General features: G+C 26.6%; 1 protein-coding gene across 1 annotated transcript; it reads left to right on the top strand.

Moving 5' to 3' along the window:
• Nucleotides 1-35,030: 35,030 nt before the first annotated feature.
• LOC135927058 (uncharacterized) lies at nucleotides 35,031-60,959 on the top strand. The gene is made up of 5 exons (XM_065462995.1): nucleotides 35,031-35,061; nucleotides 48,131-51,921; nucleotides 54,179-54,329; nucleotides 59,613-59,757; nucleotides 60,780-60,959. Exons 2-5 carry the CDS (start codon nucleotides 48,186-48,188, stop codon nucleotides 60,957-60,959), a joined length of 4,212 nt encoding a protein of 1,403 aa, XP_065319067.1. The 5' UTR covers nucleotides 35,031-35,061; nucleotides 48,131-48,185.
• Nucleotides 60,960-72,089: the final 11,130 nt, after the last annotated feature.

The following is a 72,089-nucleotide window of genomic DNA, read 5'->3' as shown; positions in this document are numbered from 1 at the left end:
TAGGTATTTTACAAAGTGTATGATCAGAATATTTCAAGTGACATCATAAATATCAGAAGCAAATTATATGGAAAACAATTAGATTCCGGCCTTAAGTTAGTGGAATGAGCTTTTTTTCACCATGCCCATTAATAGAAATTGAACTTTATTAACAATTCCTATTTCTACCTATTCTTCCTAAAGATTTTGGTAAATATTCTTATTAAAACAGAAATAAATTGAAGATCTCGACAACAGGATTAAAAAAATATCAAAGAAAATAAAAATATTATATATGAATCAGAACAATAATCGGCCACTGCGAAACATTAATTATTGAATGACAATGAATTAAAAAATATTATAAAATTAATATTATAGATTTATTTTACTATATTTTTTACTTTCTTTTCTTAATAAAGTAAATATTGTCTTTTAAAACATGTAAATTTGACCGGTAAATTGACTGAATCGTATTTGACCGGTCAATTAACCCAATGTATTTGACCGATTAATTGACCTAATCATATTTGACCGGTCATATATACAACCCTTTTTCTCTTAGACTGCCTATTTGAAGCTACATAGCCGGTTAAACAGCTGGCGGTTTAGTAATATGTTGACCATGACACATCCTCAATACTTATTTTATGATCTAAAGAAATTTACAGGTATAAAAAAAATTTAAAAAATGAGGAGCAAGTTAGGATGGTAATAATGCCGGCATTTTTGTTTGGATTGATATTAAATTATAAAGAAGAGCTAGTTTAAAGCTTGGGTGACCTGTGTCTATATGAAAGAGGGGGAGGCTGAATATCAGAATTCATGGCCATATGTTTCCTGGGGGATTAGGGGCGTAGGAAAAAAAAATATTTTGATTGGGAGGGGTGTAAAACTTGGCTTGTTATCTCTAAACTATTTTCTATCACGAAGATGGCAATTCTGACCGAAAACTAATGGATTATGAGATCAAACATAAAGCGGACTGTAAAATTATAAGAGATTGAAGACATGATAGTGAGATTAAGTGAAAGACTTATAAAATGGTGTACCCCCGTGGATAGATGCTCAATATTTTGACAAAAATATGGAAGCGTTGTATGGTGGTATTATGGAAAGCAAATAAGGAATAGACTGATTAAAAAAAATAGAGAATGGCATAAGGTAATATTTAAAGAGTTAACCTGATTAGAGGAAATTTCTGACCATTTTTAAATAAACTACGGTAGAATAAGATAAAGAGAAAAGTAGATGTTATATGGCATGTATTATTTCCAAACAAATTTATGCTAAGAATGTAAACTATATTATCATTATTTATAATATCAATACAATATTAAAAAAATTCATAAATTTGAGCTTGCTAAAGAAAATTATCGAGATGATGATAAAATTGACCTGACACCCCTATGAATAAATATTAAAGGCAGATCTGAGGGAAAATGCTAACAAAAATTATGTCGTATTTTAAAAAAAATACATTGAGAATAATATATCTTGTTATTTTTTTTGCGAATAACTTCGAAATCAAAAGTTATAGTGCAAAAATTGAAATTGAGAAACATAGTTATAAGATTCCTATCCCTGCTGAATCTAAAGCTAAATCTTAAAAAAAATATCAAAAGATTCCTCTTTGAAGCAACACCGATGATTTCATGATTTACTCATGTAACTTCCATCATTTATTGATTCATTATAATATAAGAGAGCTATTTCTTTTTCCTCTTCACCACATCATTTTAATACATTACATATTACCTCTTTTTTTATTCCAAACCTTCTTAGGGCTAATTTATATTAAATTTATTTAATTACCTTAACCTTTTATAAATTTACACCAATTTACATTAACAAATAATTATAATTTATAAACATAATATTAATTGCATAATTATTATCATTTTCTGAAAAAAATCTAAAGGTGAAAAATAATAATTTTTTTTCTCTATTTGAAAAAATAAAAAAAACCCATTAAGTGATCGAAGTTTTAATTTATTTTTTTAAATTAAAAATTTTTTTTTTTTACAAAAACAAAAAAACGCAAATTGTTTTAAACAAAAAAAAATATAAAAGGTAAATTATATTATTACACTTATAAATTGAGATTTTTTTTTGTTTTATATTTTTGGAGAAAATGTAATTTAATATCAGTTAAGTAGGAGATAGGATTTTTTTCTATAAAATGTTAAAAAATAAAAGCTTTTAAAAATAAATAAAGGGACTTAATAAATTATTAATTATAATTGAAGAGAATATCAAAAAAGTATTATCAGATATCAGTGTATTTTTTTAATAAAATCTTTATATATATATATATATATATATATATATAATATAATATAGTTATAGTTTTGATTATGTAATATATATTATTGTTTTTCCATTATCTCCTCTTTTTTTTTTTAGATTCTCTTAAATTTGGTTATTTTTTCTACCTATCTATTTCCTAAGTATTTAAAATGTTTTATTTTTTTAAAAAAAAAATAGTAGTATAATATCATATAATTATATTTTATATCCCTTTTTATTTTCCTCCAAAAATATAATGTTCTCATCACTAGGTTTTAGATGGTATACAATAGAATTCGACACAATTTAGCCAGAAGTCAAAAATAATGTTTTCGGGCTGGGCCCATCAATTTGTGCAAAATATATGAAGAACCGGGCCGAGCAAATTTTTTTAAAAAAGCTTGCCAGTAGTGTTGTTATGTTGCATAACTTTAGCCAATTCAAATAAAGCTAAGCCAAGCTTTTAGCCTAAAAAATAGACCAAAACCTCTAAAGACTGAAAGGAACTTAATCTCTTTTGAACCTAAACTTAAATATTGAAACGAATTCTTTTGGATAAAAAACTTGACAGTGTCATTTTGGAATTGTTCAAAGTTAGGTGATTTAACAACACTACTTGCCACTTGCCAGTAAGGCAAATTTAGGTATCTTTTTCCTTTATAAAAAAAAAAAAATTATTACGGGAGGGGTCGGGCAAATTGTACAAAATTATTTTGCGGGCCGGGACGAACCACCCATTATAAAATGAGCCAAAGTTTTTATGACCAAATTGTCTGAAAGAAATAGTATAGTATTCCACTGATGTTTCTGCTCTTTTGCTGCTATTATAAGTATTGGCAGGAAAATTTATTCCAATGTGACGGATTTTCCGCAGCCCGATCCGAGGAGCCGATCGGGTGGGGCTCTGACAATTTTTTTATAATTCGCTAGAAATTGTAGACATCTACCTACAAATTTTAGATTCTTTTAAAAAAAGGATATTGCAAGTATTAACTAAGGCAATAAAATTGTCTCATTTAGCCATTGGCATTTTTTTTATTATTTTAAAATGAGGGAGAAAAAAAATGGAAATAAGAAAAAGATAATTTATAAGAATATTTGATAGTCAACATAATATTATATTTATTTAACTTAGAGTGTGCCCAAAATATTGAAAAATTAATTTACAAATATTCCAAACTTTATAAATGAAAAATAATAAATAAGCTATTTTAAATATAAAAATAGAAAACATGTCCAAAACATAATCCTAAGAAATTTTTATAAACTGCATAAAATTTAAAACACGATTTAAGTTTCTGAATCTTTCGATATTTTTTAAAGGAAATAGCCTTATATAGAAAATTGGAAGGAGAAGAAGAAATAAATAAAATAGGGATCAGCTTGGTTCCTAATCATCTTCAGCCAAAATAAAAATTAGAGGGTGAATTAAAAGAAGGATATGTGCTTTGGAATTATTTACACTAATAAATAGCGAACATGATCAACAGAATAGATTATGAAAAAATTAATTAAAATGGGTTAAGTTATTAATTTATAGATTTTTATAGTTTTTTTATAAATAAAACTCTGCTCCGTTAGTCTGGATTTTTGGGCACACTACCTCATCCTGCATTTACAGTTAGCGGTATTCTTCGTAGCGAATTTGCACTAACTGGGAATGCAGGGTATAAGGCCCGATCATATTGATCTTAGTTTAAAACTAGATAAAAAATAGTTGTAAAAATAGTAGCACGCTATGACTAGATATTTTTAATGTAGCGTGCTAAAAAAAATAGCTTATACAATTTTTTAGGCCACTTTATAAAAATATTTTATTTTTTATATATCCAAACTATGTCCATAAAATTAAAAATATGCGATATTTATTTTAAAGCGTTTTAATAATAAAAAGAATCTCAATATTATCATTTCCAAGTCTAAAGCGCGGATTAGGAAGTAAAAAATCTTACTTTACTAAATAATCGTTCAATTGTAGCACTTGAGGGCAATGCGGTATTTAATTTTTCTAAACTTTAAAAAAAAAATTATCAAAAATCATTTGAGTATTTTTAAATTTATATCTTCATTGGCTATTAGATTAGTTAAACGTTATCAATAGCCCATTTATCTTTCTCTATGGATCAAGCTAAGTTAATATATAATCAGAACATAAATATTTTATTTTACCTTCCTGAGTCCCAAACTATCTGTTGTTATGCAGATGTCAGAAACATCTGGATAGTTTTAATAATAAAGACTCTTTCATCTCTCTAAAATTTTCCATAAATTCTTGTCATCACTTCTGCCAGCAGGATTTCTCATTTTTCCCAAATCCCATTTTTTCCCAATTCTCGGTGCCATGTAATCAGATTGATAAATAACGGATTATCGACCAAACAAATTATAAAATTGATTATCACTCTATGGGCTCATTTTGAAACACCTGGTTCTGATGTGTTAGTGGTAGGATTAATTTAGTTCGAATTAAATTTGGTCTATTTGATGTAGTAGCCGCTTCTATTACACCAAAATTATCGAGAAATTTTCCAATTTCTAAAATTTTTTAGATGTGGACATTCTAAATTTAAAAAGATAGACATTAATTATATTAAAATTATGAATAATATATTTAAATGTTTATTTTAGATCTAGGCTATTTGATATATATTGAACAATATTGTCTTTCGCTATTTTATGAATCTAAATTTGATGAGAAAATGTAATTTCAGAATATCATTTTCAAGTGAAATTACGTGGTTATTATCTGTATCTGTCCCATTTGGCTGCATTATATTTTAAATTACTAGATATATTAGACTCATAATTTATAAAAGCAGATTTTGGGATATAAACTTCAAAATTGAATTTAAATATTATAATATTTCTAATTAATTAGTAAATTTATTTTTTAATGGTAATTTTTTTTTATTTGATTATAATAGACATAAACATATTCCAATCAAACTATAATTTAATATTATAAATACTCATACTATAAAAACGGAGGTGGGATTACAAGTTCCTAGAAAACATGAGTAATTATATTTTAAAATGGTAATTTGTATATTTTGTTTTAAAAAATAATATTCTTTGGATTCTCATGCAAGGGCTCTTATTTTGCCGCCTATATATTTTTTTAAAAATTTTAAAGTTCCGTTTGAAATATGGTCTAAGGGAAGAGAAAATGATTGGTAAAAAAGTGTAATTTTTTAATTTCGAATATTAATTGCGGGTCAGAATTTACATTTTTCGGAAAAGAAGAGACTCATGTGAAATCACAAATTAAGGATTTACCTAGACACCAGGGGATAGAAGATAAACCATCTGGCCTTAGGCCACATCTAATGAAAAAAACAGATTCCAGAATGTTTGGTATTCGAGTCCTCGTGGGAACGGCTATGAATTAATCGCTGCGTGTTTTGAATGTCTACCTTGACTATATATACAATTAAGACCATGTCTCCCTTTCGAATCAACTAATATTTTACATTTTATACATGTGGTTGAACTATGTTACATCTAATTCATGGCATATGACAACTCTTAATTGTTCACCATATAAGAGGTTACCTTGACTACGACTTGTTAATGCTTCCAACCATTCAAAACCACTAGTACAGTTAGCATTTTGTAATAGTTGAATAAATTCCAAAGGGGGGTTTGATGAGAGTATTATAAAAAATTTTTTTAATTTAGGTTAAAAAAAAAATTGATCGATGTGTTAAAACTTAGGTAAAACAGCTTTAGGTAGAGCTAAAGATATCTAAGCTGTCAAAGCCGAATTTAAAAGGTTACCTTTAAGAGTCCACTTTAATATTTAAAATATTTTATAATATACTTCTAAAAAGTTTATGAAAAGATGTTAAATTATTAATAAATTTTAATAGTAAATAATTTTTTATATAAAATTTTAAAGTAGTTATACTTAGTTACTTTTCTAAAAAAGAGTGCGCTACCGATATTCCTATTGTTTTTAAAAGTTGATTAGCTACCGCTACTTATAGCACGTGGAAGATTTCGTAAATAATACTGTTCTTAAGAAGTCTTATTCGGGTCGATTTTTACGGCCCGATTCAGATTATGACCAAAAGATTATTTAGTAAATCTAGAGAACTTGCTCATAGATGGCCAAATTTTTTGGACTTCCATTTGCCAAATTTCGGAGCTTACATAATATTATTTTTGGCTTAATTGTGGACTATTTTAAAAAATCGTTCCAAATTGGGCTTTTTAACAAAACGAGTAAATATTTTTTTTGTTTCCATAAGCTCCCCAAATATTTTACTCATCTAAATTCTTTAAACAATTGATATTTCCTTCTTACTGGTTAAAACTATTATTATACATATAATTGAATAAATATATATTCTTCGCATATATACTTATTGGATATTAAAGTCAGGAATTATTGATTAATAAAACTTTTAACGTTACTAACTTAGGGATAATTTATTCGGAGTCTATAATCATTGTGAACCTATTATGTTTAATCAGTAGAACATTGATATTTATTTAATAATTTAACAATTATTTACAACGAATGTCCATCGGGTAAAAAAAAGGAACATCTCTATTTCTACATAATATAATAACTTTTGAAAAGACTAAGAGCTATTCTAACCTGTTAATTAAAAATTCTAAGATTTCAGAACCTATTTTTGCAAAAATTTTATATAACTAGGGAATTATTTTATATTATAAATTTTAACTGATACAACAATATATACTTACTACTTTTAGTTTATATTTTCCAACCAATATAAACGTTAAAATGAGAAATATGATTAATAATTTCTTGAAATAGAAACAAATAGTATATTCACAATCATATATAAATGCTACAAATCTTTCATTTTTAAGGCAAGGTTAATTTTCAAGTTATAATATAATTAGAATTATATTTTGTTTGAGAACTATCGTATAAAAAGAGGGGGGAGGGCGTTTTAGCACTTATCGAATAGTAAGCAACGCTTCTGAAAGTTTGCTATGCTTATTTAATTCCATTCCACCACAATCCACATATAGAAAATTGCTAAACGGTCCCCATGTAGCAACCATCTAGTCCAGGTATCTATAACACGAGGGGAGAGATACGATGGAATTTCTCGTCGGAATTAGGAGGGGCTGGATGACTCAAAAACCTCAAAATCACCATTAAATATCCCTTATCTAATATTATTTCGGCAATTTAAAAATTGAAAAGCTTTAAAAAGAGTTCAACCCTTCCTTTAACCATTCCTTCAATTATCAAAATAATTTTAAAATTCTGATCAGAAGTTGAGTGTGAATCAAAATGGATTCAACCCAGCTTCTATTGTAAAATGTATATCTGAACTCTTTAGTTGAGTATGCTCTTTAGCCATATGCAGTCTTCTTTAAAAATATAGTCTATCTCTGAAGAAAACAGAATTAAATCAACTCACCTCTCCATGCTTCGCGGATTTTCTTCGGTACGGCGCTGTAGATTTAGCTGAATTAGGCAAGTCACTACCAAACTATACTGACCTCTCTAGGGAAGCTTACATTTATCGAAAGTACCATTATTTATTCCAATCAAATTTTGTCTAGGCCCTAAAAAAAAATTTGCTCAAAATAAAGCTGTTGCCCAGACTGCAAAAGTTTTAAAATCAAAAACATAATTCTTTTTTTGTTTTTCACTTTATTAATATTTAGAAAAATCATAAACAAAAAAAAAATGCAACAATTAATTAGTGTTCGGTTTTGATATAAATTAATGAATTAACATTTTATGATATTAAAATGTAATTATTAATTTTTGTTTGTTACCTAGCATGAAAATTTTAACATGAATCTTATAAATAATTTTCTCATTTTATATTAGTAAAAAATATAAATATTATATTGAAGTATTATTTAGTATGAAGCAAATTTTCCTCTTTAAATATTTATAAATTATATATAATTTTTATTTCATAATTTACCTAATAGTTTTATTAATTTTTTCTTTTTTTACCATAATTTTTCAATATATATAAAATTTTTGGTTTGAATAATAATCTAAAAAACAATTATAAAAAAAAACTTATGACTTGTACATATAAGTTCATTTTAGAATCAGTTTAGTATAATAACCACCACTATATCTCATAATAGAATGAAAATTATTAATTTATAACTAAACAAAAAATAAATTTTATTAAATTATTATAAATAAAATATAATATATATAATATGTATATAATAATATATACAAAATGATATATAACATTAAAATTTAATATACAAAAAAAATTACCAAACACATTTTTTTTATATTTTAATAAATCTAATACATATTTATAATAACATAAATATAATATGGATAATAATTTTATGGAATATGATCATTATTTTTGTAAAGTTTCATTAATTTATTAATTTTAAATGAGACTATATATTCAGGCCAAAATTAATTGATGTATTTGTATTAGATTATGAATTTTAAATATATATATATATCGTATCGATATCCTTTTCAGATGATAGATTAGATTAACTTGATTTTATATTCATATTTGGTAACTATTCACGTGTATATTTTTTTGTATTTTTTCCTTCAATATTGGTCATATTCAAGATCGTAACTAAAATGAATGGAGGGGGTGTATTTGGGAGCCAGACTAACAAAATTCATGTGCCACCCTCCCCACATAAAATTTTTAAATTAATGTTTTTAAGTTTTAATTTGAATTACAATTTAAACAAATATATGATGTAATTACAAATTATTTATATAATAATTTTTTTTTTTACTTAGCATAATCTACTTCATATTCGAATTAATGAATCCCATTTTTAAGGTAACGATACTGGAACTATTAGCGCAAGAGAAAGAGAGAAAAATATATGACTGTATTTTCATATAAAAGTTAACACTCCACCCCCTCCTCATCTGTATACCGAAACAAAAAATGCTAGTTAAGTCAACTGTTCATATTTAATAGAGATTTGATTTTTGCTTTAGGAAAGTGAATAAATTTTCTAAGAAATCCGGCCAACAAATCCCTTTTTAGAGTTAAATTACCAATACGTAAAATTTTCACATTTGATTATTTTTACAGTATTAACTAATCCCATTTTGTATTACTCGTATGAATGATTAGATCTCCTCAGCGCCCTTAATTCTAGTCCTCTACGCGTTTTTGCCATTTATCGTATCCTCCGTTAGGTTTAAGTTCCGTATGTCTTCACAAATCATATTCTTCCATTTTTTTTAAATATTAGGGCAACATCCTCTACGTTTGCCTACAATTTCTAGTTTCCTGTTTCTTTTCTAATGATCCAACCTTTACCCGTTATACCGGATCAAATCAGTGTAACCTACTCTCTTTCATCCTGGCCTGAATTAGAGTGATCATCGAAGTTTACCTAAAGACTTCATTCCTCCCAGCTAAATTAGATTTACCCAGCATTCAACTCCATATAATAAAACCACTCTAATCAGTGACGAGTATAATTTACTCTTAAGATTTAGTTTAATAACTTTTATCTAATTGGATTCCGTAAATAATAATCCAATTTTATTAAGAAATTTTAATTTCCTTCACATAAATCCTTTTTGCTATCACTCTACAAAGTCGGAATACCATTTAAGCAGTTTTCGTTCTTCTCCACCCTTTTCGTAAACTATTCCAAAAAATAAACATTCTGCAGTAAATATTGGTAACCACTTCTTAGTTATTAAAAATGTTTATTGAAACAATTTAGCCTTCATCTATAACTTCATTCAAATCCAATTTTTAAATTAATAGTAGTTTTGTTTACCGGCTCGATCTGAGCCGATTTTTAAAAACGGCTAACTCAATATTACTCCCAGAAAAATATTATGCAAGCCTGAGGACTTAGCTTTTAGATAGGCACAAACATTGGACATTTATTATCGACACTTAAACAATATTTTTTCTGGGTTAGCCGTTTTTAAAATCGGCTCAAATAACAACACTAATTATTAGTATATTAATTTTGTTTAAGGATATGTTTAAAGTGATCTACCATTGCTCTCTAAAATAAAATTTCACCATAACCTGCTAAAGCTATTTTTTTTAACGTAAGATTGGCTAACATACTTTCTAAAAATAATATAAGAAATAATAATATTTCGTGGTATGTATATTTTAATCGTAATATTTTTCAAATTTTATAATATTTTTCTGTAATGATAAATAAAATCTTTAAAATTTTAAAATAGAGCCCGCAAAAAATCTTCATAAGATTTGCTGAAGATTATTTTTGCCAAAATTTTCAAGCAAAATAATATTTGAAGAACCATAAATTGAAGATAGGAAGAGGGGAGAAGGAAGTGTAGACGAATAAGATTTTTTAAATAGTCTATTAAGATAATATAGAAGATGAAGAAGATTCTAATTATTCTTTAAATATATTTATATATTTATGGGGTTGGGATGATCCACTCTTGTTTTCTTACAAAATTAGAAAGACATACCTCGATTTAAACAGTTCTAAATTAAAAAAAAGGACTGTAAAACGCAAACGCGTGATTTGTATCGCACTGAATTAATCCATATCCTATTTCATATAATTTATATGATTATTATAAATAGATCCGAATTTATCCCTTCTTCAATACTTAAGATTCAATAGTTGTAGGCCCGCGGTTTATGTATGGAGGAGGGAAGACTAACTCCAAAATATCAAAAAAATAACAATTCACATGTTTTTAAAGTTTACAAGAAAAAAAAAATACATAGGCCTTTTCTAATATAAATATCAGAGACCTACAGACCCGACCCTATGCCCAGCTCGGCCCTGGTACACGGACCGGGCCTTATATTTTTAAATTAAATATTATCGCCAATATTAGCTATAAAAATAAATATAATATATTTTAAAAAATTCGAACCGGGTCCGAAAATATAAAACCCGGGCCGGGCCTAAAAAATTTTTGAAAAAAATCTGGGTCAATGGTACCTTCTACAGGTCTCTGATAAATATAAAAACATATCCAAAATATAATTCTTAAAATTTTGAATATTAAAATTTGTTTTAAAACAATTCAAATTTTTCGTTTAAAAAATTTTTTGGACTTTATAGCCGAAATAAGAAAATAAATGTAAAAAAAAAATTTCTACAAATTCTAATTATTTTATTTTTTTAAAAAATAAAAAAATCTAAAAAACATACATAAAATTAATTGTAAAATAAAAAATTTCTTTCTATATTTCAAATTTCAATTTATTTTGGACATATGTTTTTCTTCAACCAAAATATAAAACATAAACCATCAAAAATAAAAAATTTTATGATAGAAAAAAAAACTGAATTTATTTTATATTTTTTTTTTTGAAATTTCTTTTATTTCCCAGATTAAAAAAAAATTATGACTATTTTATATTTTTATTTACCTTGATTAGAAAAATTGTTAAAGTTTTTTTATTTTGTTCAGTGACAAGGTATTCAAATATTTATTTATTTTTTTTTTCTAAATGAAAAAGAGGTAACTCTTTCCATTAATATTCGTAATTTGTAATATTTTTACCTATGGTTATCATTAGAAGTTATATATGGTTAGAAAACTACAAAATCTAATGGTTTTTGACATAATCTAAAATAACTATATATGTATAAAAAAAATAGCGAAAATTTGAAATGGAGTCTTCTTTGATGCAAAAAAAAAATGAGAAGAAATGTGTATTTTATTTTATAACAAAAAAAATCAAAAAATTTTAAAGCAAAATTATTTTTGAATTTGGTCATGTTTGGTTAGCTTTAAAAATTACTAATGGTATCTATCATAAACCAAAATATATAATAGAAATATTATTTTAACGAATGAACTCATATCACATTGATCTAAAATTTACATTATCCATTAAATTACATAGGTAATAATTTTAAGGATATAAATATACTATATGGGAATTTAACATTCACGAAATTGGTATTGCAGATCATTTGCATACATATAGAATATGGAAGATCGAGCATGGTATGAATTGTTGCTATTTTTGTGTATGTATCTTATTCGTGGAATACATAACTATAATGGTATAAATTTCTAACTTCATATAGCATTTCGAATCGTATATTTAAGTTGCAAAAAAAATATTTAACTTAAATTTCTTATAAAATCAGAGTTGTTAACGCTCCTTTTTAAAAGTAGGTCCCCGCTTCGGCTCTTACTTTTTCAAACCCACTACTAAATTTTTAAAAGGAGCTAGCTCCCGCTCCAAGTAATGGAGTGCAATTCCATAGCCGCTGATTTTCATTTTTTTATATCAAAATATTTATAATCTTGTATTAGCTTTAAATTTTCTAAATTTGTATCTAACAAACATCTACGCCTCTCCCCTAAAACCTGTTTAGCAATACTAAACAGGCGCTCAACAGGAGCACTAGAGGGAAGCGGGGTTTTAAAATAATATTTTAATTCCGGATTTAAAAATATTTACCCAATATATTATCTTCCTGATGATCAATTTTATGGAATTCAAAAATAACTTCCATATCATAGCAGGGTTCCCGTGAACTAGTAGCATTTTTTGAATCAGTAATTTATTCTCTTAAAGAATTAATCAATTTGTATTTTAGTTCCATATTTTGTGCATTTTTTACCCATTTCCAATTTAATTTATCTGCAATAAAGTATTTAAATTGATAATTTATTTTTTATTCATACTTCTTCTTCTATGATGTCTGGATCCGTAATATCAAAAACTATTTTTTATCATTATGAAATGAATGTTAATATGGCTTACAAGATTTTCCCGAGAAATTTAAAAAGAAAGAAAAACTTGATTTTTAATACTTTAACTGATTAGATGAAAACCCAATATAAAACTCGGCTAAACATTTAATATGGCACAAATTTAAATTAAATTAAATTAAATTTTTATTGAATATTAATTAACAAATTTAATAGATTTATAAATATTTAAAAATAATTTAATTTGTATCTTAAATTTAAAAGAGAGGTGGAGCAGCCTTCCTCCACTCCAGCCTTAAAAGTAGCTAGCTAGCGCTCCAGGTGTTTTGGAAAAGTGTAGCGGCTCTTCTGGAGCGCCGCTCCTTAACAACTCTGAATAAAATGTTTATAAAGCAAAACATGATTTTTCGCCAAGCTAGATTTTAAAAAATCCTTCCGAATATATACGGAAGGGGAGTAAAAGCAATTGACGGGGTAAGTTGGGTAATGGCTAAATGTTGGATATTCGGCTTAAACTACAGGAGCGGGCCGGAGAAAATTGGTCAACATTAAGGCGTTTTAATTTATATTGGTTTCTTTCAAATTTAAGCCCGTATATATGTATATAATGAAAATCCCGAGGCCAAAGTTATAGTTTCGTAAAATCTCGGTTTATCCAATTTTTGGCCGGTTAAAAGTTGGCTTGATAGACTATAAATATAATAATTTCCCAACTAAAAGTTAACAATGTTAACGCGGGTAACTTCTTATCCCTTGATCAGGAAGATCTTGATTTTAAAGTGAATATTTATATATAATTTCTTACCTATATTCATCTTTCGGAAAAAAACTTCTGGTTTAATATATTTTGCAAAAAAATACATTTGCTGCATCAAATTATGAAAATCATTATCTAGTATATTTTTCTTATCTTATCTTTCTTAAATTCATAGCTATAAAATAAAAGTTATCAGAATTTTATAGTTTAATTAGACCCTCAATAGCGATTTATAATAATTCATATTGGGGTAAAACAGCAATAGGTAAAATAAACGTTTAAAATTTCCCATCTTATTGTTAAGAGAATTTCCAAATATTAACATCCTCACCAGAAAAAAACATAAATAAATAGTTTGTGGTTATACAGAATAAAAATTTTGATAATAGTCTTTGAGGTAAAGAATAATTGAGATGTATGATGTGCATTAGCATGGGCACACTCAAAATGTGATAATTTTGTCATTTCCTTACATTCTCTTATTGCATTGATTAGTTTACCATTAAAAGTAATAGATAGATGTGAAAATTGCTGATATTTGGCTCAATAAAACAGTATTGAAATAAATTCAAAAGATTTAAAGTTTGACCTGGTAATCTGTAAAGACATAAGTAAATAATATACAGTACCTAGGTTTGGTCTGATGAGATAATTTATTTATGGTAAATTCATGTAGAATATTAAGTTATTACTATATTGTCATGCATGGAATCTCAAACAACAAAGATTAGTCTCCCTTCAGAATATGCATCACCAACTCTAAGATATATTATAATCTTCTGACATCCCTTTCCTGAATTTTCATTCGCTTTTTAAGTATTTGTTTATAACTCGAACATTATAGCACACCTAAGTTATGACAAATATACCATACATATAATAATCCAAAAATATTTTAAAATTCTATCATCAACTATATATCTTAGAGGAGAGGTCGGTCGAGTTCGAAATCCGAAAGTACGAACCATGAGTCGAGTAAATATTTTTTACAAAATACAGATCTCTAATGTTAGAGGAGGGAACTGGCACCTGCCTTTTCTACTTCAACTTAAATTGATAGACTAGACTATATACCCCACATTATACTCATAGAAAGACTGGGATACTCATTTAAATCTCAATTCCACCTATGACTTTATTGAGCTTGCTTCTCGAGGAATTTTCATTCCGCTATACTAAGAACTAAGGCATAATAGGAATGGTGAGGCTATTCCAAATTTCCATCTACGATAACTCTGAGATTCTTTTTATGTTCATAGCTTTGATCCTCAGATAATAATATCGCCTCTGCTATTAAATGGATTGAATGCAACTATGATATTTCTCTTAACTAGTTGGGTTAACTACTATATTTTTTATCCATTTACCAGTTTTTAGTCAGTTAAAATCAGCGTAATCAAGTTTTTAGCCGAAAACTATTACTTTGACCTCGGAGGTCTTCCTAAAAAGATAGCAACCAATATAAATTAAAACATCTTAATGTTACCGGATTTTCTCAAGCAGGTTTCTGAAGATTGATCTGAATTAGCTGACATTTATCCAACTATACTCCTAATGGACACCCTAGACGTCACTGTAAGTTTTGCAGAGAGGATCAAATTTTATCAATAATTTGATATATAAATTTAGGCTAACATCCCTTCCGCCATGTAGAGTCCCTCAAGCGAAAACATGATACCAATAGGACTTATCTTATATATTTTGACAAATAATCTGCCACCAGTGTGGATCTATGCTGATATAGGATTTTCAGCTAAATCAAATCCTCAGATCGTATTCCTTTGGCCTGGTAATCATTAGGCTTCCTCAGCGATCAATGTTCACACTCAGGTCGGTATATCTCTACCTGAATTCTGGCGGGTAGAGCCGGGAAAATATTTTCGGGCTGGAGTAGACAGTTTTGAAATTGTTTTAAAGGTGATTATCAATTAAATATAGGTTGTGTTCCGCCATAAAAAAATTAATAAAATATATTTTACGGGCCGGATCGGGTAAAAATAAGTAAAGCCGGGCTGAAAACTACGATAGAAAATTTTCACAGGCTAGCGCCTAGCCAATCTTCAGCCTAAAAAACCGGGAGGGGGGAAATGGCAATTATTTGCATTCATATATTTTTCCAGTGGTATAAGGTAGATAGACTCCTTGTAGATAGGAAGGGGAAAGTTAACAATACGAATATGGCTTCCAATTATTTTTTCTATCATGAAGATGCTGGCGAGTGTCGGGGATAGCAAAAAAGCAGAAAACATTACCTAACTTCCTTGAACAAGTGTTCTGTCATTAGTTTGCCTGTTCACAAGCTGAAATATTTTAATTTTTTTTTTATCTTATACCCCCTTAATATCACCATGATTAATACCCTCGGGATATTCAAGGATGAACTTTAAGTGCATAAAATCCTTAGTAACCGGTGAACCCAATAAGAGATTTAATGTCCAATAGAAAATATGCAACTAAGTATGTCGCTCCAATTTTTTAAATATATAATTTTAAACATATATTTCTTTTTAATTTAAAATGTTTGATTTGTATTATTTTTGATAGGGAGGGCCTCCTTTGATCGTAAGTATTTGATCTAGTGTTGTTAAACGGCTCGTTTTGAGCCGATTTTTAAAAACGGCTAACTCAATATTTTAGCCAGAAAAATATTGACTAAGCCTTGAGATCTCGCTAATAGTCCAAACCTTTGTTCCATCTGCAAACAAAATATTCAGGCTTGCGTAATACTATTCTGGATGAAATATTGAGTTAGCCGTTTTTAAAAATCAGCTCAAAACGAGCAGTTTAACAACACTAATTTGATCATATTTTGGTTCATTTGGTCCTTTTTAGGTCATAATGGAGGATATCATTATTATAAAATATTTTTTAATATGTATTTATATTGCAAGTTAATTATTCGATTTATATATTTATCTAATATATCCATATAATTCTAAGTAATTATTTAACAATATTAAGAAATAATCTTAATTTACAGCTCTATTAAATAAGCCGATCAAATGACTTTACGATCAAAGTTGGACAAATCTTTTTTTTCTCATTAATTTGATATTTTGGAAAAAAATTGTGTTTTGTTTGTATTCTTATTTACATTTTTAAAAGTTTTGGTCGGTTAAGATCCAGTTGAAATGGAAGTTAAGGAGTGTGGCGATTGGGTTATATTATATTTTTTGCCGATCAAACACAGCCAATCAGACATTCCGCACCTCAAAGTGTTAATATTTTTTTTTCTTATCCACGCCTGTTGAATTCATTCGCCCAATTTATATATTAGCTAACTATAAAAGGAGGTGGTCACTATGAATAGAATAGGATGGTTCTACAGAGGTTATAAATCATAAAACAAAATAATTAATAATTACCTTTTATAACCTAATATCGAAAGAACACGATTATTAATCATACTACATAATTATTTCTTCCTTCTTTTCATTTAAATAAGCCAAAAATTATCCCAATCTATTTTGGATTGATTTATGTGCCTCTTTAATAATTTACCTATAGGTAAAAGGAAATGTAATTTTTTTTTTCCATCCCCACATATAACAAATTGTTTTTTGTATTTTTTTTGCCTTTTAAAATTCCCAGATATTTAGAATTTATGGCAATTTTTTTTTGAAATAAATAATATAAAAATATAAAGAATTATTAATATCCGAGAAAAGTTTATAAAATGTGTCTGTTTTGTGTTTCCCGTGCTGCAATTTTATTATTATCTTTTTTTTTTGTTAAGGCATGGCTTCTTTTCTTTTCCATAATATATCAATTATTTTATTATTTTTTTTATAGAAATTAGGAAGGAAATATTGCTATTTATATTAATACTTACAATAATATTATAATCACTTTTACAGGCTTGAGTCGATTGTCTCTCTTATTTTTTTTATGATATAATTAATTAAGTTTAGCTGTCGTATTTTTTTATATGGAAATTGGGATAATTATATATATATATCATATGTCGTAAGGACCTGAGAAAGATATTGTCAAATTGGATATAAAAAATTTTTTTTTGAGCATACTGACCCTTTAATTCTGGTTTTCTAATTTTTTTTAAAAAAATTAGGTTTTCGGAAGCAAACTCCCTTTTTTTTTATCTCCACCAAACATTCAGACACTTGGAAGAAAAAAAATCTCAAAAACAAGACATTTAATAATTTCTTTTTTAAAATATTTAGTTAATCCCCTCCCCCCCATCCATTCTATCCTTACTCCCACCCTTATGGAGGGATCAAAAGAAATTAATGTTGTTACAATTTTAAATCATAATTATAGCCAAAATAATATTAGGCAAGTCTCGAGATTTCGATAATAGATGCCCAAACCTTTATGCTAGGCTATCTACGAGCAAGATTTCTAGGCCTGGGTGATAATTTTTGGCCAAAATATTGGGTTAGTCTTTTTTTAAAAAATCGAACCGTTTAACAACACTAAGGGTTTTTTTAAATTTTGCTGAAACAAATTTTAGTCCAGGGTATTTTCTTTGAAAATCATATCATACCGCTCAAGTTAGGCTTCGTTTATTCGGTCATGCAGATCTCCTTTTCAAGGTTGTAACTAAGTATTCGGATACCAGTTATCATATATATATATATATTTTTTAAATGTTGCATAATCTGTTCATTTAGGGTTAGTGTTTGCTGTGGTCCGGTCCAGTTCGGTTTTATCTGACTATTGGGTCTGACGAGATGGTCCGGTCAGACAACAAGGTAAGGTAGTCCGGTCTGCATGTGAGATGGGGAATATTTCTTATTTCATTTATAAAATTGAATAGATTCTAGTGTTCAGAGTTGTTAAAGGACACCTTTCAAATAGTTCTCGATAATTGTCTAGAAATGAATCTAGATACTTCTACATCGTTCTAAAAATATCTAGATACAGATACATATAATAAAAACATAGATACAATTTTATAAATGTATCTAGACATCAATACAACCTTTATTGCTCTATGTAAGGTGCACATAATACTAAATTTAGGATTCTACAAGAATTTAAATTTTGAAGCAAGCTAGAAAATTTATATAATTAAATGACTACAAATGATTGTTAGATTTTAATAATAAAACATTCTGAAATTTTTTATTAATAAGTCACCCCCGTTTAAGACATTATTCACATCATAATATATTTAATAAAATTTTGAAAATTTGGCCATAATAAATTAATTCTATCTGCTTCATTAAATATCTATATACAAAAATTGGCAAAAAGACACAAATTAATATTTTAATCGTTTTTTTTTGCTTAATATCTCTACTATCAAAAATGATAACTTGTACTTATATTAACTCTTTATAGAAATATATCTGAGGCTTTATCTCCTCTCAACTAGCATGCCAGAGGATATTTTAGTTTTAGCCGCCCACCCAGATTTGCTGACAGTTGAGACTTTTGACATATCTGATGAGTGCCAATCAATAAAATGATTCCTTGCAATCCCCCTGAGCTAAGAACCGTTGATTACTTTTATTCGACTCTGTATTTCAGTTTGTTTTCACTTAAAAAAAGAGATTTTTTTTTTCTTTTTGGCTTTCGCCTTTTCTGGTGGTAAGCTCCTTCAATATCTCTTTCCACTTTATTACTCATGCTATCTATTTTTATCTAATTTATATTTCTGATCGATTCCATTTTAATCTCCCACCGGAGTATCGCTATCGAGGCCAAAGTATCATGATCTTACACCGAAGTATCAATAGACAGATATCCCACCGGAGTATCGCTATCGAGGCCAAAGTATCATGATCTTACACCGAAGTATCAATATCGACAGATATCCCACCGGAGTTGGGTATGTCATAAACCAGCTAATCTTTGATAATAGATATTATTAAAAGTTGTTTTTAATTTTTAAAGGATTAAACAAGGCGATGACTTACAAATTAAAGCAAAGATTTATATTTTATTACATTGTTATATATTATTTGTATATTAAGATAATCTCATTAATTAACTTATATCCATTCTTGTATCATATAACCCGTTTAAATTCATTTAGTTTCCTATTCATTCATTCTACATTAACAATCTCCGATTAAAATGAAAATAAAAACTATAAAAAGAAAGATCATCTATTACGCCAATATATTATATAATAATTATTAAATTTATTTAAATTACTCATTATTTCATTAACTTTTCATCCTTAAATTTAGATCAATTTTCGAACAAATCATTTATATAATTTGTGCAAATTCCTACTTTAATATAATAAATAACTCAAGATTAACTCAATTATTGGGTTTAATAAAAATTTATATTTATCAACACATATCCCATAATATTGCGTATATTATCAAAAAATCTTTCTTATCTCCAACTATAGTTATTCGCAACCTAAATAAGCGGGCCAAAAAAGAAAGAATAATATATATTTTTTTTTACAGAATTTACTTATTATATAATATATATATTATATAAATTTATATCATTTATAATTAAATATCAATATATCAAAATCAAGATAATTTTTTTATTATCATTTTTTTTTCATTATTGTTTGTAACGAAAAATATAATATATAAAATTATCTCTCACTTAGAATTCAGAAAATATATTAAGCCTTTAGTTTTTTTTTTGTCTTTTATCTTAAATTTCCAATCACCGATTTCCTAAGTAATAGAGATATTTATACACAAAAGAAGTAGAAGGAAAAAAAAACAAATATTTATAAAAAACGAAAAAAATAATAATAAAAAACAAGGTTTTTAATAATGTTATACAAAATTTTTTTCCCGCTATTTTTTTTTTTTTTAAAAAACTTTTAAAATTTTTGGTCCCTCGAGAACCCGCATTTAACCGAGTTAAGTTTAAATATAAAAATAAATTATTTATTCGCGATACAATTTTTTTATAAAATTAAAAAGGACAAAAGAAATAGATAACGGGATGGGAGAAGGGAGAGGAAAGGGGAGGTTGACCACAATTTTGGGGCAACGATATTTTGCCAAAATGAGATATGTCAGATTATGTATAATATTCTATTTTTTCTCTTTTATGTGTAAATATATTATTAACAAACTATTGATAATTTTTGTATCATTTCATTTCATTTCTTTCTTTTTATGTTTTTTAGACAATATATATATATTTTTTGAAATTATTTATAAATATAAAATATCGGTAAATTAAAAAAAAAATGTTTTATCGTTTAGGGATGATTTTTAAGTATTTCTTCCATATCTCTTTAAACATATTATTTTTTTGGAAGAGGAGGGGGGGGGGGTCAAGGGAGAACAGGAGGGGGGGGGGAGGACTTATCAGTTTATAAATTCCCACGAAAAATAGAGGTAAAAATTCACAAATTATTTTAAACATTTTTTTTAGTTATATATTTAAATAAATTCTAAAATATGGTAATCTTATAAATTAAATAATCACTTTTAATAAAATAAATATTACACTACATATAAGCTTACAATAATGAGCAATTTGTACGGGGAGGGGAGTAAAAGAATATTTTTTTTCGTTCGCTGAATCCATCATCTCGAGGAATATTTAATTTTTTGAGCTAGCTTCCGAATTTCTGATGGACAGGACTCAGACATGTTTACCCAAAACTCTTTAATAAATGGTAACTATTTATATATTGTAAAGTACATATATGTTTAGGGATGTGGACAGAGGGAGAGGGGATTTGAGTTAAACCCTCTCCCCCCCCCCCCCATTCTCCCGAAATAAATCTATTAATATAATGTCTAATGTTAAATATCTATTAAATAAACTGAAAAGAACAAGCAACATCTATAAAGATAATATAATCATAAGATTCAGAAATATTAATCGGGGAAGAACTTTAATGTATTTAGACATTCATTTTTTGAATCGTAATTTAAAAATTCGATATTTAAGACTCAGCCAAAGGTGTATTTCGCTTATAAAATGGTCTTTATTTAATTATTAAAAAATCTGATAGATGAATTTGTAGGTATTAATTATGTCTTACATATTGTTTATTGCTTCTAATTTTCCTTCTAACATTATATCAATCTTGGCAATTATTTTTATTTTGCCAATATTGTTTTAAACTGCCTACCAAACGAGTGTTGTAGAGACATAAATATCAGAGATAATGCTTCCATATCCTTGGATGACTTTACGGATAGGGCTTAATATCATGTTGTACTTGCTTCATAATTCGGTTACTTCTTTTGTGGCTGGCAAAATTAATTAAAGAATTTACTAAAGAATTAATAAGTAAGGCTCTTAATATTAACCCAAACTAGATAGTTATAACTTCTATAATTTCAAATATTTTTTTCTTTTCTTCTTTAAACTATCTGCCAAACAGAAGAAAACAATAAAATGTTATAATAAAGCTTTACTTAATGGTTTGGTATAAGTTTCACATTTTCCCAAAAACTTGTCTAACTTCACACTTAAAGCGTGACGTCTAAGTTTTTATTTTGTTTATAACTCCGAATCTTTTGCGGTTCTCATATTTGATTGAGGAATTAAAATATACTGGTCAGGCACTAAGTTTTAGCGAACGCCAGATGCATATTTTTTAAAATATTTTTCATTCTAGCATAATGCCAATTTTTTTTTCTCTTTCTACTTTCTATCAAACGGATTAAATTAATTTGCACTAGAGAGCATTAAACATTGATAAAATTTATTTTCAGATAAATTCTTTCAGTCGCTATTTAATCGTAAGGTTGTTCAACTTTTTGTTGCTAATATTTTTTTTATTTATTTATGCTTGCTACTGGTTAAAGTCAGATACTAATAAAGCATAAAACATGGAATATTTTAAAATCACTAATTCCAATTGTTCAGCCCAATGTTAACGGGTATTATATATAGATAACCATGGAAAAGCAATAATATATTTGATCAGTCAAACACACCTTATAGGCAAATCCTGGCTACGCTACTGTATATGTGGTAGGTCCTTGTATTAATTAGCCCTTAGTCTTTCATTGAATATTTTTTTTTGCCTGGAAATAGAGGACTTTATAGTTATATTATTGAAAAAGGGATAAGATTAAACCTAGAATCCTAAGATTTAGGTTTAGAATGCAGTTTTACAGGCATATCTCGTTTGACACATATATATAATATCTCTTTCCTAGATTCGGTTTAATCGGGTTACACCAATCAAAACAGATTTTTTAAATTTAAAAAACAGCCCTCAGTAAATGGATTAATATAAGATTAATTTTTATGGATTCCATATCTTGTTTGTTTTGCGGGTTACTCCCGATATTTTTATTTTAAAGATTATCCTTTTTTCTTTCTCCTTATTACAATGTTTAAATAATATCCAATATATAACTTTTAGGACATAGAAGGTTTACATATATTATAATTTTTATTTTACAAGCCATTATATTTTCTACTGAGTTAGAACTGCGAAATGAATATTTGTTTAATTTTTTAAAAAAAGTTGAAACAAGCTAATTAATTACTTTTAGAAAAAGAAACATTTATATTGCGAATTGAATTTGTATATATATTTTTTAAATTGGATAAATTATTTAATGAATTTATTTTAATAAACCTCAAAATTTTCGAAAACTTTTTTAACTTAAAATTATGAAATGTGTCCAATATATTCAATTAAATTTTTGAAGTTTTATAAATTTTGAAATTTATAATTCCTTACCAAATTATTTTTATAAACATTTAATTTCAATATTGGTAAGTATAACTGCCCATTTCTTATTATTATTTGAAAAGTATAAATTAATATTGCTTAATTTTTTCTCATAAAAGTTTCACAACTACTTTAAACTAAAATTTATTTTTCATAATTCTTTAAATTTAATAAATGAATAAACTTTCGTAAATTTGAAAATATAATCTAGGTCACTATTTTATTTTTACATTAAAAGTAGCAAATTTTCCTTTTTTTCGTTTAAAGTTAAGAAAGTTTATTAATTATATTTTTGAACAGTCTTAAATAATCTGAAATTTTATAATTCTTTCTTTCTATTAAAAATTTTTTTAAAATATATAAATATTTAAATATTTAAATATTTAATTTTTAATTTTTAATTTAATATATTTCTTATTATAATTAAATTTTTTTAAATATTATAATATTTAAAACAATATAAATAATTTTTTCGTAATTATCTCTATCAAATTTTTGCAATCTTTTGTCGCCAAAAAATAACGACAAATTTAAAAAAACAAAAATAATATGCAATATTTAGTTTTTATTTTATTTTTGTTGTAATTTTTTCAAGTATAATATGACAAAAGAATATAATTTTTTTTAGATATTATGATTTTATTTTTCAGATAAAAGAAAGTATCATTCCTTTAAGGAAATGATTATATGCCGACTATGTTTATATTAGATTGCAAAAAAAGACCAAAAATTTTTATTTTTTTGTTCAATAAAAAAAAAAGTATTGATTTGTATAATAAATATATAATGTATTAAAAGGTTTATCAGGGTTTATCAAATAGCTAAAATATATTAAAGACAGGGGATAGTGTGCTACCGGAATGGGTAGATGTCCTATATTGCCTATATTTTATTCCTAGAAACAATTAGTATAGTTTTAAAAAAAAATCATATTCTGCAAGAAATTTGTTTTTTCTTTTTATAGCCCTTACATATTTTTAATAGAAAGATTTTTGTAACTATTACTTAGATCGCCCCTAATAATCTAATTTAATCATTTACTATTAATTATTTAATATCGATTAATATATTGCATATTTATTATATACTTATTTACAATATTCTAATCCGCTTCTTCGCGAACACTAGCAACAAATTATTAATTATAGGTAGAAAAAAATCCTAAGTGCAGCGAAGAAGATGGTTCATTAACATGAAGCAATGAGGATCGATGCACTATCATTCTTGGCATCTGAAGAATGCTATGTCTACATTGTTACTTAAATTGACAGTTGCAAATAAAACGAGTAATTCATTAGATGATGAGTTACGGGGGTATGCCACAGTTCATAAAGTTCTTCAGACTCCTGTCAAATTTATCCCAGATCTTCCCTACACCCTTAATACTTTAATAACGTAATGGTCAAATCGACGCTCAGTTGTTATAGGGACCCTAGATGTTGGTGTAATGGATTGAGTATGGTAACTTTAAGTTTATTTACATTATGATTATTGGTTAATGTTATTTACAGAGTTGTTTAAAGATACTTTTTAAATGGATCTCAGATAAATTGTCTAAAATAGATCTAAATAGGCCTTTAAAAACCCATCTAGATTCCTGATACAATTTTTATCATACTTATATACAGGATTCGCCGTTGTTCGCGAACAAAAATTCTTATTATGAGAGCACAAAATATGTAAGATAATAATAAAAAATGTCAATACCCCTATTTTTATTATTCTTTCGAACAAATTCTCCTTTAAAGCAAGCATTTAAAATTTTTATATTTAATTTAATATAATCATTAAAAGTCAGGGGCTATAAAATTATTTTAAGAAATTCTATATGAATTTATTTGCTTAAAATAATAAACGGTATTGTTTTTAATAATTAATGGGTGTCATGGTTAAGCAAAGATTTGTATATTTCTTTATAGTACGAACAAATTGAGGTCTTGCGTTTGCAGCACGGTTTTTAACATATATGATAAAATATACTTCACAATCTTGAACATATATCTATAGATTTAAATGGGGGAAAAAATTATTATTTAATAAATATTTATATATTTTTTATATATTTAAAATATTTTATATCAAAGTTTTAATAATATATATATATGTAAGATAAAATTTTATATATAAGTTTAATATTTTATACATATATATTTTTTTTATTATATTAGTCTTAATATTTTTGATATATATATATTTATTTAAAATATATATGCTCATATAAAATGAATAGTGCATTCAAATATTTTTATTTTTAATATAAAAAATACTTTAAATAAAATTATATCAAAATGCTCAACAAAAAGTCTTGCAGATACTTCAAAAATAGTACCTATACAGATCCTTTTATAAAAGTGTATCAACAACCAATTATTTGTTAAATTGCGATAAAATTCTTTTTAAAATATATATAATGATGGAATCACGCGGTTGCCTTCGAACTACTCTATATCTCCAACAGCACATAACCACAAAGTTAGCTTCCGAAAAAATATGGAACTTGCTAGATTCGAATCCAGAACTATCGGATTAGCGATCCAGGCACTTACCTATGACAACAGAGGCTCTCCGAAAACGACGATTTTTTTAAAATATATATCAAAACCATATGTGGCAGTGTTGTACCAAACTATAAAAATAAATAAAATACCGATTAGATCAATACTGCCTTTTAATAGTATAACTATCGATAACCGTGATTATTCGAGTCATCTATTTTTTTAAATATATGCCAGCTGTATTAAAATTTATAAAGGCTCTTTTACCAAATCCTTCTCTTTTCCGATTATTTTATCATCTCAAATAATTCAATTTTCTTTTCGCTCTATTTTATTTTTTATTAAATGTGAAAATCTAAATTTTTAATTAGATTTTTAAATTATTAGCTTTTTTTTTTAATGGTTTTATAAAGTTTTATATATATTCTTTTTTAGGTTGATAATATAATAAATAATAAGGAAATAAGATATTTATAAGTTTATATAACTTTAATTATTTATTACGAATTTTGGCCTTATAATATATATTTTAAATATTTTTTTTTTATAATCATTCCCCTGCTTAAGCGATTCAAAGTTTTAATGAGAAATGAAATTAAACATGATTATTTTCGAAGAATTAAACTTATATTATAATTAACACGTTTTAAATAAATCTATTATATATATACACATTTAGAGCCGGCAACAGACGGCTAAAATTAAAATAGACTGGGCTGGTTAAAATATATTAACGGAACAGGCGAAAGGGCAAAAGAATGGGTTTATTTAAAACAAAATCATATCCGCATATTTAATCAATTTTAGTAAAAAATAAATATATTAAGATATAAAGTAAATTAGTAGTCTCAAACGAACCAATAAAATAATTTTAAAACATTAGAAGGGGGGGGGGTGAGTCAAATTGTTTTTAATAGGCAGGCCGGGTAGGCTAAAAACTTGCCCATTAGATATCTCAAATACAGTGTGTATTTATAAATGTATACTCGATTGTATATTATATGTAATAATCTTGTAATTGACCTTAATTTTATTTGATTGAACTATTCAAACCTTTAGGAGATGGGTATTATATTTTTCTAAAAATATAAAATTAAGGACCTTTAAGGTGAACCTATAATGTTAAATAATTATGGGGCCCTTGAGATCTCCAAAATATTAATTTTTTAAAAAAAATATGTTATATTTATCAAACAAAATCGATATAATGATTTCTGAATATATTAAAATTTTCAAGGTTTTAAATGTTTAAAATAAAGAGATTACATAATCTATTTAAAATGGGAATTAAAATTTGGAATTGCCTAAGAGACATTAGAAAATACCAAAGTTTACATGGGACAAGGGTCTGTTGATATCACGCATTTTATTCTTAAAACAGTTAACCAGACTGCATTAATTTTTGTTTTACTTAATATTTTATTTAGAATCAAAAGCTACCTGAAAAAAATAAATTAAGTATAATTAATATTCATAATATTTTTAATAGAGCTGAATTTTTTTTACCTTTAAAAAGTATTAATAGTATAGTAGCTTAATTTAATTTTATTTTATATTTAATAAATAAAAATGATTTTATCATATACTATTATAATGGTTTTAATGATAATTTTTAGCTTTCAGGTGGTAAGCTCCTTTGATATATCTTTCCACTTTATGTTATTCATGCTATCTCTTTTATCTGTTTTATAAAGTTAGAGCCAATATGAAAAAATATAAATTAGATAAAAGAGATAGCATGAATAACAAAAAAAGTGGAGAGAGATATCGAAGCAGCTTACCAACAGAAAAAGGTGAAAGCTAAAAAGAAAAAAAAATTATAGTAAAGTTAAAAGTCGCTTTTGAAAATTAAATAATTACAGTTACAAGTTATTTCATTTTATTGTTGAAGGTAACCAATAACAACTATATTTATAGTTTTTATTTCAAAAATATCTAGTTACATTATAAAGACTTCTTTCAATATTCTTTATATAATTCATCATATTTCTCTTAAAAAAAATAATTTTGACATTTGCGAATTCTCATCAAAGGAATTTTAATAAGAATGCAATTTTAATAAAGAAATAATTGCACTGGAAAAATAAAAATATATCATAAATATAATATTTATATCAGATTTTTAACCCGAGATACTTCCTGTAACTATCGAAACCGGACCATAACGGGAATAAACTCCATTTTTTATAGGGAAAATAAATTTTTATTATTTGGAACTAGGACAAGAACGCTTGGTATTTGCAACCAGCAAAAAAAACCCCAATATAATATATATCTGCACCCGAAAAACTATATTAATTATTTTTCTAAAATTTTGGTGACTTAATAAATTTTTTATTCAGCTTTTTAAACAATAAACTTTTTTTCCAAAATCGGTGTCTAGAAGAGTGCGCTTCACTTTTCTCTAAAAATAAGATTCCATAGACTAAGAATAACTTCTAATGAAGTTTATATACATCGTCATCTGAGAATTAGATCATTCCATTTGTAATTTAACCAGGAGCGCAATTTTAATCATAAAGTTTCTATTGTTTTCAATAGGATTGATAACCTTATATTGGCTATAATTTAGATTTTTTATTTTGTAAATAGAATTTTATAATTATAAAAAAATTGACTTATATGAAAAAGTCATTGACAAAAAAAGTGGATATGGAATAACCTATTTTTTAGGCGACGATATATTAAATATTATTTTGTGGAATATCAAATATTGGGATAGCATTAGCAAACATCACGAAAGATACTCGTCAATCGCTCCTAAATAAATTCTATTTTTTAAAATGGCGAACATAGTTATCTTATTTTGATGATTTTCTTTAAAGCTTGACTACAAATGTTTTAGCATAATTCTGTTAAAAAATAGTAAGTATGAACCTAAGACGGAGATAAACGCTCTGATCAAATGTAATTTATTCCACGGCAATTTAGACCAATCGACTACTTGTTATTATCTGCAAAATAGAAAAGAGTGTAGCTCTCTACCTATAATACTAAAATCTTTGATTAATTATCTGACATGTGTCATTTTCGCTCCTCGCAGGGTAAATAAAATTGCTGAGCACGGGATAAAGTGGTTTAAAATAAAACTCAATATAACTTTAATGGACAAATATTTTTTATTATTTTTAATTATACACCTATCAAAGCAATTAGGAGATGTAAAAAAAGAAATTAACAAAATTAGGCCATCTTGATTGTGACCCTTTTATATTATTCTTCACTTTTACGAATTTTCTTAAATTTTATTCCATACAACTCCTGCATTCACAGTTAGCACCAAAATATCCAATACTATTTATTATTGTTGCCTTTTTGCTGGCGTAGACTTTATTATTTCAAAATTATCTTTTTGCAACATTTTGATAAGACGGAACATTTTAACCATTTTACCTATAACTGCTTTACTCTTAGATGAGATTTGTTTTATAAATCGTGATTGCATAACTTCTAGCTAAACCAAAAACTTCCAATAATTTTATTTTATAGCCAAGACTTTAAGGAACATAGTCACTAGGGTAAATAAATATATTTTGACAAAAGCAAAATATTAATAGAATGCGATCTTTACAAAATATACGTGTAAAAAACGGATTTTTTTTCATTGGTAAGACGTTATATATATAAAAGAGAAACACTTCACACCAAATTATAGTTTATGCTCAAGGGCATAAAAGTTAATCTCGTATTGTTACCCCATCAAAGGTTTACCAAGGTCTCCTCTATAATGGTTGTGTATTTGGCGGGAAAATAATCTACAACCATGGTCAAATGTGTGGTAACTATTAAGTCACATAATCTTATTCCTCTAAATATTATCGAGGGGAGTAAATTGGTTCAATAAATATGATGTAATATTATAATAAGCATGTGACAAGCCAAATGGAAATGACTCATTATTATAACCATGCTTTTCATCCATGACAAAACAATTTGCTGGATATAGAGAAACCGCATCTAGGAAAAAAAGAATTTACTTCTATGGCAGGGGATACCGGGACATATTTGATAGTATTTTGTAAAAACTTCATAATATATGTAAATATTAACGGAAAGTATTGATGAATAATTCTATTTAAGGATATCTAAATTCTTTATGCTAATTATTTTTAAAATAAGGGTACTTCGAACATGGTTACTGGGGGATCATAGGCCAATTACTGTTAGCTATAGATTAAAATTGACAACTTCCTTTTTTGTTTCTAATATAATCTTAAAATATTCGTTTAAAGGCGGATAACCTGGAATAAATAATGAAATGAAATATATTCAATTCAAAACCCTTGATTTAGATTGGTATAATTTAGTAGATAAGCTAGTTTTGTTTGCATCATAAAACTTAATTCCGCCCTTTTCTTTTTATATATTCGCATCATTTGAAATTAACTTAGAAATAATAATTCAATTGTCATAAACAGACATACGTGTCTCTGCCGGACATGCCTCTAGACTACTACATTAACAAATGATGAAACTAAAATATGAACAGTTAATTCCATAATATTAAACTCATACAGATAATAGAATAGGGTTTAGTCATTTATTTGATATCTTATGTAAGTTTTATCACTTAAGGGTAATATTAAAAATCTATACGAAAATATTGTATATAGATTTAGTTATAAAAACATATTTTTTTTAATATAAAATAATAATCAAGTTGACATAGGAGTAATATTTTTAGTTGATAAATGTGTTAATTGCCTTACCTACCTGCCTCTGGCATCGACGTGCCCCGGGTTTATCAAAGATTCCCAAAAACCTTACTAATAAAATGAAGGAGTTATTATATAAACAAATAGGTGTTCTTACATTATCACTAAAAAAAAATATTTTTAGCTTCCTTAGAAATGTAACTAAGTATCGCATGTAGTTTTATGGTTAGACTCCTATCAAGGCGGTGAAAATTCGTAAGATACTAGTTGTATAGAACTAATCGCGACATTAAGATTGAATCTAAGCTAGAAGAAATAGGGGTAAGTGGAGTTGTTTCAGTGAAGATTGTCCAGCTAATCTAACTCCTGCCATACTAAAAAAATCCTTATCTTCTAATTATTTTAGATGAACCAATTCAATCATTAATTGTTACTAGTCATTATAAATTATTATTGTACACTTTTTATTAAATTGATTACCATTGACCATGCATTGCAACCTCACGAACTTTTTCGTTAAAGAACATACCTTCTATATTGAAGGGTGCTTTGATCAATTGATGTTTTCGTAGAAATGCCACTTAAAATTAACACTATATTTGTTTATTCTTTTAATGTTCTGTTAGAGTCTTAAAAAAAGGCTTGATGACGTGTGATAAGATATGAAAGACATCCATCAAACCACTGGCAGTAATGTAATATTTCAAGGAGACAAATGTATACTACTAATTTAATTTTTATTGTACTAAATTTTGCCATATTGTATAGATGTGATTATATCAAATATAGAAGATAAAACCATTGATTAATCCACTCTTTTATTAACTTGAACCCTTGAATCAGGCATACAAGCAAATTTAGACCAGACACTTTTACACCCACCCCCTCCCAAAGCTAATGACTACATAATTCCCCCTAAATTACTACTCATGCCCCCTCAAAATTATATCCCCTACCTCCAACTTAACAATTGAACAAAAAGGGAAGTTTAAATCTAAATTAGCAAATAAAAACAGAATTCCAAATCAAAACTACCCCCTAGCCCCTCCAAATTTATTCAAATTATGATAGCGTCTTCATAGCCTTCTACACCATTTCAATGATAATCTTTCGTCATAAATCCCCCCCCCCCAGTGGCGTATCCAGGATTTTCTTATAGGGGGTGGAAATTTTTTGGGGGCTTCCCTCCCAAACCCCTTTTACCTGGCCTTCGGCCAGCTTTCCCCGGCCTTCGGCCGGGTCTTATTTAGCTATTCTATTAAATTATGAATAATTTAATAATAATTATATTTCTATTTTTAACTATTATTTACTAATTCGTGCTTATGGATAGGATATTACAAGCCTCTTTTTTATTATTTCAAGTTAGGTATATTATATTTAATAAAGTTTTTTTAAATGTAAAGGTTTATTTATATGTAAAGTTGAAATAAAGTGTAATGTCATTTTTTTTATAAAATTTGCTTTAAAAACTAGCCTCAGCTCAAATTCTCATACAATATAAGTAGAATATAATTTTTTTTATTGAAAATACTAATAGTAGTTTAAAATATTGACTAGAAAATAATTAAATTAACAAGTTTTTTTTAACTTCTTATCAAATACAAGATTTTTAATTATTTCGTTTGTCTTTGGAACCAAATCTCTGTGTATATTTAACAGAGCTAACCCATTTAGCCGAGATTCAGTACTTCGTAAATATGTTTTCAACCTTCTCAAGTTGGAAAAAGTCCTTTCATTCGTACATGTTGTAATAGGCAAACATGCAAGAATATAAAACAACTTCGAAATATTAGGAAATTGAGCCAAGGTTTCTTTACACCGATTGAGCGCATCAATAGCATGCTCAGGTAAAATAGCTAAACGTATAAATATTTATACCACAATTCGAATTCACTGATTAAATTTATTTCAGTATCAATCTCATAGGAATAAAATTTTTCTAAATATTTAATTTTACCAATAGTGGCATTAGAAAATGAAGAAGGATCTTTGGGTAATAAAACTTGAAGATTGCTAAAGACTTGTTTTTTATCTAAAACCCGTACTTTTATTTGCTATAAAAAAGTATCTAAGAATGGGATGAAAATGGATATTTTAGAATATTCTTCAGTTGAGCCAATATTTATTTTCATCTCAAAAATGGCCAAGGTGCTAGACGAGGTTTAATTAGTATTATATCATAAAATTTAGCCTTCGATTCAACGTCTAGATAAATATTATGAAAATATTTATCTACATTCATTCTTATTGTATCTACCTGTTCATGTATATTTTCCGCCAAATCAATAACTTGAACCAAATCTAAATTTGGTTTTTGTAAATTTCTACAAAGTAGTGAGCTAAAAATAATTTATTGATGCAACTAGCAGCAATGATAAACTCTGATTGATCAATTGAATTCAATAATGATATCGCTGCTAACGACACATTACTTTTTTTCATGCTCAGCCTTATTTATAAATTATCGTTTGATTTCAATCTCTTTGACTAAATATTTTTACATTTTATTAATATTTTTGAATAATATGTTGGAAAATTGATATTCAAATATTTGTAAAATTTTGATTTGTGGGGGGGGGGGTCTGGGGGTGGGGGTAAAATTTTTATTAGCTTAAAATGATATTTATGAAAATAGTCAAATTTGCAATAAGGGGGGGGGAATTTCCCCTTTCCCCCCATTGGTTACGCGCCTGCCCCCCCCCCCTGTAGTAGAAGTCCCTGATATAAACAGTGACCTATAGTTTATCTCACTAAAATATTAAAATAAAAGGTCCTATAATATTATATCTGAAAATTTCATTTAAAAAAAAATAATATAAATTGTCATCTAATAATAATGAATTATTATAAATGTATTTATTTATTACAAATGAGTTCAATATTTTATTTTATTTAAATAGAACATTTAAACTCAACATGTAATTTAATTTAAAATGAGATTTCTTCTTAGTATTCTTGGAAAAAAATTTTTTTTTTAAGAATGATTATCTGGCTAACCACGATGGCATAAAGAAGAGACTATTTGAAAATCTTGGGGGAATTCTTTGATAATTTTCAATTCCATCAAGACCTAAGATCCTAAGCTACGGACTTACAAAATGCTTAAAATAATATTTAATGACAGACACTACTAATTTTTCTGTTAAAATTATTTGTTTTGAGCCGTCCGTCATTTTCTTTAAAATTATGTAAGAACCTTTAACCTATGCCCCCAACCTTTCATCCAATCTAGGAGAAAAAAATACTTTAAAATAATGTCAAAAACAAATTATTCATTCAAATTGTATTTTTCAACGGTTTTCTACGATTTTAATGAATTTTAACCCCTTATTACAACTGTTACTTTATTTTAAATTTTTTTTGATATTATATTAAACATATTTCTATCGCGAATTATCTCAAATAAAATTATTTATAAAAATATAATATTATTTAAAAAAAAAATATATTATTAAAAATATCCGAAAATTCGGATCTGGGTAGATTAAATTGCACCAATGAAATTAATTAAAAATGGTATAAATATTAGAGACCTGCAGAGGGATCATTTGCAAGGCCCGGCCCGGACTTTTTAACCCGGATTTTTTTGCCCGCCCCGGATTTTTTTCCCTAATCTTTTATAGCTAATAATGGCTATAAAATATTCGGTTTTAAAATATAAGGCCCGGCCGGGTATTTTTAAAAAAATTAGGACACTGCCCAGCCCGTGTACCCGGGCTGGGCTTATATCCAGACCAAGTTTGCAGGTCTCTGATAAATTTTATAATTAATAGTTACTCCAACAATAAATATATTCAGTATATCGTAGGAGATACGGTTTATAAAAAATATATTTATTTAATAAATCCTCCATCCGTAAATTGGTATACGCCAATGAATCTCACAATATTTATTTAAATAAGTATCTAACTTTTTTGGGTAATGGGTAGGGGTGGGGATTAATTATTAGAAGATAGATATTTTATAATTTTTTTGCCCTACATTTAACCTATAAGTAATTTTTTGGAACTCTTCATTTTAATATTATCCTAAATTAATAAAACTTTATTTTCCGAGAGGGGCTAATTGAACTTTTTTCGAACATTATTCCAATTAATATATAATTGAGAATTTATTATTAGGAGGGAAAAATTTAAGAAATTAAAATTAATAAAACTTTATTTTCCGAGAGGGGCTAATTGAAATTTTTTCGAACATTATTCCAATTATTATATAATTGAGAATTTATTATTAGGAGGGAAAAATTTAAGAAATTACCGTTTTATCTATTTTTTTTAAAATATAAATCTTTAAGATGATTGGCGTCTAACAAATATAACTTGATTGACATATATTGTTTTTTTTTAAAAAAAATAAAGATTTCTAATATTTTAATTGGTATAAATGTGTTATAATATATATAAATTTTTTTTATTAAATATAATTTACAAAAACTTAAAATTTTAATTTTTTAAAATTTTTAGATTAAAAAACAATACATTTTTATTATTATCAATATTTTTGTTCAAAATGAAATAACTGCAATTAATAAAAAATAAAGAATAATCAATCTTATCATGAGTTTATTCCTAAATCTATAATCAATAAATACCATTATAATAAAGTTAAAAAAAACTCGCCAAAATACCAACTCAAAGGTAAAAACAAAAATGAATTTAATTTATATAACAATATTATTACATTTATTTATATATATGTAAAACAAATTTTTATTTGCCGTTTTTTTACGAATAAATTTTAACGGGAAAAGCCACTTCCTTACTTCCTTTTATATAATTTTAGACAAAATTTCGGATTAATATACATAATATAATATTATTTGGTTTTTATAATTTATTTATGTAATAACTTGTAGTTTAGTAGATTAGAATGGTAAACTTAATTTTTTTTTATTTAAATTCTAATAAGCACTTAACTTTTCACAAATAAAAGAGATAAATAATGAATAGCGGGAAAAATGTAAATAAAAATGGAAATTACTTTTCTCACTAATTGTAATAGTATATGGGGTAGGGAGAGGGCAATATTTTAATATGATTTTTTTTTTCTCACACTTTAATTGTGATTGATTTGTGTTAAAGAACTTTATGGACATTTCAAATTTAATAAAAAATAAAGAATAGAAAGTACTTTATTTCATTCATATAAATTGATGGATTAGGAAAGAGAGACCATTTAGAATGAATTGTTCAAAGATTATATAATAAACAATATCCTACCATTATTCTTTAGGAAAATATTAAAATATAGCTTTAATACGTATTATAAGTGAAATAAACTAATTTTCTTAAACAAAGGAGTATTGTTAGAAAAGATGAACATGAAATTATTCGTTGAGATATTATCCAGACAATTTACATAATATCTAGAAATTGATTTTGTCATAATTTTTCAAATTTATCTAGAACAAAATGAGCCAAATAAATTCCATTTTTGCCAATTTTATGGTTTATGAAAAATATAATCAAATTGTATTTCTACACGATTATGGTCCAACGCAAGGAAATTGGTATTACAACAGCTGATTTATTTAAATTTGTATTCATATGTTTATAATCACATGATTTTACGCTTATTTTTTTTAAAAAAAAGCGTGCTAGATGAATAGTTTAAAATGTGCCCTTATATAGAACCTAAAAAATTCTGGCCTGCGCAGTAGTGTTGTTAAATGGCTCGATTTGAGCCGATTCACAAAAACGGCTAACTCAATATTTTATCTAGAAAAATATAATGCAGGCCTGAAGATTTTTCTCATAGATGGCACAACGGTTTGAATATCTATTTTAACGAAATCTCAAGGCTTAGTCAATATTTTTATGGCAAACGGCTTAAATGAGCCGTTTAACAACAATACTGTGCAGTGAATCTGCATGTCTTTAACTTTCCCCCTTTCCTTGAACCTAAGACTAAAAAAAATACTAAATTAATAAGTCAAGAGTTTTCATATAAATATTAAATACTTGAATTAATATGCAATCATAATTATTATAATTGTTTCCTTCTTCTTAATTTTTTTTAATAATTAAGTTAAAAAAAACATCTTATGATAAAACATGTCAATCAAAAAAAAAGAGTAATATTTTAAAGATATAAAGTAATATTTTAAAGATATATATAAAAATATATTTAATAAACTGAATCACGTACACAGAGAATTTTCGCGGGGATAGGTGCATTGTGGGCATTTTCTGACCATAAATATTTTGAAATATTCTAGGCCAATATTTTGAAAGCTTTTGGCTTGATTACATTTGCATAAAATAATTTTACACCTTTTTTCCCTCAAAAATTTCTATAGTTATTATTTAAATAATTATTAATTAGGGGAAAGAAGGTGGGGATTATAATTTTTTTTTACTAGATTAAAATAATATTTTTGTAAAAAGGTAGAAATCACCCCCCCCCCCTTATCTTTATTTTGCCAATTGGTGGGCAGCTTCAAAATTTGTTTGTAAACTTGCACAAATTTTTAAAAGTTTATAAATCATATTTTAAAGTTTTGGAACTTTCATAAAATCTTAAAAATAATGTATCTAAAGATGTTGAAGCTTATTTTTTTATTTATAATTTTGCACAGTAAAGTTTAAGAAATTTATATGAATTTTATTTCAAGTTTAAATAAGTAAGTCATAGAATAGAAAGAAAAAAATAATACTCCGTGAGTTAAAATTATAAGTTAAATTTTTTTGAATATAACGAAAATTAACGAATTAATTTTTAAGTTACTTTTTAAGATAAGATATTATACAAATATATCTCTCAATATCAATTTTTTTATAATGATATCCCAAAATTTAAAATAATAGTTTATTAAATATAATGTATCACTATCATAAAGGCGTTCTTGGAAAAAGTTTGCTTAGTCTAAGGAAGCTTATTTGTGTAGAAATTACGAACAGCCATTCCTCGTAAAATAATTTTAAAAATAACATTTCACAGTTATTTATACATTTATTTTTGGTGAAAATAATATATATTTTTTTTCATAGCATCTATTTCTTTATTTAAATTTTATTCCACTTTAAGTTCCCCTTTGAATTAAAATTTTTAAATCGCAAAATTATTTTAGTATTAAAAAAATATTATATTAATAAATACTGAGTTACAGAAATATTTGAATAATTTATAAAGTAACTTTCATCATAATTAGTTACTTTAGAAATGCAACTGTAACTAGTTACAAGTTAAATTTTGAAAAAATGTAAAACCTTTTATACTATTAACCCTTTTAAAAATGTAACTGTGTCTCGATACTTTCACAGGAAATAATTTATTACTGTAGCTAATTACTCTCCATAAGTTACTTTAAACAACAGGAAATAAAGATACATAATCCCCCCCCCCTCCCAAAGTCAAATTAATAAAGTATAAAAGTTTGGTTGCAGCTTAAGGCTAGGTCCTGAGAAAATCCGACTAATTGACTTCTTTTCTTGATTTGTTTAAAATGATATTTGACTAAAACTTCACGAATTTTAAAGGGATATTCCCCCGCATCCCTATCCCAATTTTGTAAATTGCTTCGAAGCCGTTATTTATTATTTCGATAAAATCGACCTAAATGATTATAAATTAAATTTATATATTTTAAGAAAAAAAAATTAATTATCCTCATTATTGGGAAACTTTAACTATATTATTTTGGGTCGCATAAATAAAAATGGATAAATATTAGAGGAATCCCTAAGAATAAAAACCCAAAAGTATACCCCCTGATATTTTTTTTAATGTTTAAAATTTACTTAAGACCTAATAATAAATGTATATTTTTATTTGTATTATAATGGAACACTCAAAATTAGTATTTTAGATAAAAAAATTTATAAAAATGTAATTTATTATTAAGCGAAATTTTTTAGGCCCTAATTCATTATTTAAAGGTTACTCAAAAACCCTCCATAAAACAAGATAAAATGCAGATGTCCAAAGTGGTACTAGAAAAAATATACCCCTAGTAAAATAATCCACGTATTTCTTATTTTCGTAAAAATTATATTCTATAGCAATAAATACAACATCCATCCACAATTACAATATTAGGTAAACTAATTTGGTAATAAGATATATTTATTTTATTGGTAAATAATCATTATGTATATACAAATATAATTTAGAATATAATAATTAAATGGATTGACATCGAATATTGAAAGAAATCGCTCTTATAAAACTTGGAAGGCTTCCCATCCCATCAAGTACAGGCCATCGTCTAAGTTTGGTTTCAACGGTAGCCACATAGCATTTCATTTTTTTAATCAATACCCAGATTGATGGGTGTTTATTTCCAACCAGATTAGAAAAATGATGATTCCATTGATTATTTGTGCGTTCTTCGTCAGATAGAGTGCTCTCATTCACTTAAAGTTTGCAGAGAAAATTGAGGCTTATTTCGACGTGTCTGGGACTGTGAATTGCTTCTTGGGACCTCCCGTAATGCTTCTTTGGAAATAATCAAGAATATCCTTACCATTGCTCGAGATAATCGATCTCAGGAATGTCATTGCATTGACCATATCACATAAGGGAACAAATGCTAAGCCGTCCATCAGGTCACAAAAACACTATTAGATGTTAGCCTATTTGCTGATATACCTGTTTTAAATCAGTTTTAAAATATTTGCAATAAGAATAACTTTAAAAATTATTAACTATATTTATATTTTCTCCTTCCACATTACATTACAACATGAGGTGCGTTGGCGTTATTAGGTATTCCAGTAGACATGAATAAATAGTATGTATTTTTTAAACTGATTGTGGTTTGAATAACAATTATTTCTCTCCCGTTACATCCTTAATAATTTTTTTGGGAGTTAAGTATAAAATTTGGGGGAAAATAGGCCTAGAATCGGGTTCGCACTCTACCCCCCCCCTTCCCACTTCATCCAGCCCCCATATATTATTATGATAAAGCATCTCTAATAATTCATCACCACTTTTCGATTTTTGATTTGAAAAAGATCTCGTAGAAGAAATTCTATATATGTGAGAATTTCATAAAGTGTTATTTATAAGAGTCAAATTAAAAAAACAAACTATTTTTATGTGAAATTTTTAAGGAGGGGTATTTTCAGGGGTTTCTTTTCCTATTACTATATTAAAAACCCACAAAAGATCATAATAGAACTCCTCTAACATGGGATGGGGGTAAGAAAAATTGCACACCATTAAAATTTGAGGAGGGGGGGGGAGGTGACTCAAGATGGTAATTTTATTTATTATCTTAGTAACCGGGAGGGGGGTCTCAGCATTTTTAACTTAGTAGGATCTAGAGAATCTCTGTTTAAAGAGGGAAAAAATTTTTCCCATTTATTTTCTACTAAGCCAATATTATAAGAGAACCCGGAGATAGGTGTCCATTCGCCATGACAGATAAAAGATGTAAGGACTGAATTTTAATTTAACCAAGATCAAAGTTATATATCGGATAGAATTTTTATGCTAAATCCGACCAAAAGTCATTTTTTTTGCAGGTGTTGACTGGCCATAATATCTGGGGTTGACTCTTTATATATTCTATTTAAACAATTTATAATATTTTTTTTTTCTAAACACTAGCAGGCAAAGATATTTGTTTATGGTTCATGATATGACTTAAATGAATATTATTTACTATTTATAATTATTAAAAACTTACAATTCATTTACGAATATTATGGCCAATTATTCCCCGGTCAATTATTTTTTTCCATTTCTTATTACTACATGGTCATTTAGGTTGGGGAAATATTTTTGTTATAATTTTTGAATTTAATTAGATATATCAATAAATCATGGGCTATGTCCGGTTTGTGTCGGATATTTTTAAAAAAAAACACAATTTTAGAGTTAGAATCAGAAAAAGCTTATACTCCCTCGGGTCAAGTTGGGTTGGGTCAAAGAGTATTTGTCCTTTTGCAGGTGTCTCTAGTGAAGATTCCATTTATATGTAATTTTATAAATTTAAATGAGTAAATTCTTCGAACAGACAAAATTTAGAACGCGATTTCTGCTTCAATATGACGCTAAAAAATTTTTATTTTTTTAAAAATATTAATTATTGGATTAATTCATCGAATATATGAACAAACTGTAGGGTAACATAGTATAATTATAGATATGGAGTTAGAGAGGGGTGACCCCCCGGTCTCCTCTACGTTAGCTAGATTAATTTTAATTTTAAAAATTTTGAATCACTTATCGAAGAACCGTTTTAGGCCGGTTCATTTATAACCATTATTTATTATAAGATTTGCAAATACAATTAACTTAATGGATTTCAAGGATTATAAAAAAAATATTTACTTTTTATCGCAGGTTCTAAAATGGTTAATTTTCATGATTAAATTTGAGGTGTTATTTATCATACAATTTTAATGAGAATTTTTATAATTTTATAATTTTATATTTGTTATTCAATATCCCTTTCCTTAATATATATTTTTTAAAAAAAATTTTTTTTTACAAGTATATTATCCATATAATATCTTCCTGTGACCTTTGTTATGAAAACGCCATCATTATATAGAATTTCCTTTCATTTTTCTTAAAATTAATTTAAAATATATATATTATAAAATATAATAAAAACTCCTTATGATATTGAATTAAAAAAAAAAATTTATTTTATTTTTAATTGTATCTTTTCTTATATAAAAAAAAAATGAAAAAAAAAAGTGTTGAAAAATGGACTATCATATATAAGAAGGAAAAACTTCGTTGTAAAAAAAATAAAATAAATATAATTCTAGCAAATTTAAAGATGAAATATAATAGTAATATAATTAAAATATTAAGAAGATAGATTAACGGGAAAAAGAATGTTTTAATATTTTCAAACATTTACACCATCTTTTTTTTTCTATTAATATAAATAAGGGAATAATTATAATTATCCTTCCCCCACCTCCCTCTTATATTTTTAAAAAAAGGTGCAATATATTATATAAGTCAATTATTAATATTAGCTTTTATGAAAAGAAAGAAAAAAATTGTACTATATAATTTAATGTCTTGATATTTTTTTAACCCCTTTGTTAATATGCCTCTGTCCTTGTTTATCACCGAGAAGTTCCCAGTCGAAGGTAGTTTTATCATCAAACATTGAGTCATCTATTCCTGATATGATGATTAATTTAAAGCAGGAGGGGGGATCCAATACCAGCATTCTAGGTGCTTTGGGATTTAGTGTTGTTACACTGCTTGATTTTTTTTAAAAAAAATAACCAAATATTTTAACGAATAAAGATTACGCAAGGGGACAGCTATTAACGAAATCTCGTATCTATAATATTATTTTACTAAAATCTTAATTTAAATAGCTGAATCAAGCTCTTAAAACATTGGTGGGTATTTTAACCAAACAATTATATATATATTTTTTTATTGGTCCTAGGTCATGTTCCAACCTACCCTGTCTTGTTTCGGCGTACCCCACTTTTTTTTATTGGTAACACTAAAATTTTAATATTTATAAAACTTAAAATATTTTAAAATTTTTGTCATTTGTATAACAAATTATATAATCAGGTTTAAAACTTAAATTCTCAGATTAAAAAATGTCGCCCACAAAAAAAGATATGAAGCATTCAGAAAAGCGTCAAAAAAAATATCTGCGAATTTAAAGTAAAAATTCTTAGCTATATAAAAAAATTTATTTTTCAATTATGAGCAATTAAGGAATTCTATTTTGAGTTGATACGTCTTAAATATTATTTTTATAATATATATATATATATATATATACTTATTTTTTTGTTTATCAAAGAAAGTGTCTTATTTTAGCCAAGAAATGTTAGAGCCTCGAGATTTCGTTAAATAGATCTCCAAACCGTTCTGGCCATCTATGAACAAAATCTTTAGATTGCGCAATATTTTTGGCTAAAATATTGGGCCAGTCGTTTTTAAAAAAAATTGAGCCGTTAACATTACTGTCTTACATCGATAATATTATGAATTATTATGTTCAAATATGTTCATCAGTGTCAAGTCAAAAACTTCAGTGTCGAATCATATATACTCCCCCAACCCCATTGTATGTATAGTAATAATCTTTATTTATTTCCATTTACCACTTTAAAATTAATAAATATAATTTTATATATTTTTAAAATACTCATTTTTTTTGTTTTAAAAATTTTTTTTTATTTTTCAACTTATATATTTTTTATTTTTTTAAAAGACTACATAATTTTAACGTGGGATAATTCCTAATATATTAACTAAAAAAAATTAGTGTTCTTTCTTCTTTCAAAACTTAATAAAATAAAAAATTATTATCCCATATTTATAATTATTTTTATATAATTTAAAAAAAAATTAATAATGGTAGAAAGTAGATGAATGGAGAATGGCTTTATTTAGCTATAAAGTTTAAACCGAATAAAATTTATATCAAATCTAGATAAATATTTATATATTTTTAAAAACACAAACTCTTAATAGAGAGAAAGAAACAAAAAAATTTGAAAATGAGGATAAAAAGTTTTTATTGTAATAAATAATACTTTTTGGATCTTGTGTGAGGATTGGAGGACTGAAGAGTTTAATTGTTAATAAATAGATAAATTTTTTTAAAAAAATGGTTTTATTTAATAACTTGAATTTAATTTTGTTAGACCGATTTCTGACTTTTAATTTTTTTTTTTTATATTTAAAACATAAAAATTCTTTATATTTATAAAGTTTTCATTCCTACCTATAATTATAATATTTTTTTTTCTTCTTCTACTTCAAATGGTGGTAAACATAATTTATGAGGATCGAAAAGCAAATAACATTGTGGATTGTCTCTTATTGTTATAGCTTCCTTGGTAATTCGTGCGGTTCTTAAGAACGGCATATATTAGTCGCGTAGGGACTTTTAACATGAGAGGCGTAGGGTAAAGAAGTAAGATCATCCTTGAGGAGGCGGGTGATAGGGAGTATATTTGGGGTAGTGGGTGGAGGATTAATATCATTGGCTTCCCTGAGGTTACGTAGTATTTTAAGGGCTTCCTGGGTACGAATTACACATAGTCCTTTACAAATAAATCTTTTGCTTTTTTATAACAATCACAACCAAATTAACATCAAAAATAAATAAATCATTTGGGCTTATTTTTATTCTAGTTAATTTCTTTCTTTCTTTATTCTAACTCTTAGGTTTTTAAGGTAGACTTAAATATTTAATTTTTTTAAACTTATAATATACATTGTATACTCTTAAAAGCCTAAAATATAACTTATATTATATATTATAAAATAATGTTATATATACATTTTATAATACAATAATAAATTTCTCACAAATTTACCCACCAGAGTTATATACCTATATAATATCTGTCTTAATTATTTTCCTCACCTTTCTAAATGCCCAGTTATATTAATCTGGGATAAAAAAATTTACACAGAAAAAAATACAATTAAAAAAATACAAACATTAAAAATTAAATATAGATATAGATATACATTATATAATGGTATTAGTTAATAAAGCTATGCATCCCAAAAATAATTATCAATTATATATTTTTATATTATATTATTATACCTTTTTACCTTTGTTTTTTTTTTAAAAAAAAATCCCATATTTAATATATATATATATATACTCCAAAAAAAATTTTAAAAATATTTTAAAAAAATATTTTTTTATAGCTGAAAAAATAAGGGATAAAAATTAAATAAAATGTCAAAGGTTAAGCGTCGTTTTGGCAATATTTTTAAATTATATTACATATTTTACAGATAGTAAATTAATGGGTAGGAAAAGATTATTATTTTTTTGAATAAATTAAATTATTATGTTTTAATTATTTAGCTATATATTCGAAATCAAAACAATAATCATATCATGTAATTTTTAAACTTAAAATAATCTTTCAAGAACAGGTTAAAGAAAAACGTTTTTCAATAAATAATATACCTTTAATGGTGTAGTGTCCTCCCGTTGACATTTAGTAGAGAAGTGTTTTGAAATCAAGAAAGCTTATTTTTTTCATATTTAATATTCTTTAATAAACATATTTATTAGTTCTAAATTCTCTTCAACTCCTTTGAAAAGCAAAATAATTCCTCCATATATTTCCTTTACGGATCCTAATATTATATATTAGAAACTATCAAAATGTTGTTTCTCTCCCTCAAATGCCTAACTTCTTCTTCAGAAATTTATTAATCCTTATATTTCTTTGGAATTTTTCTTTTTTTATTGTAAATCTCCCGCATTTAATCTATTGGAGGAATTGGAAATCAAATTTTTTTTTGTTTAATTAAAAACTGACTCAATTATTCAACATAATGTTTTTTGCTATACATGTTAGAAATTCTATTTGGAGTGGGGGGGTACTATGTGGGGTTTCCTCCAGATTATATTGGAGATCTTTATGCCCACTTATTATTTTTGAATAATAGTTGTTATTTTTTTATAATTTATTAGCTTTTACTAATTTTTCTTTCAAATCTATGACTACAGCAAAAATTTTAGTTTAACTTTCTTTATGTTTACAACTATAAAATTTCAATAACGTTCAAGGAGTCTCTCTCCAAATTTTTCTAAGGGACTTGAACCCCTTCCCTACTTCTCCTCAACGATGGTTACTGTTTCTATATCTGTATTTATAATATTATATAGGCAATAAACTCTAGTGTTACACTGTTATTATAAATATTCAAATAAAAGAATTTGCTATTTTCTTTTGAGAATATTTAAAATAAAATATTTTAATTTTTTTTAGTAAGAAAATTTCCAAGAAATGATTAAATATTTGCCCTGTTAAATAATTAATTAAAGATATATATAACATTAATTGTATTTTAAAAAAAAATATATATATATGTATAAAATAGGTAAACATATATTTTTATTGAAAAATGGGTCTTTTTATTCGTTGTCGCATAAATATACATAAAGAAATCATTTAAATTTTCATTAAGGTTTTATATGTTTGCAAGCCTAGACATCCGAATAATTAATGAGATTTCAAAAATAAAAATCTTCAACAAATCAATAATTAACTGAAACACATAATATATAGTATATATATTAGAAATCTTCTAAATTTAAAAAAAAATAAATAAAATGATACAAAAAATAATAGAATTTTAAAGTATACGCCCACACAACCATTATATCTTATTATGTTTTCTAATCCTGATCTATCAAATAGTATATATATATATATATATAGTTCAAAATTTAATAAAAAAAAAACTAAAATTTTAAAATAGAATGTGATTGAGATTATGAGATTATTTTATATCTTTATCTGCCAAATAGCAAGCAGCATGGTTATAAAAATTATAAAGATAGTCAAGTTTTATATTTTCAGTGCATCCCAAGCACATCTTCTATATTATCTGTAACGAGTTCTAAGAAATCTAATACCCTTGAATACGGAATAATAAATATTTTTAGATAGTCAAGTAAATAATAAAATATTTATGATCTTGATACAAAAGAAAATAATTTTTTATGATGAATTAAATTTTAATACTATACAAAATTGTTTTACTTTCATTTAGGTTTTCACTTATCTAATTTCACTTTTAGTATGAATTTATATAAGATATCTAATATAACTTTTTCTGGGGGATAAATTTACCGGTAGGGTGCTTCATATCCAGAGTTGGAAAATCATTTATCTAAAGGTTGATTGATGTTCTATATATGAGCATGCTTAAATTTAGGTTTTCTTTACTTAAATGATGTTTAGAGTGATGAATTGAAGGTAGCGAGAATACCTAATTGATTCCAACATTTTTACTAAATGAGCTAGAAATTATGGACCAAGTTAAATCAGAACGTGGTATATAAATTCTATAATATTTGAAAGAGTTGTATACTTTCGCCTCAGCAAAGCAAAGAAACATCAAAAATAAAAATTTGGCGAAAAAGTTGCGATAAAATGGTTTTAGGATCAATAAAATTTTTTTTTAATACGGAGCCCACACTTCTAAATAATCGTATGGTAAAGAATATGTTTTACAAAAATACCAAATTTGAAATATTTAGCTATAAAAAAGAAAAAGGGTTATGGCGGTTGGCCTTATGCCTTATATAGAACCGGTTCCCTCAAAAACATATTTTCCCGGTCTTAGATTTTGAAAGTCACTAGCAAAAATATTTTAAGCCAGGTGGTGTAACTACGGATAGAACAAGACATTTATTTGGACCAAAAAAATGCTTTACATTACGATTGGATTATTTTTCTTAGGTTTAAACGAAGCTTGTACAAGCCATTTAACATATGCGCTAATTTTAAATTTTTAATATGGCCAGAAATTACTATCAAAATTTTTTTTTTTGCATTTTAATTATAAATAAAGGGGAAAAAATAAAATCAAATATACTAGAAAGAAAAAAGAAAATTTAAAAAAAAAATACACTTCCCCAGCCTTCGTGAATAGATTAGTTTTCACAACTATTTACCACCTTAAATTCAATGATTACGCAGCCCCCCTTTTGAGTAGTGTTGTTAAACGGCTTGTTTTGAGTCGATTTTTAAAAACGGCTAACTCAATATTTTATCTTCAATAATATTACGCAAGCCTGAAGATTTTGTTTGTAGAAGGAATAAAGGTTTGGACATCTACTAGCGGAATCTAGAGGCTTAGGCAATATTATTCTGGATAAAATACAACCGTTTTTAAAAATCGCTTTAAAACCAGCCGTTTACCAACACTACCTCTGAGGTAAATATAAATATCTATATAAATACAATAAATATTTATATGCAATAAAATGATCAAATTTCTAATTCCATCAACATTCCCAAGCAAAGGTTTCACTCCTCAATCTCGGCGTATGGCATGATCTTAAAAATTAATTATTTATAAATTTATTTTTTGTATATTTTATTTTTGGGGGTGAACAGGAAATTCTCATAAAAATGAGAATTAAGTAAATTTCTGAATTTTTTAAAAAGGGGGGGGGGGAAGGGAGAATTTTTAGCCACCTCCCCACCTGTTCCAATACATATTTAAATTAATAATTCTTAAACTAACACCATTTTAAGCTGATATCATTATTCTTAAGAGTTTTTAAGAAATTATTTGTAACCTAATATATAGACTAGATTCGATTTAATATTTGCTATTAGATAAGCCTCATATAGTACTCTCTTTTTGAGCAAAACACTTTTTTGAGTCCTTATAAAAAGGATGAAACTTTCCACAATAATTTATTGGAATTAATTAAATCAATAATTATTTAATAATATTTAAAATTTAATTCGAGTCTATTTTATATTTTTTTTTAATAAAACAAAAATCAAATTATATATATTTTTCTAATTTAAACCTAATAATGAAAAAAAAAAAAATTTTCTTTGTTTTTTTTTGTATCAAAGAAATTTTTTTGTTTTTATTTTTGTTACAAATCAATATAAAATATTAAAAAATCTTATTGAAAAGGATTTGCGACTTTTAATATTAAATTTTATTTTATTTTTCTTTAAAAAAAATCACAAATTAAATTAATTTTAGAAATTATTTTAAAGTTCTCCAAATCAAATCTTGGAAAGAGATGTATAAAAAATTTATTAAAAATTTACAATATTATTAAAGTTTTTGAAGAATTTTTAATAAATATTTTTAACAAGTTTATAAATAATTTTTTTTCAAACTTTAAATAAATATTATAATTTTATTCAAAATTATTTTTATTTGATTAGAAATTAATAGAAAAAAAAATTTATATTAAATTTTAAACATTTTTTTAAATAAAAAAAATAAACTATGATAAAGACCACCAAAAGAAAACTTTCGAAAATATTATGATCATTTGTAAAATCATTTAATAATGGAACATCTTCCCTTCGCTATGCCAAGAAAGTTGCGGAAGAGAGTAGATGCGGGAGAACCTAGAAACACTAACCATGCGAATCATTTAAACAACAATTTCCTCCCGACTGTCTTTAATTTAGATTCCATTATTCCCATACCGAATGGCGCTGACAAAGGAATAAATTTGTTGTACAATTCGTATTACGCCAACTTGGCTAAAATGTACGACACAAACGAAAACAATTATTACTATGATTTCGTTAGTGGGAACAAATGCAATGGTGGTAGGGTGAGGGAAGAATTATTCCCTAAACAGAACTTCTCACAAAATGGGGTGAATTCAGAGCCAATAGCCGCCCAAAAATTTGATACAAAATGTCCCACCAAAATTAATTATAATGATAATAATGATGATGATGAGGAAGATTACGTGAATCCGAAAATGGAGATCGAACGACCAAATATGTCAATATTTAAATACGATAAGATCCATTCAAATTACGACAACGTTGCATTGTCATCACCTTACATTCCTACATTATCCAGCGGATCGTCGGTTAAATGCAAAAATAACTGTAATAATTTTGCTAATTGTATTACCACCATTAATCACTATGATTCCGAGGAATCGGTCGAAGAATTAGGCGATCTCAACTCTTTCGAATCAAAGCCAGCCTCAAATTTTGAGAGCAATATGCCCAAAGAGAAGCCCGAAACTTATAAATTCGATGAGAGAAATTACATAATTGGTATAGATAATCGTTCTTCAAAAATCAATTACTCTTTCGCAGGTAATAAATTTCAAAAATTATCCTTCCGAAGTAAATCATTCGACGAAATCTCGTGTCACCAAGAATATAACAACGAAACGTGTATGAAAGAAGGACACAATTCACTAGATAATATTATCAATAAATTTCAGGAAGATGAACATGGCCTCGATAATGATAAAACGATCGCTCCAACTGAGGGAAAAGGAAGAGTGTCAATTGAAACAGGAAACAACCATAGGGAATCTGATTTTAAATCTCTCCGTGATGGTGAAGCAAAATGTTCGCCCAATATCGAAGCCTTTTATAACGCAATCAAACATTCATTGAAAACAAAGGAGCTCCAAAAAAATGAATTGAACCGTAAAGGGGATAATGAAGACATATCGCTCATCATCAAAAAGGAGTTGAACGCGTTAGTTCCCCTTCTGATAGATAATATAATAGGTAATTATTTCCAAAATTTCGAAAAATCCAACGGCCACGCTAAAGGCTCGATTGAAAATGTTGATTCCGAACACAAGCATAATAATAATAATGAAGCCAAGAGAAAGCGAGTCATTAGTGACGATCCCTTTACTGCTGGTAAAGTTTCAAATAAATCTGCGATTTTGGAGAAACAGGAAATGAAGGAGATACTCAAAAGTGATAACAATGAAGGGGAGGCTATCATGACTAGGAACGATCATTCAAAGTTGTGGCGATGCAGCGACAAAAAATTGCTATCAAATATCGCTTGGCAAGATGTCACATGCTTTAATGACAAGAAGTGTTTTACAAATGAAACCACCTCCCATGTCAATGCGACAGGTGAAGATCATGATTATCGTGATAATTCTTCTAATGTTATAGGCAAAATTATTGAACCAAGCTCGAGTCAATATTCGGTAACTGATGAGCATCATAAATTAAATAACACTGAGTTGTTATGTCCGGTTTCTAGAAATAAGGTTTCCTACTCAGCCGTCAATCATTTTCATGGGCTAACGCCAAATATATACGATTACAATCCATATAATTATAACTACAAACTCGATTCGAGTTTTCCTTTTAAACATAACATATTTCCAAGTATTAATGGTTATCATAGCCTAAACCTAAAGCCGTCCTTCGAGAATATTGGAACACATGTCAACACGAATGAGAATACATTTAAATCTGCCGATAGCACGAAACTTAATTTAAATAATAAATTAGGCAAAGAGGTTCTTATCGCAGATGATTATAAATCCGAAAAAAGGCACTCTACAATTAATTATGCGCATGACGTCACCCCTATATCTAGCCGCCATATGAAATTAGAAAATTCGTGTTATTTTGATCCATTTAAAATAAATTTGTGTCATACGAATACCGATTTACATAAGCTCCAAAATAACAACTGTCCTAATATTTACCACGAGACAACTTACTTTAAACATGATTTAAGTCAATTACAACATAGCGACATAAAAATTGAGACAGATTACAAAAGCCCCCTAAATAATGAATACGACCTATTCGATTACAGAAATCTTGAGTACCATGATTTAGAAAAAAAGAGCCTAAATTTTACTACAAGTTGCCATCAGGGGAGCCCGAATAATAGGAATATCAGACGCTTAACATCCCAGGATTTTAACGGTTCCGAAAATAAAACCGAGATAATTTCGAAAATTGTTCAGTCAAACAACAAGATGGCTAAGAAATCAGTTTGCGAAAAACCTCCACCCGCGCCATATTTTTCCATCAATGAGGGTATCGTCCGATACAAGCGCAAGAAAAATGCAGCCAACAAGAATTACTTTAATTACTATTACAACGCCTATTTCAACCGTTTAGACAAAGCAGGAGGCCAGTTCAAAAGCAGTAATTATCTTTCCATGATACGCAAAAGATTGAAGAGGTATCAAACCCGCGTCTGCGCGACTAATCCGCCACCAACGACACATGCCAATAGAAATAATATGATAATTGATGCGCCAATATACTCATATCCTCCTGGATACCCCTTGAACATAAATAATGATCGATTTAATCCAGAGCTTTTTAAATCTAACCCTTTTATAAAGACGAAAGAGGAGGAAGGAAAAACATGCACTGAAGAAACAGCTGTGAATAGTGAAGATTTTGGCGGAGTTAAAAATAACCTTGACATTTATAGAGACACGATCGAAGATATGCCAGACACGCAAAATATCGATGAAAAAGTTAACAAGAAGATGATTCCACCGAACATAAACAAGGTGGAATCAATGGTCGCATTTCAACCTGAACCTAAAGTTGTCCCCTACATAACTTCTGCGCTCAAAGTCTACCAGCCCACTTTGGATTATATTGGATCAGCCACCACGAGCCCATCTCTCTTTAAAACGTTTTCGCCTTATCTGGATGGCGCAAATTTATCGTCTTTCTACAATCAGAATGGATATTATCAATTAGCGGCTTATTACAGGACAATGCTAGGGCACAACACGGACTATACCACCTTCACTAACGGTCAGAAAGATGGCAAACACCATTTTTACAATGAGAAAAACGTTAAAAACCTGAACTTAAACATTTACAACAATTATTATGGTCCACGATATAATACTGCCTCTTACATACCTTCTTTGCCACATCCCGCAGAACAAAACAAGGACGCATTCCTCACCAAGCATAGTACGCAAGAGAGTCAAATATCTCACACCTCCAATCACCCTGATACATTCGTAAATAATGTCAACGGCACGTCAAACGGCTATTACCCCGAATTCAAGTATGACGCCTTTTTGAATACTCCCCTACCAGAAAATAATTTGAACGATAATAACCTTAAGTTGATTCCCACGTTTCTAAAACCTCAACCCACGGCCCACAAATTTGACAAAAAAGTGAGGAATAAGAAATCCCTATCGTACCAAAACGGATCATACGGCACATTCCCTTCCGCTGTCAGAGATTCGAAAGCCAAACTCAAAGACGAATTGGCAGAAATTTTTAGCAGCAATTTTGAAATAAGTAATAATAAAATATTTATTTTTTTTAAATTTTATAATCATTTATTTACTTACAAATAATATATATATTATAGAATCATTCCCCATTTTTCTAAATGAGTATTAGATATTGTTAAGGTGTCTATTTTAACTTTCACATATTTTTTTTAGAGGTTCACATCATAACTATGTAGAAGTTAGTAGTCAACCAATATAAATAACACTTGATAATAGTTTTCCAGAAAAATTGAAACTAAAAAAAGAACAAGAGCTCTAGCCATCTGTCACGCTGTTTAAATAATACTTAGTTTAGTTAATACACAAAATATAGCATTGTAATTATTTTTCTGATTCAACTTATTATCTCGCTGACAGATTAACTGAGATGCCGATTTATATATTTTTGCGATTTAATATTTTGGTTATTTTAATTCTTAAATCCCTAATAATCTTGAAGACTAGTGAAAAAAATATATAAAATTATAAAATATATTCTAATTCAACTTAAATTATTTTCAACAAATAATTTAGAGTTAATTTTGACCTACCTATAATAAATATAACAGTTTTAAAAATAAATTAAAAATTTTAAACTTATTCTTTATAATCAATTTTTGACAAATATATTAAAATGTTATATAGATGGTTGGGATTGGATATGATATGATATAATATAATTAACCTTTATTGAAAAAAAAAATTAATTTTTTTTAAAAATTTTGTAATCATAATTATATTTTTATTTTGAACGTGAGAAATTATTTTTTTAAATATAAAATTATGAATTTTATAAAACATTAAGCAAATTAATGAAGCCCAGAAATATCTTACAATATGATTTTTTTAAAAAAAAAAATTTGGTGAAATAAAGATAAATTACTGATACCAATAGAATCAATTAAAAAGACCCCAAAAAATAATTTTTCTATATATATAAAAACATAATTATGTGTAAAAAAAATTATTATAGTAAAAAAAATGTAAAAAAAATAAATAAGGTAAACAAAATTATCAAAGGTCATCATCAGATTCATTTGCGCGTTATTTGAGGAAGAAAAATAAATAATACATGTTATAAATATATAGAAAAACACGTGAGAGTGGAAATGAGGAATAAATAATATTGTTCTACATCACCCATGATTTTTTTGGATGAAAGAGATTAACATGGGTTATAATGCGACAAAGACATTTTTAGGGAGCAGTAGTGTTTTGGGACCCAATTAAGATTTTAGCCAAAGTAATATTATGTAAGCCTGAGATTTTTCTCTATAGTTGTGAGAAAGTAGCTCTGATGAGTTTGGAAAGCTCCGATAAATTTTGAATATTAATTGGATATGGATTCTTTATATTATTTATTTTTTTGTTAATTTTATAAAAAAGTTTCTTTCTTATTTTGAGTATATTTTTCCTTTTATTATTTGGAATGTGAGCCCATATCCCCCATTCTTATTGAAAAAATATATAGCGGGTAGCGTGCACTGATGAACCAAAAATGGTAGAGATTAAAATTCAAATTGTGAGGAACATTTCTTGTAGACGAAGAAATAAGTGAACATAGAGTAATTGGTCAGAATTCTAAGTAATAACTGCAAGCAAACTTTAAAAAATATGATTATTGGTATAGAAGGTTATCATTTGCAAATAACCACTTTTTTTTCAAAAAAAAGGTGTGTATTTATGTTCCAAGTTAAATGGGGACTACAGGGTATAAAGGGAGGAAAATATTTATTCATTAAGCCATAATATAATAGAGTCATGCATGGACCGATTTAAATTCGAACCGAGTAAGCTATGATAGAACAATCGGTCGAATTCGGTGATTTTAAGATCCGTTTTGGATCAGATAGGACCCCGGACCGGAGAATATGACTCGAACCGGAAGGGAGTTGGATCTCGAAAAAAATTGTGCCCCTTTTCAGATTTAGTTATAAAAATATCTAGAGTTTAAAATATATACAAAAAATTTTTGGATTTAGATGGAATCGGACTTATTTTCTAAATTAAAATTTAGGATCGGATAGAGGCCCAGACAAAATTCTTTTACCTCGAAGAATAGGTTCAAAATAGGGCCTCTAAATATATCAGAGACTTGTAGTCATAGCCGTGCCGGGGCTAAAAAAAAAATTTTTCTAAACTCGGCCCGGGTCTAAGTAATGTAATATTTTTTAAAACAACCCGGGCCGGGCGGTGCAAATGGTAGCCATGCTGGTCTCTGAAATGCATTCTAATTTTTCATTACTAATATATATTTTTAAATTTTACTATCAATAATCAAGCCCGCCTAACACCTATTCACTTGCGAAAAGCAAAGTTGATGTTCTTTTATACCAGGTATCCCAATTCGAACATCCTTAAAACTTATTTCGCTGATATCAAATTCAATCGAAACAATATAGCCCAGCTGGTTAAATGGTTCAGTAATTTCAGGTTAAAAAAAATTTTTTTTTTGCCTAATATATATATATATAAGGGAAGGGAAGATGGGGGATAGTGTTGTTAAAAAGCCCTATTCGGGTCTATTTAAAAAACCGCCCGATTAAAATTATAACCAAAATAACATTTTGTAACCCTAAAGATTTTGTACATATCTGGCAGAAATGCTTGGACATCTATTGCTAAATCTTGATGCTTACATAATATTACTTTAATTGGGTTTTTAATGAGGGACATGGGGGCTAATAGAATACTAAACTAAGGTTAATTGAATTATTTAACATAATAGCATTCTCAATGTCATATGCTGGGCAGTGATAAAGAAAATTTTAGTTTAAAGCTGATATAAAATTATTTTAATGCGGCTATACCTTGTTCAAAAACATCAAAAAATTTAATTCGAAAAACTTTCAAAATTTTATCTTTTAATTTTCGAAATATATAGCAAAAAATTTAAATTTAAATAGTTTTCGATAGATTCTTTTTCTATGCAAGTCAAGAAATATAGTAAACAAATATCAGTTTTCGAGCTATAACAATAATTTTAGATAACATAATAATTTATCCCCATTAAAAAAAACGTGCCCGTATCATTTTTTTTCCTTTCAATTTTCAAACTTTTAACGTTGTTCACCCTTAAAACTTTCAAAAACAAGTTTTGGAAACAACCTTAACCCTGGACTCCAAACTCTGCCCGAATAACAAATTATTCATATTCTATTATAATAGTTTTCTATTCGCAATTAGGCCAGCCAATCAAATAAGAATAGTATCTTTGATTCATTATTCTATTTTGAAATATGCACTTGAAGCCAAAATTAGTTTATTTTTCTAAAATCGATTCTCCCATATATTCATTTAAATTAGATATAAGAAATGTTCAATTTGAGGATATTAATCTATTAGTAAATCGGGAGCCTTCCCGACTTTCAAATAAATAGTCATCCTGGTGGTTAGGGCTTACCTTTTACTAAAAAAATTTATCGAAATTTATAAAAAGAAAAGAGAAGCGTTAAATATAATTTATAAGTTCAATATTTAATTCAGTGATAGAACTAAGTAACATGCATACATATTTATCAGAGTTGTTTAAAGATACTTTTTAAATGGATCTAGATACAGATACATCATCTAAAGTAATATCTAGATACAGATATTTTAATCAAAAATCTAACTAGATACAGATACCACATTTTTATATCTAGATACAGGATCTAGATACTTATATCTAGATCCTTTAACAACTCTGATATTTATGAATGAATAGATCGAATCATTTTACATTTATGTGTATAACTTTAGCTTTTTGGATATTAATTAAATCCCTGGTTCCATCTATTTAGTTAATTCAGATATTGCCTAATTTCTCTAATAGATTGTTCAAACCTTTTTGCCATCTATAAGCAAAATCTTCAGGCTAGCCTAATATTTTTTTGGATAAAATATTGAGATAGCGGTTTTTAAAAATCGGCCCAAATCGAGCCGTTTAACAGCACTAGTTGACTCAATAATTTTTTTTTTTTAAATCCATATTATAATTTAATTTTAATACATTCATTTTTTTGTGTCCTTAAATTTTCTTTTTTAAAAATTGACATTTAGAATAATTAAAAAACATTTTTCTTTATCAATTTAATTATTATCATATATTTTTTTTTTCCTATGATTTCCTAAAGTTAATTAATAATTTATCTTATATAAACATTTGAAATCTTTTTATAAGCATAATATAAATATAATAAATTGTAAAATATACGTGTATACGATATAAGAGGTCAAATAAGGTGACCCATATAATGTCCCGCTGCCTGGTCAATTTCACATTTTTGTTACATTTGAAATTTTATTTTCGTTATTAATTAAATTATTTATTTAATTAATTAGTTAGATAATTGTGGAGATAAGATCATTATAATTACATATTATCTGATTGATGATATATTATACCATAGATATTTATGTACAAAGTAATTTGAATTATATTACTATTTGTGGTAATTAATTAGATAAGAAGATATAGATTAATATAAATATAATTAGATATTTATTTCATATTTTTTTTATATTATATTATGGAGATCAAGATTGTGATAGGCTTAAATTTTTTTTTTTAAATATTACTATTTAATTTAAAATCATTATGACAATATTTGACTTGATACAGGATCATATAAATTTAATAAAAAAAAAAAGAAATTTAAATAATAAAATAAAAATTATATTTAATTTCTTGAAGAAAGAATACAATCTCATTCCAATTAAGATTTAAATAATATCATGATCATGATGCATAAATAAAAGATTTTCATTTAAATTTTATTATTTTTTAAAATGCTTTTGTTGGGATTCATAGAACATCAGAAACACTTTCCTATAAATCTTATATTTAAAATTATACATTATTTGTTCCAATTTTTTTTTTAAATCGTAAAGCAAAAAATTTGATCAAGAATTGAATTTTTTATGTAAAATAAAAATATTTGATTTTATTTATTGAAACTAAACGACATATAACATATGTCTTTTATTTTGAGAAATTATAAAAATTAATTTCTATATTTAAATAAATTCGGGCCGGGCCGGCAAAACATTTTTAAAAAAATTTCGGGTCGGGCCGGGCTTGAAAAATTAGGCCCGATGCAGATCACTAAATGCTTTTTAACAACACTAGTTATATGGTCCTGATAACGTCATTGAATTTTAGAGATATATTATTATTTCGATCATCTATATACATTTTTTTTATACTGAATTCTTTACCTTTTTTTTTGTGAAAGTGTGTTTCCTTAAATTTTCCATATAGATTTTATGTTCAATATTTTTTTTTCTTCCTCCCATTTTTAAAATAGATGTGTCTTAATATTTTTTTATCGATAAGGAAAGGTAATTAGTTAGGGTAGACTGATGATAAATGGCCATGTTTTCCTGACAGCTTTAAAGATTTCCTTCTAATGAAATAAATTTTAACATTAATAAATAATAACCCCACTCATTAATCTATAAATAAAGTGTAAATGAAAGATATGTATAATAGTTTTTTTTTAGTTAAATCATTTTTAAGTGAAAGTAATTTAGGTATGGTATTGAGACCATATACCGTGTGAACAGATTCATTTATAAAAGTTAATAAGATTTAGCGCTATGATTATCATATTTTAATGGCAACTTTACCTTTAGCCAGTTCATTGCTTTCCTATCTATAACTATTAAATGATAGTTTATATAGTGCTAAATTTAGCATTTTATTTCCTGTTTTATTTTTGAATAAAATTTATTGTTTAAGGATTCTATATATAATGTTATAAATACCAAGGCGCATTTGATAGACAAAAAAAAATGTAGAGCGAGATTTATTTTTGTTTTTGTTCAACAGGGTGCCAAAATTGTTTTTCAAATATTTATTTTTTTATTGGACTAATCAATCAAATAAGGCATAGTAACGCACATATATTTTTTCTTAACATAAAATCTACTACTAGGAACCAGGACCTATGCCCATCCCCAAAATTTATTTTTTTTAAAAATTTCTCACTGAAATAAAAAATAAAAGAATTTGGATTTTTTCTTAGAAATGATATTTTATATGTTAATTTTAGCTAACAATCACAATCTTCCTTCATCTATGACCTTAGTTTAGGGACATGCTCAAATTAAATTATTTATCAACCTCAAATTAGAAATATTTCTTTATATTATATTATATTATATTAAAGTATATATATTTTTTTAAAAAATATATACACCTGCAAATTATCGTATATGTCCAGAAAAAAAAAATTATTAAACGGATAAAAAATAAAAATTATAATTATTTTGTGATTTTATAACGTAGGAAGGGATAATTTATCATTAAATAAGATCAAAATATTTATATACTTACATTAAATAACTAATTATAAATTTAGTATTTTTTTTTACTTTTTAGGTGTTATAAAAATTTTTCATTTTTTTTGTAAATTAATACTTTTTTTAAAAAAAATAAAATTTAAGAAGCAAAAAAAAATAAAAGGATTTTCATTATTTTATTTTTTTATCTACATAGTTTTGTTTTGTTGGATAAATAAAAAAAAAAATTTAATCTAAGTAATAGTATTATATTATAAGACCTCGTTCCAATAGGAATTTAGCTAAAAGGTCACCTTAATAAATGGATGAGGACAACGGGAGAAGGCAGAGAGAAATATACCTTATATTTTTAAAAAATATATATTTATATAAAAGATTAATAAGAAAGATTATAATGCATTAAAAAAAAAGGAAATATTATACCTAAAATAATTTTAATGATTTTTTTTTGAAACCTAAGTCTTCTTAAATAGAAGGAACGATGGTTTAAATGGACTGGTCATCTTTTATATAAGAATTTATTATTTTATATATAAGTTTTTTCATATAAATATACACATATATGTATAGGGAAAATTTAGTTCATTTGTCGGTGTAGAGTTTCATAAAATAATAATAAATTAGTCATGGCTTTGATAAATTGAAGATCAGTTAGATAAAATATAGCATATTTTCTGATGTATCATTTTCAAAATAATTTAACGTGTATATTATTTCAAGTCTTCTTAAGGCTACATCCGAGGGCCCTTGATGACTAAATTATAGAGTAATTCAATTATAAAATGGATATTAAATATGAATGTTAATTAAGTGAGTATCCCCTTCCCTTACGTACCTCTCTATAGATTCTTACCACCGTTTGAGGGGGCCCTGATGTAAAGATAGGTATGGAATGATAGACTTTGAATTTAAAATGCTATTTAATAGAAAGAGAAAACTGGAATTAGTTATTTATCAAAAAAAAAATCAATAGAATCTAATTAAAAAAATTTATTGATCAAAAAGGAAAAAACAGAATAAATTCAATCAATTTTCGTTTTTCCCAGATATAGATATATTAGTTTAAGGGGTAATCTTTTATCTATCGCAAAGTTTCCCTAATCGATTGAAACTTCTCATGATGATTATCGAATAACTTTTAGTGTTGTATGATCAATTCTAATACATCTTTGTCAAGCTATTAGCTTGACCGAAAGTTTGAAGTCCATTAACTAGAAGCTTTGGACAATATTTTTAAAATAAAAATTAGATAAGCCTTTTTATAATTGGCAAAGTCGGGTATAACAAGCACTTACCCATCTAAATGATTTATTTTGCATAAATATTCTTTTCTTGCCAATTTTTTTTATCCTTTTCATATAAATAATATATATATATTTTTTTTATACAAAAAATATTTACGATCATCATCCATTAAATTTGACACTTCAGAGAGTTTTTCTATATCCAAATAGAGAAATTCGCAAGACAAGCTTTAGCGGATGGCACCACAGATAATCAAAGTCTGGTGATAAACGAGAGCTCCGAACTCTACAGGACCCTTATCATGCATTATAATCGGAATAATCATATTCAAGTTTTTAAATTTTTGTTAAAAAAATATACAAATTTATAAAATTAAAACTCTAGTAAAATTAGCTACGAATTCTTAGGCCTAATTTAGATATCAGGCTATCAAATATGCGTGTCAATACCACTTAGGTAAATAGTAACCAAATTCCCAAATTCAGTGAAAAAATTATAAGCTAAATTTTAGTGAACTATGATGGGGGGATTTTAAACTTGTTTTGGATTCATTAAAGAGCCATTTTTTTTAAATAATATCACCATCATGTCGCAGTATAAGTTGCGATAGTTTAACGAGTTCTACTCTAAAGTATAATCGTTAAATTTTTTTTCTCATTATAGGCAGTTCCATAGCTGAGTTAATATTCGTAAAGAGTGATATTAAGATTTAATTGCCCATTTAAACGCTTAGGGCATTCGCATTTTTCTTTAAAATATACATTAATGATCGAGAAATTGTTAATCATCTTTGAACGTAAGGACAACGTATAGGTTTACACTCAATTCGAGTTATCAGTCAATAACAAATATCATGATCAATTATGTAAAATTGATAGGATAGTAGAGCTCAGCACAGACCAAATAAACAAGAGTCGGATCTGACCAGATTCTGGCCGTTCGGGCTCGGGTGAACATTTTCTTAGACAAGATTTAGAATTTATTTCTGCCGGATTTACCCTGCATTAACAGTTAGCTTAAAATTTTAATTTTTCCCTTAATCGTACTTTAAGAAAAAATAGACCCAAAGCAAAGCTCTATAGGATAGGTATTCTGGAAACTAAAATACGTTTCCGGCTTAATGTGAGTTTTAACATTTAAAAAAAAACACTTTCAATAAATGATTCTGTTTATTTATCCAATTAAAAATGATTCATTTTAAGCGAGTTTTTTTTAAAAAAGATTTTAAGAATTTTGCCGGAAATATACTTCCAGAGAGAGTAGAATATCCCTATATCTTATAATTTTTTTATCAAATCTCAAATAATAATAAAAACATGTATTTATATATAATATATATAAATATATATAAAGGTTCCATCACATTTTCGAAGTGTGTGCCAGACAACACTCAGAGAATTTTTTAATGCCATCTGTAATTGCAGGGATCGCGAGCCATCTTGGAAAAAGAGCATATACAAAATAATAGCTCAATTGGATATCGCCGTTCCGGACTATTTCAAAACGCAAAATTTTTTGAAGCAACTCGAATGAAATTTATGTTTTTATAACAGAAATTTTTTTTTATAAAAATTGATTTTTTTTTATATTCCCCCTAAAATCATTTTTTTTAAAAAAGAAGAATTCTTATTATAATAAAGTGATTATATTATTAACCAATATCATTTATAATGGGTCCTCAGCAGGCCAGAAATTTGAAAATTTCAAACATTTTTTTTTACAAAAAAAATAGAATTTTCGCAACCTTAAAACTTTAACTAAGAATTTCTCAATCGAAATCAAAATCAAAACCCCCCTTAAAAGCGCCGATAAACTTATAAAAGAGAATGCTATGTCATTAATATATTTATTAAAAATATCAAATTTTGTGTATTTTTTAAAAATAATTTATTTATTTTTATTAACTTTTTAAAAAAATTATATTATTTGCACTTTTTTAAATTGAATTTTTCTTTTTTTTTAAAGTAATATTAGCCAAAATTTTAATTTGAAATAAAATATATATTTATAAATAAGTTATATTAGATATATTATTTATAATAATGAAATATAATTTGGAAAACTATTATATTATTATTAACACACTTCATAAAACAAATTTTTTTAAAAAATAAAGATATTGATATAAAACTATATAAATGTATATATTAATTTTATCGTATTCAAAAAAAGAAGTTTGACTAAACTCCAAATGCCTAGGTAAACTGCAAATTGATAAAAATTACTATTTATATATTTTATCAATTAAATTCGAAATTTTTTTTCTTATAATATAAACTCAATAAAAAAATTGCTCGATATAATAAGAAAATAGGGAAATCAATAATATTTATCTTACATAAGGTGGCGTGTAAGGGTTAGGTTATTATGTTTAAAGTCAAAAGGATCGCCAGATATTGGGTAAAATATGTATCTTAAAAAGTAACTTTAACTAAACAACTACCCAAAATACCAATATCATTTACCAAGGTAGGAAGGAATGAATGTCTAATATTTTTTTTCAGAAGTATCATTATAAACATAATGTTATTTTTATGTTAAATAAAGAATTATTATAATAAACAAGGTAATGCAGATATTAATTAATCTAACTCAAATTATAGAATGATTTTAAGGGATTCAATATTATAGTGAATCACTTATTGTATTGATTAGCTGTAGGAATTTTTAGTTAGTAGAACAAGAATATTCGGTAGTGATTATATTTTATGTTATAACTAAGAATATAATGATATTTCAAAATTTAATTATAATAACGATACAATTCCAATTTTAAAGTTAAATAACATATCTTAAAAATATAAAAGTCAAAATCTAAATGTTATCAATATTATTAATCTTTATACAAGTAATTTAGCTTTCTTGTTAATATGAAAGTAAATTATATGTTTTTTTTATATATAATAAAATATCGCCTCAGAACAGAAAAAATATAAACATTGTAAATAAAAATTGAATATATTATAACAACAATTAGCAATAGGAAGTTTAATGTTTTTAAATTATTTTATTCTTGATAATAATATTAAAATACAAAAACACCCCCTTGCGAATTAAATATTATATTTTTTTCTAATTTTTTTTGATAATAATTATTACCGTTGAAAGATTTTAAAAATTCGATTATATAAATTAAATGAAAACATGGTTATTATTTTATATCACTTTCTTTATTAAATATACCAAGTAATTATATTTTAACTACTTGTTTATTTCTAGATTAAGAAATCATTAGAAATTTAATTTACAATGTATATAAAATTCATACCAATAGCATTTACAGTTTATTTAGATATTTCCAGCTTGCCTAAACATATCGCCACTTCCAAACACGACGTTTTTTTAGAACGTTTTCCGAAGAACGTTTTTCGCAATATTTTTTTCTTCCCATCAAACAACTATAAAGCTGTTTTTTATACAAATAAGTCTTATAACAAGATATTTTATTTTGAGACATTATAAAAAAACAAAAAGTAAGTGTAAATTAAAGAGTATGTATATGAACGATATCAATTTAAATGATTCCCAATTTTTCACTATCTTGGACTATCCAGGAATGTTTTCTATTACATACTTAACAAAATTGAAAATTAAATTATGCATATACAAACAAATGCAAAAACAACAATATCTCCTAGACAATTTGTTACACTTTAAGGTGATATATTTAGTTATTAAAATATATAAACCATCTAAGATACTTAAGAACAGGAGGATCAAGTTATAATTTAACTCTTAACTATCCTATAGTAGCAGAATAAGCAAATGTCGCATTGCCTCTATCATTCCAAAGGAATGTGATGCTGAAAACTTTAAAAGATATTCATATGCGTTCCAACTAGAGAACATAAAATAAATAATTTTATTAAAATAAAGATTTATGTTGTTTTGATTTATAAAAAGAAATATTAATTATTTTATATATTATAAATATTAAGATTCATATATTAATGCTTACTAATAAATAGTATTTAATTAAAAAGTCCATTGATTAAAAATTCTTATTATAAAGTAGTCAACATTAGGTGATTTATATAAAGTCTTGTTCTACCTTTTAGTACATAATGTCCATAGTTCAACGACCAATAATCTATTAAGATAATTATCATTACATTAATCATAAATCGTCATGAGCCTCTACAAAATTTATCAAATCAGATACAAAATTTCCCCTAAAATCATTTCATTTATTGAATATTATTATAAAAATAATTATCCATTTTAATCGTTAAAAAAAATCAAGCTTTGTAATTAAAATAAATGTAAAATCATAAACATTAAAAAAACTTTTGTTTGGAAGCACACAACTATTAAGCTGAATTTGTTATTTATTGCTTTGAAAAAGACGTTGAGTTTGGAAGTGGCCTATGTATAGTCAAATCTTTTAAAAAATATATATTATATTGAAGAAATTTAAACATCGGATAAAAAATAGTGCAATAAATCCATATTTCTATAAAAAGGAATGACTAAATATAGTATCCAAAAGAGTGATTAAAAATAGGACTACGAAAAAAAAATAATTAATAAAAGGTGTGAAGATATCAAAGGAAGGAAGTGATTCTCAGATAGTTTGAGAATATTTTCATTATTTTTAATTTACCACAATTAACGCAATTAGATAGTATTATTGTAACATAGGTATGCGATAGATATTCAAAATTGTTCTGCCATGAGGAGCGACTTTAGGTCAGAACTGGGTATTTCTTCAAGCCATTCATAGTCAGTTATAGCTTTTAATTATTGAGTCAGAATTGACACTGAGATGACAGTTCGTGACGAGGTAAAAACGGAAAAGGCAACTAGACGAAGAATTTAAATGTAATTTTTACTGCTAGAAGTAAAACCTCTACTCGATAAGATGATTACCCTTCAAAAGAGATAATTTTTCGAATAATTTTTAATGAAAATTCATCAGAGAGAAGAGAGCGGCCCAGGGGTCAAGTAGAAAAGAAGGGAATTTTTTAGAACATTCAATTAATATTATAATATATACTTATTTATATAATTAGGAGTTTCTAAATGATCCTCAGAGCAAATATAAATGACGCATATTTTATAAGTGTTGTTAAACGACTCGTTTTGAGCCGATTTTTAAAAACGGCTATCTCAATATGTCAACCAGAAAAATATATCCTAAGAGATTTCGTTAATAGATGTCCAAACCTTTGTTCCTTCTACAAACACAGGCTTGCGTAATATTTTTCTAGATGAAATATTGAGTTAGCCGTTTTTAAAAATCACCTTACGAGCCGTTTAACAATACTCTATTTAAAAACCATTATCAATGGGGTGGGAGGGGTCTTTAATTATTTGAAAAAACCTCATTCCGCTTTGCACAAATTAAAGGTGTGGTTGTCGTTAACCCTTATCTTATAGGCGTGGTAAAAAGGCAAATTATTTTACCTCATCTTCCCCCTCCTTCCTAGTGATGCTACTTAATTCAAACTGATATTACAGTTTATCAACGTCCGCTTTAACCGTTTTTCGGAGGGATATCAAGATTTAAAATCCTATAAAAGTGACAAGCGTTTCTTTAAGATATTATAAAATGGAAACTTCTTAAAGCGAATTAAATTAATATTCCCATTATTTTTTTAGATTAAGGTTACCCACCTAATAAAAAAAAACAAAAAAAAAATATATATTTTAACTATATTAAAAAAGAAAGGAAAATATATGAGGAAATTTTAAATTTTTATTAAGACACCTATTTTTATTTATCTTTTTTTCTTTGCTTTTTAGTATATTTTAAATATTATAATATTATATAACTATGTATAAAAAAAAGGGGGTTTGGTAAAATTAAAAATAAAAATTTAAAAACCTAATAAAATTAACGAGGTTTTTATTATTAATTGAGTGAAAATTTCTTTATTTTAAAAATAAATTTAAATAAAATAGAAATAGAAATAGAAATAATTATTTATAGTCTTATTCCGTTTCGCTATTTAAATTTGGTTAACTATATAAGAATCTTATTTATATATATATAAATGAAATCGTAAAAAACAAAAATAAGTATAGGGAAGAAAAACTCGACCAAAAAAACTGAGGAAAGATAATAGGCATAAAAGTAAAAGTCTTCTAAAAAATAATTCTGTAAAAAAATTAACAGTTTCATAATACAACCAACTATTCTATATAGTTCGGAAACATGACCAACCAAAGAATCAGACGAGAGAAGTCTACAAACTATGGAGATGAGAATGCTGAGGATGATTTCTGGGGTAACAAGAAAGGATAAGGTGCGAAGTACAAGATAACTAGGTAGTTTAAAGGTAGTGCCCATTAAGACTAAGATAATGGCAAACAAACTTAGGTGGTATGGGCATACAATGAGAAGGCCTATGAATTACATAAGAAATAAGGTTGAGAGTTTGGAAGTGATGGGTAAACGTAAAAGAGGAAGGCCAAAACTTCAATGGGGCCATAAAGTTAGAGCCAATATGAAGAAGTAGAAAAGGTGAAAGCTAAAAGAGAGGAAAATATATATATATAAATTAAATGAATGTTAATATTTTTTAATTATAACTAGTTATTTTAGCCAGAAAAATATTACCTAAGCCATGAGATTTTGCTAATAGATGTTCAAACCTTTGTGTCAACTATGAGCAAAATCTTCAGGCTTGCCTAATACTTTTCTGGATATACTATTGAGTTAGCCTTTTTTTTATAAATCGGCTCAAATCGAGCCGTTTAACAACACTAATTATAACACGTGTCTGTTTTTAAATATTTTGACATCTCGCCAATTTTGAAAATGCATTTTGAAACAATTTTAAACAAGTCTCCTGGCTCAGTAAGTAAGAATATATTGTTTTATTATACAAGGTTTATTAAATACTGAAATTCGTGGGATTTTCTCACAAATGGCTCGACTACTTTGCACAAGTTGTCCTGCTCGATTTTTTAAAACCATATCAGCTAGCCATGCTTTTGGGCCGGACCTAGCCGTACGGGTCTCTAATTCCTATTTTCCTAACGCCAAATGAACTCGTGAAGAAAAAAAAATTAGTTTTTTAAAATATTTTTCAAATGAGATTTGAACACCTTACTCAAAGGCTTTTTAGCAATTCGTCAGGGGGTTTGCCAAATACAAATATATAAAATTTAATTGAGAGAACGGGGGCATATTGCTGGAACAAGTCCTACCCAATTCGGACTTAGGTCCGGGACTTCCGGCTAATTGGCTAGCTCTAATTTCTGTATCCCCCTTCTCCTTATCTTACTAACATCATACTGGATATGCGTGCGCGATTAAAAAGAAAAGATTAGTTCTTGACCTTAAAAATGATCTTTCGTAGTTATATTTAGTTTATAAATATATACAGATATATTTTCCTAAGACTTTTATCTCTACAGATTATTTTCCCCCGCATTTCATAAATTTTTTTCCACCGTTTTGTTTCATTTAAATTTATATTTAACTCGTTGGCAGTGCTAAAGGAAGGGTTATTATGATATTAGCCACTCCACCTGAAGAGCAAGGGTGATTAAGTCTCTGATGTTACCATCTGATTAAGGTTTAGAGATTAAATATCACATTCCTTATTTTCCCTTTAAATGTATTGATCCAGTCCAGTTGTTCTTATAGTATTTCGTAAGGCAGCTTAATCGAATTCTTTATTCGTAAGATGTTGGCCTTGATATTGGAGATCTAATAAATACGAAACTGATAGTGCGTTTCTAACACTCTCGACGATGGACTTGTTCTTTTTTATTTATTTTCAATCCTATTTTAATGAAGACACCTCAATAATAAATCTAAGCTTTGAGTTGTTGGAGCCAATTGCTTAAAGGAGAAATATGCAAACTTTAAAGTCCGATGAATTTGAGGTAAATGTAACCAAAATTGCTTTTATGATGTGATCAATCATAATGAGAAATAGAAAAGTGATATCCACTTGTCTTGTAGGCCATATTGGGTGATAAGTTCTTAATTAAAGACAAATTTTTCAAGTATTTATTTTTGGTTACTGTAATATGGTTGATGTAAATACATGAACTGTCCTAAAGTCCATATAATTACAATTTTTAAGGAGCTAATGTAGATATGTGATTAAAGAAATATTTTATTAATCGCCGCAATAGACATAGAATTCCTTTGCATTAGATGGAACATGGTGTAATGAGAATAATTATCTTAATATTGGATATAAATTAGTCTTAGCCATTTAAAATAGTATTGTGGTTGGTCATAATATCAGCTAGGTTTTTTTATTGAGTACATACAGAGTTTCTACCTTGATCATATAATCACATCCAAAAGATTTACAATTTTTTAAAGTGCTTGATGGCTTGGTTTGTTCTCTATGATTCTTTCTCTAAGCGAGTTTCTTTAATACATTTAATAATTCATGAATGAAAATAAATAATTCTAGAACGGTTCCACTTCTAGCTATTGAAGTTATTCCATATTTCATTCTTTTTTTTTATCCAATCAAAAATCATAAAATATAATTATTTTAAAAGTATTGTCGAATGGGTTTCAAGAATCCATGGGTATTCTGAACCAATCAATTCTACTAATCATGCATAGAGGTATAGTTATTCTACAAATTACCATATTTCCGCCATGAAATATTGTGTACCTTTTTTTAAAAAAATATTATAGAAAATTCCATTTTATAAAACTATGTCAAAAGTTTACAACACAATTGTCTAAAGGAGATTGATATTTATAGTTTTGGTCGTTGTTTAAGAGTCCAACCTTGCCCCACATTATGCTTTGGCCCATATCGATATGATTTATAACTAACCCCGTCACAGATACATATCTTGAATTAAAAAAAGGGGGGCCCAGAAGAACCCCGTCGAGAATTGAGCTCCCAGCCTTCGCTTCTCGGTTATTTTTATGCCCGACCTAGGGTTTTACTACTTTTTTTTACCCCTTTAAGTCTGGGCCTTATTTTCAAAATTTTATAATTTTTAGCTCCTTCCCGAGCCAGCACGTTCCTGAAAAAAGGAAAATTGAATCTCTTTACAAAAATTAGAATAGGTAAATCTTTTTTTTAAAAAAAATAAAATTAAAAAGTTTCTATTTCTATATAAATAAGATTTACTAATACAGAGGTAAAATAAAACTGACGCAGGTGTTAGGAAAAAAATTATTTTAATAATTTTTTAAAAAAACTTATTTTTATCAGATTTTAATTTTAAATTAGACACGATATTCATTTGTCTAATGAAATCTCAAAAAAATTTATTATCATTTTCAAAAAAACTTTATTTAAACAAGAAATTTGATATTTAAAATAAAAAGTTATAATATATTATATTATTTGGTGTTTTTTATTAAATATAAAAACTCATTAAATTAAGACGAAAAGAAGCGGTCTTTAAGTCAACAATCTTTTTTAAAAAAAAATTTAAAAATAATTAAAATCCCCTTTTTTCGAGTCATTTAATCATGAATCCATTCATCTGTAAATGGTTATAAATAACGATTTTATTTAGCAGTTTGAGAGATCAAATAAATCATTTTTAAAAAAAAATTAATATGAAAACATTCTTATTTGATTTTGATAATGGGAATTAAGATAAAAATTTTTTAAATAAATTCCTTAAAAAAAGGAATCTCTTCTTATTTAAACTCAGGGTTCATTTTTAACACCTAGATACATTAACAATGGCCTCATATGGGGCTATCCATTTAGCCATTTGAGATATTCAAGGCAATATGTTTCTAATGATCTCAACAAAGATGTGGTCATAGACTCCTTGACATCTGATTGGTCGATTAGAGGAAACACTGTGTGCTTTATATGCCTACAAAAAATTTTATCAAAATCTTTTTTAAAATTCACAATGCAATTATGGCTATTTTCATTACTCTGACTTACTGAGATGGCAGAAACTCAAATTCTATAACGATTTTTTAAAAAAAAACACTTTGATTGTTATATCCGGATGTAAGTCTCGCTATTAACTTAAAAAGTTGTTAGTGGCCTGGCTATTTGTCTTCTATCTTCATAACAAATTCTGGTGTCATCTCCTTTTATCTAGCTATGTATGGTTAAGGGATCTCCGGTATTACGGCTTTCATATTTTCTTGTCCGATCATGTCCATCAGAGATAATATTGTCTTAAATATCTTTCCCATATAAAAATATTTAAACATCCGTTAGTTGAAGAATTAATGATCTATGCGTTTCTCTGAAATCTGATGACCATCTGACATTTGCTTTCCCAAATCAGGCTGGCCCACAGATATAAAATAAAATGAACATCATCACCATAATTTGTTTTTTCTCTCTCTTTACAAAGGGTTAGTCTTTAACTAACAATCTCTCTTAAGCCTCATCAAATGAATCTGATAAGTTAAGGTTAGTTAATTGTAATTTTTTCCCACCACTTTTGTCAAATTTTGTTTGAAACTTTATTTAGACCTTTGTTATAGAATCTATTATTTTCTTAACTATACCATGATATGTATATAGCCTATTCAGAGCGGCACAGTTTTTTTGTCTAATGGAACAAATATAATTTAGCCTAACTTTAAGTTTATGGGTTGACTTCACCCAGCATATCGCTATGATAGTCCGGTCAGCTCGTTTTTCTCCCCATTTTCGGCAGGGTTTATAATAGATTAATATCTTCTATATCTATTATATTTATATTATAGTTTGTTTAGAATATGTACAAAATTAAAATCTGACTAGAATAATTCTGATTTCTGAAAATAAATTTTACTTAAATTACCTGATATATAAATATTTTGATCATGATTATAATTTACAAAGTTTTTATTACTTCTAATTATATATTTATTTTAATACCCCAGCATTGGGTAAAGGTTAAAAGTAGATTAATTCGGCTTATTCTAGAGGCAAGTGCCAAAAAATTATTCTAAGAATTGAGTCACGGGTTAAATAGTGTCTTCTATTTTCTTCAATGTTGAGCTATATTTATTAAAAAAAATACTCCAAGCTGAGGTATTAGTATTTTCTGCTTAAAAATCAACCTAGCCGTTTTTTAGCTAGCTAAAATTAGACTTAAAGGGTTAAAAAAAAAGTGGGCTATTACCCACAAAATATTTATATAGGAGTTGTAACTTTCTTAAATAATTTAAATGTTGAAAAATATAATGATATAAAATAATTAGATGTGAAATATGCATAAAATGAAAGAATGTTAATCAGAGCCAAATCATGAAAAATCTGGCAAAGTGGCAACCCCGTATCAACTCATCAGGCGCGTACGCAGGAATTTGGTCTGGGGGGGGATAATAAATTTTTTAACAAATAATATTTTTAATTAAAAATACTAAGCATAAATTTATTAGGATTAATAACTTTTCTAATACACAATTTTAAACTAATGTGAATTAAAAAAATTATATATATAAACCGGCATTTAAATGTGAATCATAAAATATAAAGTGAATATAACCCACGATATGAATCACTTAAATGACCCAAAATTGAAATTTGAATTTTTTGAGCTTTTAAAATATATAAAGTATAAAAAATTTAAATGTTGTAAATATAAATTAATACACAAAAAGTTTCTTAGGAATAATTGTATTTTGTATGTTTTGAGCTAATTTTTCATTTATCAATCCTTGCTTGGCGTTAAATGTCTATGAATATTCAAAAGATTTAAATCATTCAATCTACTTTCAGATGTTGTATTTCATAGGTATGTTTTTCACAGACTTGCAGGCCCGGCCCCCGAATTTTAATTTTTTTAAATATACCCGGGCCGGGCTCGTAATTTTTTTTTAAAAAAACACCCGGGCTGGGCCTGAAAATTTTTTAAGAAAAAATATCCGAGCCGAGTTGTATATTTTAAAACCAAATATTTGAAATCGCCATTATTAGCTATAAATATCAAAAATAAATATAATTTATTTTAAAAAATTCGGGCTGGGCTAGCCGGGCCGGGCCTGAAAAAGTTTTTAAAAAAAATCTGGGCCTGGTCCTGCAAATGGTACCTCTGCAAGGCTCTGTTATTCTTCTTAAAAAAGTGAATGTTCTCTCATTAGTTTACTAAAGAGCTGCTAATATATATAACCATTTTAATAATTGGGAGTATATCTAAAATGTGTTTGAAATAAAAAGCATCCATAGCATTTTTTGGGACTGTATCAACCATAGTTAATCTTTTAATCATAGTTATTCAGCTAATAAGGCATCATAAGATATTTTAACATCTTCATGATAAAAATATAACAAATATTTATATTTTTTTTCTATCACCATATGAAAAAGGTTGGGAGAGGGGACATTTGTTTTATAATACTCTTCTACTGATCCTATATTAATGTTTTGATGATGAGCTTGCTTGCTGCAAGTCGAGGGGGACAAATATTTAACACGTATAGCTCTGCTTTTGACTCAACAATAACATATAAAATATGAAATTCTTCAACAACACTAGCTCTATTTCCTTGAGTTCTAATAAAATGCTCTCCGCTATTCTCATCTTCTTAATCAAGTCAATGTTATGTTTTTGAAAAGTATTACATAAAATAGTTGTATAATTAAATAATACATTCTAATGAGAAAAAAAATTTGGAATAAGTATTGAATCCAATAATTTTCTTGCTTCTGAGGAAATATTTCTTTCAAGCCATTGTGATATTTCAGTAATAGCATTAATAATCAGCTCTTCTAACTCCAAAATAGCTGTTACTGTGGCGGAGACTCGATCTCATTG

This window comes from Gordionus sp. m RMFG-2023, chromosome 3 (genome assembly GCF_954871325.1).
Source record: "Gordionus sp. m RMFG-2023 chromosome 3, tfGorSpeb1-WG-v2, whole genome shotgun sequence".
In the NCBI taxonomy this organism is placed as follows: domain Eukaryota; kingdom Metazoa; phylum Nematomorpha; class Gordioida; order Chordodea; family Parachordodidae; genus Gordionus; species Gordionus sp. m RMFG-2023.
This window is presented reverse-complemented; position numbering and strand designations above follow the sequence as displayed.

Bases quoted from the DNA above. Each gene is read 5' to 3' on its own strand.
- LOC135927058 (XM_065462995.1), top strand. From the start codon at position 48,186: ATGGAACATCTTCCCTTCGCTATGCCAAGAAAGTTGCGGAAGAGAGTA. The intron at 54,330-59,612 runs GTTAAAAAAAAT...TTGACACTTCAG, and splicing joins AAATGGTTCAGTAATTTCAG to AGAGTTTTTCTATATCCAAA. The intron at 59,758-60,779 runs GTTTTTAAATTT...ATATATATAAAG, and splicing joins ATCGGAATAATCATATTCAA to GTTCCATCACATTTTCGAAG.